The sequence below is a fragment of the Malus domestica genome, chromosome 05 (assembly GCF_042453785.1).
Source record: "Malus domestica chromosome 05, GDT2T_hap1".
NCBI lineage: Eukaryota > Viridiplantae > Streptophyta > Magnoliopsida > Rosales > Rosaceae > Malus > Malus domestica.
In genome coordinates, this window is record NC_091665.1 from 11153350 (window position 1) to 11214972 (window position 61623).

The following is a 61623-nucleotide window of genomic DNA, read 5'->3' on the forward strand; positions in this document are numbered from 1 at the left end:
CACCTATATGCGAATCAACTATAAAAACGTTATTTTTAAAGCATATAGGAAATACTAGCTAATAACTTCTCATAGATTGCCCAAAATGGGTATATGAATATACCACAGTGATCTACACAACCCCAGGATCATCCCTATATTTTTTGGATTATTTTTGGACCTCCCACGAGCCGGCAAGGGCACGGCAAAACGCGCCCCCACGCGCGGCCCAAACCTGACGGATTCCCAAACCACCGTTAGGGAATATTCTGTTAAACCTAACAGATTCCGTTACATTTGACTGACGGCGTGAGAATATTTGGTCAGACTTGACGAACTATTCTTCCATCTCCTACCTCTAGCTCCGGCAATCGTCGCCGGCGCCCGAAACTGGGCAAATTTTCCAACTTCTTATCTAGCTCATTTCTACACCATTTTTCATGCAATTACCATCAAAATGAAGTTTAAGAGGTAGAGAATTGCGTTATACCTCTTTCACACCTCGATTCACGTGAAATTACGTCGGAGAAACCCTCGAACTTCGACGACCTCTGCAAAGCTCTGTTTTCGAGCCTCCCGTGGTCCAAATCCTACCAACGATGCACTCCGAGCATCGTGAGGACCTCCTTAAGCTCACTGTGGTCCTAAAATTCACAAAAACTCAAGGGTTTAAAAGTTGATGAATAGTGCCCAAGTCAAAGGTCCACTTTCCGGGGTTTTCTGACGTCCAAAATCATTCCTATTTATGCCAAATCAAGCAAGAGGACTAAGAGATTACCTTTTAAGCCTTAGAACGGCTTGAAACCTCCATGAACTGGTTTGGTGTACTGTACACCCATGGCTCTCTTTCAAACTAGGGTTTCTCGAAGGTTTCCTCGCTAAAAACGGGTACCATTCGACTCGTAAGGATCCTAGGAACACATTGGAGACCTTAGAACCTTCGATCCGTGCAGATTTTGGGTTGTTTGTGTGTGTCCGTACGAGTAAGAGAGAGGGAGAGTGTGAACCGAGAAGGAGAGAGAGAGAGAGAGATGTCCACGGGATAGAGAGAGAGAACGTATGTGTGTGGTCCAAACATGCACACTAATCACAATTCTTTAAGCTTTTAATTCTAATTAGGTCCAATTAGTTAGGAATAGAACCAATTGACCCAATTTCTTCATTCGAAACACAACACACATCCAACGCTCAAGGATAAATCTGTCTTTTCACAATCACGATAATTAATCTTCGGGACAGGCTGTGACACTAAAAGTGTTTTGGGACAACCAATTACTTCTGACTACATTAAGCCAAAAAAAAAAAAATTAAAGTGTTTATAAATTATTGAAGCATTTCATGGAGAAACACTTCCTAGTACTTTTTAGAAATCACTTGAATATTTTCATATTTATAATATAAGCATGTAAAAGCACTTATCCATTGTGTGACTTAGCTGAATTCCCTCTCCCTTTAAAAAAAAAAGCACTTTATGAACAGAAGTGTTGTATAGAGAAACACGTAGTAGTCCCATGGTGCCAAATTTGACGGGCTCACCAGATAGAAAAGTAACTGGCCCAAGATGTTCTATTTTCAAAACTTAGAAAGAAAAAGAAAAAGACGCCGGTTGAGCTCAATCTCGAACTGTAAATTCACATATAATCTAAACATGTCTTGTTTGCAGTTATTTTGCACTTAACCGCTTACACAGCGACATCAGTTCACACAATGTACCCATCCCGTCCCTCTCTCCTTGCGTGAACAGTCTTGCACCTCTACTCTCCAAATTTCTGGGCTCGTCCAGCCATAGACTTGTCTCATCCTCGTCGGACAGCCTTCAAAATGCAGGCCACCCGCTACCCAGGTGAGCGGATCAAAGTCAGAAAGTCTCACACCACCGCTGGTTTCGAGCCTTTTTTCGGCCTTTCCAGCTATTTTTCGACGACGACTCGATGAATAAATTTATTGCTTTTTATGGAATTTTTATTCCCTATGGTTTTAGTCGTTGAGGTCTGAATTTTAAATACTGCTCTGTTTAGTTGCTCGGAAAGTAGAGGAAAATTCAAAGAAGAAAACGAAATTATGTTGTTTCCTGTAAAATCACTTAACCATATAATCAATTTTCGAAATTCAGATTAATGGGATTTAGCATGCTAAATATTACATGATTACTAATTGGATAGCTGAAAATCATGAACAAAGTCAAATTTCATAAACTTGAAAACTGTTATAATTTAGGCACATGTTAAACTCCTAATTGATAAAATCACCATTATTTTTTGCGATAAAATCAAAGTAATTTGTGTTTCCTTCTCTCTTTTAATATTTGATATAACTTTGTACTGAAACAGAGCTAGCTTAAATAATTATATTTGATCCATTGAACTGATTTTGTGCTCTTTTTTTTGGGGATAAAGCTTAAAAATTTAAGCCAGAAAATTTTAAGTCATATCCTAGAAACTGTTTTTCTCCTCCAATCCTTAGACCATCTCCAACCCTTGGCCTAAAACCGAAAATTTTTAGCCCAGAAATTGTAGGTTTTAACCAAAAAACAGTTTTTCGGCTCCAACCCTTCTAGCCTAAAATTTTAGCCTCAGATTACTAAAGAATGAATTTAGGCTATTTTTTTTAAATTAACTTAAAAAAAATTCTGTAGACCGTCTTAAATTATTTTTATGAACATTTTAACCTAAAAATATTTAAATTCCGATAAATATTGAAAAATTACTAAATCGATACATGGAACTCATGAAACACTATAGAAGAATATAAAAATCCTGATAGAGATGTATAAACACAAAATACATGAAACACACAAGATACACATAACACATATGAAGCACATACAAAACACATGATAGAGATGTATAACATACAAAACACATGAAACGCATGAAACATAAACCTACACACATGAAACGCAAACCTTTAATCATCCTCTATATAAGCATATGTTGAATATCTAACCATCACACAACATAGTCACCAATTTTCCAACTTTCAAAGTGTTTTTGTTTCCTCAAAAACATCAATATCTCATCAAAGGGTGATAGAAGTGTTGGTATATGGTCCAGCCTATGATCAATGTTCTAGATTATTTTAGTAAGTAAGTGATGTGGCTGGAGCATGCTAGACAATTCTAGCATGTTATTAAGTTGATAGAAGAAGCTAGAGAGTACTAGCTTCCTTGGTTGCAAATGGAAAGATCTAGAAGCTACAATTTTGTGGCTAGTCTAGAATTTTCTATGCTAGAGGTTTGAAGAATACACTAGAAACTAGTAGAATGCCAAACCCTCACCTATAAATATGGGTGTGATGTTGTAGTGATGTAACCAATTAAGAACCAAGTGTGAGTAGGAAATGATCAAGTCCAAAGCTAGAGTTCCACTCCAAGAGTGAGAGTGAGAGTGTTCCACTACACATAGTGTGAGTGAAGTTTAGTGTGAGAGAAAGTGTTGTTATACTTTCTTGTATCCATCAAGTCTTGTCTTTGGCTTGGTAAAACTACTCTTGTTGTACTCATCTTTTTCATATAGTGAAGATTGATCCTTGTTTCGTGGATGTAGGCATAAATTGCCGAACCACATAAATTCTTGGTGTCCATTTTCTACTTTACCTTGTGCATTCTCTATCTTGTAGTATCGACATTCCTAATAAGTGGTATCAGAGCCAGGTTGGCTCGTACTACGAGATGGAAGGAAGTGGCACTATGATCAAACTCACCAACTCTAATTGGGTAACATGGAAGCCAATGATGGAGGACATTCTCTATTGCAAGGATCTACATGAGCCAATTGAAGGAGGTGCCGCTAAGCCCGAGAGCATGTCTGATGCCAAATGGAAGAAGATGAATCGCAAGGCAATTGACACAATTAGACAATGGGTGGATGATATTGTTTTTCACCATGTGTCTAATGAAACCAATGCCCGCGAGTTTTGGACAAAGCTTGAGTCCTTGTTCGAGAAGAAGACCCCAGCCAAGAAAGCCTTCTTGATCAAAGAGCTCATCAATGTGAAGTACAAGGATGGTTTAAGTGTAGCAGAATACTTAAACAATTTCCAGAATATCATCAACCAGTTGGCTACTATGAAAATGACGATCGAGGACGAGCTACAAGCGCTCTTGTTACTTGGATCCTTGCCAGACAGTTGGGAGACCTTTGTGGTGAGTATAAGTACCTTTGCTTCTAATGGTGTTTTTACTCTTGATAATGTTAAAAATAGCATGCTCAATGAAGAAACAAGGATAAAGACTTCAGGCACAGATAGCAGCCAAGTATTTGTCACAGAGAACTGCAGAATAAGCAAAAGTAGAGGGCCTAGAGGTCATGGCAGAAGTCTTAGCCGATCCAAGTCAAGGTTCAGGGGTGCATGCCACCATTGTGGCAAAGAAGGCCATATGAAGAAAAATTGTCGAGTTTGGAAGAGAGATCAAATGGAAGGAAACAATCAAAAGAAAGATGATACTGGCAATACCACCGCTGTCATATGTGGTGATGTACCAGAACTATTGTCTGTTAGTGAATGTCTGCATATGGGCAACTCTAACAGAGACATTGAATGAATCTTTGACAATGGAGCTTCCTTCCATGCTATGTCCAAACGGGAGTTCTTTAGTACATACAAAGAAAGTGACTTTGGCATAGTGAAGATGGGGAATGAAAGCTATTCCAAAATTCTTGGAATTGGTGATATCTGCCTAAGAACTAATCTCGGCTGCCAGTTGATATTGAAAGATGTGAGACATATTCCTGATATACGTCTCAATCTGATATCCATCTGTACATTTGATCAACAAGGATATTATCACCATATTGGCAAAGGGAAATTGAAGCTTACCAAAGGCTTAATGGTGGTAGCAAGAGCACGACTTTGTTGTACGTTGTATCAGTCAAATGCCAAGGTTTTGAAAGGTGAGTTGAATGTTGTGGAGGACTCATCTCTAGACTTGTGGCATAAGAAGCTAGGCCACATGAGCGAGAAAGGCCTACAAGTTTTGGCAAAGAAGTATCACATTCCCTTTGCCAAAGGTACGTCGTTAAACTCTTGTGAGCATTGTTTATTCGGAAAACAAAGAAGAGTTAGTTTTTCTGTTCCATCTACAAAGAAAGGAAATTTGTTAGATCTTGTTTATTCAGATGTGTGTGGTCCCATGGAAGTCGAGTCACTCGGAAGAAATAAATATTTTGTTACTTATATTGATGATGCTTCACGAGAGGTTTGGGTGTATTTGTTAAAATCCAAAGACCAGGTGTTTCAGACATTCCAGGAGTTCCATGCCATAATGGATAGGGAAATTGGGAAACCTCTCAAGTGCCTTCATAGCGACAACGGCGGCGAGTACACATCTCACTAGTTTAGAGAGTATTGTGTGAAACATGGCATACGTCATGAGAAGACAGTTCCTGGAACTCCATAACATAATGGTGTTGCTGAAAGAATGAATCGAACCATCATGGAGAAAGTCAGGTGTATGCTGAGGACTGCAAAGTTATCTAAGCAGTTCTAGGGTGAAGCTGTAAAGACAGCCTGCTATTTGATTAACCGATCTCCATCAGTACCATTAAGTCTTGATGTTTCGAAGAGAGTATGGACTGGTAATGATGTGTCTTACTCTCATCTGAAGGTGTTTGGCTGCAAAGCTTTTGTGCATGTGCCCAAATAGCAGAGATCGAAGTTAGACTACAAAGCTACACCGTGCATCTTTCTTGGTTATGGCGATGAAGATTTTGGTTACAGATTATTGGACCCATACCAGAAGAAGTTTATCCGAAGTGGAGACGTGGTCTTTTATGAAGATCAAACAATTGGGGATTCGGAAAGAGGCACAACCAGATGGCGCAGTCAAAAGAGTTGATCCATTAGCTTCAGATGAAGAAAGTCACGATGACATCCCTGAAGCAGTTGCCAATGAAGTGCCTGCAGAACCAGATAATGTTGATCAGGGGGAGCCTGTTCAAGATGTGCCAGACCATGAGATTGCTGATCAGGGAGAGCCTAGTCAAGAAGAGCAGATTCAAGAAGAACCCAATCAGGGGGAGCTTCCAGCCCCGCAAGAGAATGAAGATTAGGTCAGAAGATCCAACAGAAGTTGAATACCGTCTACCAAGTATTCTTCATCAGAGTATATCATGTTGACTAATTATGGAGAGCCCGAAACTTATGAAGAGGCCAGAGCTCATAACGACAGTGATAAGTGGATAAAGGCAATGGAGCCCAAAACTTATAAGGCTGCTAGGATGGACTTCAGGTAACTTGGAGTCATGATCGGAATTCCTCCCTCATGGACTGGAGGGGGAGATTGTTGGTAAATGGTCCAGCCCATGATCAATGTTATAGATTATTCTAGTAAGCAAGTGAGGTGGCTGGAGCATGCTAGACAATTCTAGCATGTTATTAAGTTGATAGAAGAAGCTAGAGAGTACTAGCTTCCTTGGTTGCAAATGGAAAGATCTAGAAGCTACAATTTTGTGGCTAGTCTAGAATTTTCTATGCTAGAGGTTTGAAGAATACACTAGAAACTAGTAGAATGCCAAACCCTCACCTATAAATATGGGTGTGATGTTGTAGTGATGTAACCAATTAAGAACCAAGTGTGAGTAGCAAAGGATCAAGTCCAAAGCTAGAGTTCCACTCCAAGAGTGAGAGTGAGAGTGTTCCACTATACATAGTGTGAGCGAAGTTTAATGTGAGAGAAAGTGTTGTTATACTTTCTTGTATCCATCAAGCCTTGTCTTTGGCTTGGTAAGACTACTCTTGTTGTACTCATCTTTTTCATATAGTGAAGATTGATCCTTGTTTCGTGGACGTAGGCATAAATTGCCAAACCACATAAATTCTTGGTGTCCATTTTCTACTTTACCTTATGCATTCTCTATCTTGTAGTACCGACATTCCTAACAAGAAGAATGCGTAGCTTGGCAATGCATATGGCACAATACCAAGCAAGAAATGGTAGAAAGAAAAATTGGAAGAATTGTAGGAGAAAAGTAAGTTTTGTGTGGATATTTGAACAAATACATAGCTTTTGGGTGAATTTTGAGTTCAATGATTTTTTTTTAAAATTATTTTAGCCATTAGATTTAAATTTGGGCCGTTATAATTTTTTTTTTTTACCGTTAGATTTGATTATATTTGATATCAGCTATTGGATTCAATAAATATATAAATATAAAAAAAATTGAATTTAGGCCGTTGGATCAACCGACGGCCTGTTTATTCAACCGTTGGATTAAAATGAGCCGTTGGCTCTCTGGCACAAGTGCCCGACAAGTCAACGTGGGTGGGGCCTATTGAGAATATCGTGTTTAAGAATGGGAAAAAATAGAACAAACTTTGGAAATCAAAAACAAATAACCAAGATAAATAACACTAAGAATTTACATGGTTCGGGAATATGTGCCAACGTGCACAGGACAACAACAACAATCTTTCACTATATCAATAATGAGTACAACCAATAATCTTGCCAAATCTCTAGAACTAGGACTTGACAAAAAACCTGAAAGAACAAGAAATACACACTCTCTTTTCTTTTCTCTCGCACACACTTTACAATATTTTCTCACTCTAATCCCTTTAGTGGTATACAATTTATTGTTTTGCTCCTTTCTTAAATTCAAAACTAGTACAATAACCCTTTTATATAGACATAATAAAGGTCTTCTTCAATAAGGATTATTAATCTTAATTGGAATCTAGTTATGAATCCTACTCCAATTGAGAAACTAACTACAATTGGGTAAACAACTCCAATTGGGAAAACAATTTAATCCTCTAAGACTATAATTCCTTATATACTTAGGACAACTTATCATGGGCTAGAAAAACCTAACAATCTCCCCCTCCAAACCATGAGGAAGGTATACCAAAAAAAAAAAAAAAAATAGGATTGCTCATCTTAACCAAACTCCTATTGATCAAACTTTTCCTGACCAGACTCCCCTTTATCGAATTACTCATTAACCAATACCCTCTTGATTAGACTTCTCTTGACCAAGCTCCCCCTGATCAGAACTACCATTGTCATTGGCAAAGGCAATCATAGACTTCTTTGCCAGAAAACATCGCTTATCTTCATCTTGGTCCAATCAGCATCAGAAATACTTGCTGGCTTGCTTTTAATACCTTCAGTAAAATAGTTCTCCTCTTGATTTCCACGTAACCCAATTAAAACGGGTTGCACCCTCCATTCTAAACGTATATCAGCTAAACCTGGCTCTGATACTACTTGTTGAGAATATCGCGTTTAAGAATGGGAAAAATAGACCAAACTCCAGAAATCGAAAACAAATAACCAAGATAAATAACACTAAGAATTTACGTTGTTCGGCAGTATGTGCCTACGTCCACGGGACAACAACAACAATCTTTCACTATATCAATAATGAGTACAACCAATATCTTGTCAATTCTCTAGAACTAGGACTTGATGAAAAACCTGAAATAGCAAGAACAAGAAATACACTACCTCTTTTCTTTTCTCTCACACACACTTTACAATATTCTCTCACTTTAATCCCTTGAGTGGTATACAATTTATTGTTTTGCTCCCTTCTTAAATTCAAAACTAGTACAATAGCCCTTTTATATAGACATAATAAATGTTTTCTTCAATAAGGATTATTAATCCTAATTGGAATCTAGTTATGAATCCTACTCCAATTGAGAAACTAACTCCAATTGGGTAAACAACTCCAATTGGGAAAACAATTCTAAGACTATAATTCCTTATAGACTTAGGACAATTTATCATGGGCTGGAAAAACCTAACAGGGCCATGCCAGTCTCAGCCTTGGCACATCGTCCGCGTGTGTGCGTCTCCTGGGGGCGTCTGGCACTCAAGCGTCGAGTTTCACTCGCGTTGGTGGGGCCCAAACCATTTTATGGGCTGGTTTCTGGCTTTTTTTACATTTTAGGTTTTAGGTCCAAATTAGAACTTGGGTTGGAATGGATTTGGGGGAATAGAAGGGAAATTATAGGTTTTAGGCTATGGGTTGGAGGTGGCCTTATGGTTTAAAATTTTAGCCCGAGATTATTAAACAATGATTTTAGCCTAACTTTATATTTTTTCGGTAACTTTTTTGAAAATAAAATTTATTTAGATTATCCTAATTTATTTTTATGAACATTATAGTCTAAAAATATTTAAATTATGAGTAAGTAATTAAAAATCATACAAATAAATAGGTATTTATAAAGTTTAATTTAAATTTGATTTAAATAATTTTCTTAAATTATTTTAGACGTTAGATTTAATTTTGGGCCGTAAAATCTTTTTTTTTTTACCATTAGATTTGATCTCATTTGATCATAGCCGTTAGACTATAAGTGAAAAATAAAAAAGGGTTTGAAATATGACAATTTGGTGGGTCAAGAATAATTTAAGCCATGCTTAAATCCTGGGGGAAATCTAGCTCAGAGATATATTTTCTCCCCATAGCTTATTTTAGGTCATGGTTGGAGATGGTTTGGGGTGAGTTTTAAAGCTTATATTTTAAGTTTTATCCCATGGGTTGGAGACGGTCTTACCTTGTTTGAATACTGGGCATCTGCTACACTCAAAATGTCATATTTGGATGATATTTTTCATGAGTCCGCTAGTGTCCCTGGTAAAGCCGTGCATCTAGGACTCAAAGAACTTGCCATATTTCCATTTGTAATTGCCTCGAGATGGCCAACTGATTTTCAAGTTCCTTTTTTTGCAGCTCGTGCTGGTGGCCAATTTCGACCCAAGGCAAAGCCATAGCCTAGTAGGGTAGCATCTACAGCAATCGCTCCTACTCTTCCGAGTGTCTTAACAGAAGACCCGTCACATTATCTACCACTGTCTCAAGCACAACATTTGTTGACACTGAAGACGATAAACTAAAAGATCGGGAGCATAGAGCCATAAAAAAACAATGAAATTCCATTGTATGGTGGCAAAGACTCTGAACCTTATGAATCAGCTCCAACAGGTGCTCTTTAATAAGACGTTGCAGGTTCTGATAGAAAAGCAAAGGGGGAGATAAGAATAAATACCTATTTCCTGGTTTTTCATTTCTAGTTGATAACTTATGATGTTTTCTAGAATGCAGACATATTCTTTGGATTGGAATGTCTTGATGATTCTATAAGCCAAACTGCCAGGAGTACAGTTGACTTTTGCAAAATGAAAACTTTTTTTAAATATAGTAGAAATATTGCATTAGTACTGTTTGTTGACTGTGGTAAGTACTTTTTCTTTCAATGGAGATTGCTATTAATAAGTCTGATGAGAAGGCTGCTACAAGTACCCAACCAGGTGACAAGGTCTACCCTTCATATTCTGTTAATCATGATTTAGAAATCGCAACTTTGTCAATGGTAAAACTTTGGTGATCCTACACATTGCTCCGCCAAGTCCTCTTCGTTTGTGGTGTGTGATGTTGCAGAAGCTTAAACATGTTGTGATTATTGTACAACCCAAGATTCAATGTCCTGCATAGAAGTTTTTGTTTCTAACAAACACGGTGAAATTCAATTAGAAATTGAGGTAAAGGCCGTACTATCATTGAAACATTAATACTTGTTAGGTTATTGATTTTTAATTGGGCATTTTAGTGTCAGGTAGATGGGGCTTTCTCTGACTTTAAAGTTCTGGATATTGTGTCTGATGTCGCCATTTCATCTGGTATGTGCACAATCACTTGACTTTTTTATTTTTGCTACTATATTGTATGTTAGGAATTGAGTCTGGGTTTATTTAGAATGACATGTTGGCAAACTTCAACCCAAGCTCAAAGTGAAAAAAGGAAAGGAGAATCTGCATGTTCTTTACTCTGAAGTTGAGCCTACTATGGGTCCACAAACTGCACATTTGGTACATTTCGAAACTGGTGACATGAAGAGAGCTCACTTACTGCCTTCCCTTCTGAACATGTTGATCACCCGTCTCCCAGGCTTGGTGATTCTAGTACCCTGAATCCAACCTCTGATTCCTAAGTGAATACAGAAAACCTTGCTGAAGCTAACCACTTGGGTGGTGTCATTTTAGGGGAGGTGGTGCATTTAGAAGCTGTTATTGGGACACCTGGAAAATTGGTAATTACTTTAAGCTATAATATTTGTCCATGCATTTCATATGGGATTGGAAATAAAGATTGATTGTGTTAAACTACCTGCTTCTCTTTGTTTATTAGAATGTGCAGGGTCATAAAAGTAGAAATAGAAACGCTTCTACTACATCAAATCTTCCTCATAAGTGCCAATCTTTTGCAACCGAGAAAGCTAAAGGTGCGACATCATCCAGGCAGCCAAGGAAGAGGGTACCTCATAAACAAGTTGATGAGCTAGCAGATGAGGCTAACGACGACAGCTTCACTGCTAAATCTTATATTGATTCTAAGGTCAATGAAGATGTGAAAAATGATGATGAATATAGGGAGCATAATACATCGCAGAGGAAAATAGTCCCCAGAAAGGCCAAAAAACTGTATCTGAAAAAGAACCAGTTCAAAAACATAAGAGGATCAAGAAAGCATCTTATTAGTCAACCAAAGACGCTCCCAAAAAGTTCACTCATTCAACTTTTAGAAATAGAAGACAAGGTAAATGAACATCTGGATACCTAAGATTGTGAGACACAAAATTTAGATGTCTATCATTTTAATTTTCTTACCTTTTGTAGTGGATAAGTCTTTGCTTGAAATCCCAGAGGAGGAATTTGACACCTATAAATTGTCTCTCATAAATCTCATTCGTCTAGTAGTGCAAAGGGAGCTGTTAAAGGTACACTCTAGTTTTTCTTGTCAAAAAATTTCACATGAAAAAGTATTATCTGGTTTCACAGCCCAATGAAGGGTACTTGAATTCTTATACAAAAGCTACAAGTGCCAATATATTTATGTTGATCATACTTGCTTAAGTTGTGTAATTGCAAAACGAATAGCATAATGTCCCGGGGAATCTTGGTGATGGTTGATTTGAATTTCTAATCTTTGTACACAAAGTAGTGCAAATTTTGTATGACAAGATATTTTTGTTGATCACGCTTAATGCACTTGTGTGTGGGATCTCTAATGCATTACTCTTAAAAATTTACATTGTGTGACAAGGGTTCTAAACACTGATCTCATTTGTCTAGAGATGGTAGTAAGTGAATAGGGTGAAGTAGTTGAAAGATGTTTATGAAATTATTGTATGTTTCTCTTGTATAAAATCCATACAAGATGTAGTGTTTCAAAGTATTATGAAGTTATTAATATGATGGGATGACGTGAATTGGGCCTTCTGAGTGAGTATGTTTTCACCGATTGGTAGCTTCTATTTGGGTCCACTTGAGGCTACAACAATGTGACATCACGAATGTTGTTGAATATAATTAAGTTTTCTTTCCAGGACATGAGGGTGGGAGCCTGATAAGCATAAGCAAGCTTTATTTCATGATGAAGAAGGAAGTAAGCTTCCGTTGAATGAAAATTTCCCAAATGAGCAATTATTTGCAATAGATGTCCAGCTTCCATGGTATTTAGATATTGTGAATTATTTGACTACTAACATTTTCCCTCCATTTATGCCAAGCCAAGAAAGGAAGCGATTAGTGTCTATGTCTAGGCACTATTATTGGGATGAGCCGTACTTGTTCAAATTTTGTCCCGATCAGATCATTCGAAGGTGTGTACCAGAGGAGGAACACATGAGTATCTTAAAACATTGCCATCATTTTGCTTGTGGAGGTCATTTTGGAGCTAAGAAGACGACTCTTAAAGTATTACAATCTGGTTTTTATTGGCCTAATGTGTTTAAAGATGATTTTCAATTTTGTAGTTCTTGCGATAAATATCAGAGGACAGGTAACATCTCTTCCAGACACCAGATGCCATTACAAAATATTCAAGTGGTATAAATCTTTGATGTGTGGGGTATCAATTTTATGGGTCCATTTCCTAACTCATTTGGTTATTTATATATTCTTGTGGGCGTAGATTATGTGTCAAAATGGGTAGAGGTTGTCCCCTCGAAAACTAATGATCACAAAGTTGTTGTCAAGTTCTTATAGGATAACATTTTTACTAGGTTTGGCACACCAAGAGCAATCATTAGTGACGGAGGTAGTCATTTTAATAACCATGTTTTTGCATCGTTGATGAAAATGTATGGAATTACACATAAGGTTGGCACTCCATATCATCCTCAAACCAGTGGTCTAAGTAGAAATAAGCAATCAAGAGATCAAAGGTATACTGGAGAAGATAGTGAACACAAGCAGAAAGGATTGGTCTCAGCGATTGAATGATGCCTTGTGGGCATACACAACTGTGTACAAGACTCTTACTGGAATGTCACCATACCATTTGATCTTCGAGAAAGCGTGTCACTTACCGGTCGAGTTGGAAAATAGAGCATACCAGGCCATCAAGAAGTTCAACTTTAATATGAAAGAAGCAGGTGAGAAGAGAAAGCTACAATTGAATGAGCTTGAAGAGTTGATGTATGATGCTTATGAAAATGCAAAGTTGTACAAGGAACGAACCAAGGTGTATCATGATAAACACCTAGTTAGGAAGGAGTTTCATTTGGGGCATAAAGTTTTGATCCACAATTCGAAATTGAGGCTTTTCCCTGGAAAGCTCAAGTCTAGATGGTATGGTCCTTATGTTGTTACCAAAGTTCTTCCTCATGGGCAGTGGCGGATCCAGGAATCTTACCCCAAGGGGTCGCAGTGTAAAAGTTCAAATAAAAATTTAGGATGGAAAAACATATTGAAAATGAAATCATAGTACTTTCATTCATAATTCATAATGGAAACAATATTACAAACTATAATTGTCCACGACGAGGTTTCATATTTTGAAAACGAAGCATTATAGCTTCATTTTCAATACAAGCAAAAATATCTCTCTCAATATAAACAAGCAAGCTATCACTCAACCATTGATCTCCCATTTTGTTCCTAAGTGGACCCTTAACAATATTCATGACAGAAAATGCTCTCTCCACTGAAGCAGTTGCAACTGGTAAAACTAAAGACAATGTAATGAGCAAATATACATAATTGAATACTTGATGCATCCTTGTCTCCACCATTTTTTTTGCAAGATCACCAATCCCTTCCAATTGAGAGAAATCACTACTGGAACACACATAATGAATATAAATCTCAAGTTGATATTCAAGTGCCAAACGATCTTCATCCGAAAAGTCTTGAGGATAAAATTGAGCAAGACGAAGTAACTTTGGTTTATCAAAAGCTACAAATGAATCTTTCGGACTCAAACATGCCATACAAATAAGCAACTCGGTATTTACCTCATTAAAGTGATCCTCTAACTCCGTAATTTGCTCATCAATGACATAAATAAAGAGCTCCACACGATAATGATGACGATTTGTCTTTATTGGAGTATAACGCCTTGACCTCCCTGGAAGTATAAATGCCTCTTCCATGTTAGGAACATCAATATGATGTTTTTCACAAAAAGAAGATATTTCATCAACCAATGCATCGAACCCATTATTCCTCATCCAATATAGCTTTTCCTTGCATGATTTCACTAAAGCCATTGCATTCACAATTTCTTAATCTTTCCTTTGCAATGCTTGTGACAAATCATTTGTGAGTCCCAATATGACTTTCATCAAGAAAAGGTGAAATACAAACTCAAAAGTAAGTATCACTCTCATTAACTTATTTGCTTCACCCGCATTTTCATTCGGATTATCATCAATAACCATTTGAAGCACATGAACCACGGATGAAAACATAGAAATGATGCTAATCAAGGTACCATAGTGTAAGTTCCATCGTGTGTCACTGGCACGTTTGAGACTTGTTTCTTGATTTAAGCCTCGTCCCGTTATAAGACAATCATTTTCAAAAGCTATCACAAGCTCTTCTTGAAGTTGCCCTCTAAGTGAATCACGCCGCTTACAAGATGCTCCAACATGATTAACCACACTATTAGCCATTGCAAAAAAAGAGGCAATGTCTATATTCTTCTTTGCTACGGCAACAAGAGCTAGTTGAAGTTGATGAGCAAAGCAATGAACATAATATGCACAAGGTTGTTCTCTCAATATCTTTGTTTTAAGGCCATTCAACTCACCTCTCATATTGCTAGCACCATCATAACCTTGTCCTCGTAGCTTGGAAATGCTCAAACCGTTGCGAGAAAACAATGTGTCAATAGCATCCTTTAGTGAACTTGAAGTAGTGTCGGTAACATGTTGGATACCCACAAATCTTTCAATTACATGCCCGTTGTCATCCACATAACGCAACACCATAGCCATTTGCTCTTTCACAGACACATCACGTGCTTCATCCACCAATATTGAAAAGAATCTATCTTTTAGACCATCCATGATAGCATCAAGTGTTTCAAGGGCACATGAATTCACAATTTCTTTTTTAATGGAATGAGCTAGTAATTTGAGATTCCCCGGAGCATTTTCCATCACAACTTCTCTAACTTTATCATTATTATCTGCAAGGAATTGCAATAACTCCAAGTAATTTCCCCTATTGCTTAAAGTGGCACTTTCATCATGGCCACGAAAAGGAAGACCTTGTCGCAATAAAAACTTAGTGCACTTGATTGAAGCAATCAAGCATGTGCGATAAGCCTTACGAGCTTGGTCAGAGTGTTTGCTCACTGCCGTTTCAATATGTGTAGCTTGATTCATCAAATTTGTAGCAGCTTCTCTAGCCTTATTATGAACACTCCCAACCGGTCCAACATGCATCTTAAATCTTTCTCTCCCTTTCTTCCAATTCTTAAATCCATCTCCAGTGAAAGCTTCACTACCCACTTGTTCAAAATTGGTTTTAAAGAGATAGCAATAGAGACAAAATGCCGCATCTTTAGATACACTATACTCCAACCAATCAAACTCATCAAACCATTGGGGAATGAAGCGTCGATTAATTCCCGACATATTAGTTATTGGGAAATTATGACCTCTAGGTTGACAAGGTCCTTTTTGTAGATATAATCTTCGGACCTCATCTTTCATATTAGCGTCATAATCTATTATTCGAGTTCTTAATCCAGGATCCGCTTGAAGATTACCCAAAACATCATCTAACTGACTTTGTCTTGAACTTGGAGTTCTTGAACTACCAACAGTATTTGAACTATCAACATTATTCGAACTACCCGAACCCGATGATGACTTTCTCTTAAAAAACCGTTCCGTAATAATGCTACATATACAAAATATTCAAAATAAATACTCACAATATAAACAAACCATAAACATAATCAAAATAAATATGAATTGGATTTCAATTAAATTAAATATCTCATCTTGCATTCTACATATACAAAATAATGAAAATAAAAACTCACAATATAAACAAACCATCAATATAATCAAAATAAATATGAATTGAATTTCAATTAAATTAAATATATTCTACATATACAAAATATTCAAAATAAATACTCACAATATAAACAAACCATAAACATAATCAAAATAAATATGAATTGGATTTCAATTAAATTAAATATCTCATCTTGCATTCTACATATACAAAATAATGAAAATAAAAAATCAAAATATAAACAAACCATCAATATAAACAAACCATCAATAAAAACAAACCAATAAAAACTCACAATATAAACAAACCATCAATAAAAACTCACAATAAAAACTCACAAAATAAATATGAATTGAATTTCAATTAATTAAATATATTCTACATATACAAAATATTCAAAATAAATACTCACAATATAAACAAAGGGAGGAGATGGAGTTGGAGCCACCAGCATGGGAGCAGCAAGGGAGGAGATGGAGTTGAGGGTTTGGGGGCAGCAGCAGCAAGGGAGGAGAGGAGTTGAGGGTTTGGGGGGATTGAGTTAGGGTTGGAGGATGAGAAAACAAAAGAAATTGGGGCTTTTGATTGTATAGGAGTCGGGTAGGAAGGCTGGGACTGGGGGGGGACACGGTGGGAATTTCTTTTCTTTTTTTTTGTTCGGCCTAGCCCAAAACGACGCCGTTTTGGCCAGGTCATTTAAAAAAATTTCCTGGGCCAAAACGACGCCATTTTGCCCATCTGTTTTGAAAAAAAAGAAGCGCGCGCGAGCGCTGCTTCTTCTTCCTCTTCCTGCCGAGTCTTCGTTCAGGCTTTTTGTCGAACAGTTGGCGTGCGAGTCCGACCCCGACGACCCCAGCTCCAAGAGGTCGCATATGGGAGCTTCAAGGTTGTTTCCATGGTTTTCAAGGGGTCGTGCGACCCCGACGACCCCACTGTGGATCTGCCACTGCTCATGGGGCGTTGGAGGTTCATGGTAAAGAGAAGAATTAGACATTCAAGGTGAATGGACATAGAGTAAAGCCCTATATTGAGATGAGTATTGAGCCTTGAGAGGAGGATGTGACCTTCTAACCTGTTCAGTACATTGCATGACATCGTCTCATAGTCTGGCTGAAGACTATAAAATAAGCACTTGTTGGGAGACAATCCAATGTTTCGTTCGTTCTACATTTACTTTTTTATTGTTCAAATTTATGCATCTTGTCTTTAGCTAATCCCTGTTTTTATTTTATTTTTATTTTTATTTTGTAGTCCATTAGAGCCTTTCACCTGTTTCACCGGTTGAGGACTTCAAGCTTAGAGGAAACAGCGTTATTGTCTACTTTCAACTCAACTAGGGAAGTACCGCTATCTTTGAGCTTTATTCTTATTTCTTGTTTATTTTGAGTCTTTCTTATTTTTGCCATTGAGGACAATGTCAACTTCAAGTTTTGGGGGGGGGGGGGAGGGGTGAAGTTGTCCTTGTGTTGCTTTTCAATCTTAAAAAAATAATAATAATAAAACCGTACAAAACAAATGTTTTATTTTGCTTTGTTAGTTTTGTGTCACTTTCCGAATATCTATGATGAAACTTAGTTAATCTTTGGTTTGATTTACGAAAAGTTTATAATAGTTGTGGATTTCTTTGCGTCCTTCACTTGATAGCATGACCTAAACATTTTTTGTTTTTTTTGGAAACTTTGAATGCACGTAGCCATGGTTGATATGATGTGTTGTGGTCGAGATAAATATATGTAAACACTTGTGGAGACGTGCATAATCCTTGTGAGCTTTTGAGCTTATTATATGATTGAACCATTATGCTCAATCAAATTTGTTCTTGTGTGTATGATCTCATTTTTTTACATGCATCTCTAGAATTTGCGTTATACCATTCGAAATGTACATCAAATCATGTAACAAACTGATATGGGCAATTGTTTCTTTCGTTTGAGCCAACACTTAATATTATTTTTCTTAGTTAGCCACTTTGAGCCATTATGAGAGCCATTTCGTTCTTTAACCCAAATCTCCCCTACCTAGCCTTGTACTCAAGTTTCCTACCTTTTATCTAAAGAGCTTGTAGAGTAATCTTTTGAGAGGAGAGATTTCAAAGTTGTAGGGCCAAATTTCGTAATTTCAATTTTGCATTCTTCAAAATTCAAAATTAAAAAAAAAAGAATGAAAAAGAAAAAAAAAATTGTTGCAAAAGTGTTTCTTTGGATCAAGCCAAATGAAAGGAAGTCTAAAGTCGGGGTTTAAGCTTAGAAAAGTTTTGAGGGTTTTGAATTATTTCTCTCTCAAATACAATTGAAAAGTTCTACAAGTTATTTAGATTTTGAGTTCTCCATTCCTTTCTTTGTTTAGCTACTTAACCCTCGGCCCCATTACAACCTAGATTAAGACCTTTGATTCAAGAAGTTACGTGATTTTGATCGCGGAGTCTAGGTGGACAAGCAAGCATATAGAGGCATGTTTTATGAGATCACTAGAGTGAAATATTTTATGCTAGAAATTATGAGTGAGACACATGAGTGTTTACCTTGTAAGGGGTTGAAACAAATTTTGCATATGCCTTATTTAGATTGTAGTGCATTGTATTGACATTTGGCTATCACACACTACACTTTAAACATACTATGTCTAGAGTGTTGCTATCTTGCGAAGGAAGGTTAAGAATATGCATATTATTGTAAATTTTGATCCAAGTCATGCCCAAGAGTTAACCTTCTAAGAGTTTTGTTCGGAAAGATTAGTGTTAGCATTCGTCATTGTTTTGCTTGAGGACAAGCAAATGTTAAGTTTGGGGGAATTTGTTATGCTCGTAAATTCGCTATTATATATTTAATAATTCTCCTTGTTTACAACTTTGTTTTACTCTTCTATATAGATTTTACAATATATTTGTGTTTTGTAGGTTGTAACAAGCGAAGAGTGCAAAAGGAGCTAAAAAAGGCTTTTACAATCCTATGTCATCAACACAACTTGTGCAAAGCAGTCTAGTTCGTGGATTAAACTGTATTGACTCGGGAAGAACCAGAAGATGTGGCAGATTAAATGAAGGTCAGGCTATGCGCGAATACGAAATTTTCTACAAACATGTATCAATGTGGCAGATTAAATGAAGATTAAAATTCCTATTTATTAGGAGTTTTAACCAATTGGAAGAAGCTAAAATGTCTGTAAGGAAATAAATAAGAAGACTAATAAGATGAGACTTTAAAGCCCATTGAATTAGAATTAAGAAAAGAAGGCTATTCAAGCCTTGGGTTGTTACAAATGAAAAGGGGGGTTTTTTATCCCTCTTCAGCGCAGCAGATGGTCGTGTGCAAAAACAATTAGAAGAAAATAAAAAAAGAGCAGCCACCAAAGATGAGGCAGCCACGACAAAAGAGAGAAAGAGGAAGGACCAAGGGCACCATTCCACAATTCATCATTGAAGAGTTTTTTTCTTCTCCTTTTACTTTCTGTTTTGTTTGTCTTTGCTGCCCATTTACATTATGAGTAACTAAATATCATAGTTGGGACTTGGTTGAAGTCCTAATCATGTTTCCTTGAGTATTTTCGATACACTTTTGTTACAAGACAATTTGTTGATGCATTAGTGATTAATTCTAGTTTTAATTCCAATCTTATTGAGTTATTTTATGATTGATCACCATAGAATAGCCTTGTAATTGAGTTTGTTACATGGGTAAATTTGGATGATCAAGTCTTGTACCTATGCTTAGTAACAAGAGAACTAGTTACGGTTCTTGGAATTCATTATCTCGGATTACCGGAATAGATACCATGTTCTAGGATTCGTGTGTTTGTCGATTTCCATTGTATTATGCTTCCTCGGAATGCAACTTAGTAGATACCATGCTAAATACTTCGAGAATGAAAAGAGTTAGTATAGACACCCATGGCTAATTCGTTGTTTAGGGAAATGAATAGCTTAAGGAGTAGATACCATGCCTTTAGGTTGACAAACGTAAAGCATCAAAAATCTGTTTTGTATCATCGTGTGTATCAGTTGCTTAGGCGAAAAAAGATTAGAGATGGATACCAAAGTCCTAACTGTTCAAACATTATTTTCAAAACCCTTATTGCCAATTACTTTTATTTGCCTACGTTTTTTATATTGTGTTTTACTACTTAAACTGAAGACATCTCAAACTATTTGTTAAACCTTTATGTGCATATTTGCTAGTTTTTGTGAATTAATTAATTTAAATTGTTAGAAATCATGCTCTAGATACATATTAGTGCAATCCTCATGGGAATGATCTCGTACTTGCTTTCTATACTATGTGTTTGATCTTGTGCACTTGCGAGTTTAAAATGTGCGATTAGTAGCTTAATATTTAGGTTGTTAAACGCATAACACTACATGAGCGTGTTCCATTTGCTTCTGGAGTCTCTCTATTTCTCTCTCTCACAAATCAGAAACCTAAACATCTCTTCTCTCAAAATCAACGAACCATAACACGATCTCGCTCAAAACCTGCAACCGCAACACGAATCCAAAACATTTCGGTAATCTCTAAAACATTTTTATGAGTGTTAATTTCCGAATGCATGTCTAAACTTCATTTGGAATTTGGTTGTTTCCTCAATTTCATCATCAACCCCTTCTCACAAATTCATCTAAAATGTTCTGCATGTATAATTTCATGTTCGTGTTGGTCATTTCAAACAGATTTCAAGTTGGCCTGCGGAGATTTGATTCAAATTTATGGATTTGGGTAAGAAATTAAGAACCCCTAATCTTTTATTACGATTTTAAATGCCACATAATCGCAATGATCCATCCAAAATCGCATTTTATATGATTCATTTTGTTGATTTTATTTTCTAGAATTTGAGTTTTTATCTCTTGATTATTTTTTGTAGAGGTATAAATTTTCCTTTTTGACTGGAAATGGGTTTTAAGTATAATGCTATCAAATTCTATTTTTTTTTCTAATTTTCTGATTTTGGTGCAAAGCACGGAGTGCTAATATATTGATCCTGGGATTTTTTGTCTTTGCAGGATTTTGGTCTTTGAAATGGGTATGTGTTGTTTTTAACATTTCGGTTCTCACATATTTTGATCTTTGATTTCTGTTGTCTGCCTCTTTGTAAAAATAGTTGTAGTTTTCTGAGAAGGTTGGGACTTAGTTATATTTTCTGTGTAATCTCGATTAAGTTTAAGACTCTCAAAACAAGGGAAAACAGATAAGAGTGATTAAAATTTTGTATCCGAATCAAGGAATTGGTTGCCGCACTAAATCATCATATTGTTCTTCATATTTTGGAAACATATTTTTATTTTTTGGTTTTTATTTATTTATTTTTTGCTGTTATTAGTATGAATTTTGTTTGATGGGAGGCTGGTTGAGTGTGGAAAAGATTGTATGGGTCCTTTGTATTTGAAGGAAGATTTTCATAAAATTCCAATATTTTTTTGCAAGTAGTTACTTTTGTGTGTTCGAGCACTGTACTATTGTTTCTTGCTATTTCCATTCTTATTTTTGTGTTATTTAAGGCTAAACTATACATATTTCTTAATAACGTACCCGCAATTATGTTACATTATCTTAATGACTTGCAAAGATGTGTTGCAATTACTCTATGAACTTTAGTATTGTATAATATTTCAATCAATTGAATATATTTTTGAACAAATTTTAGTATCAGATTCTTTTGGGGATGTGAGCAATCTCTATAAATCCTTTGTTTCCCTTTTAGATTGTGAAAGAAAAGGGGATACTAAACTTTTGTGATCTTTGATAATCAATACGTCTTGAAAAGCAGTTTTTTCCATTTCATATTACTTGACGTGGAAGCGGTACTCATATCAAGATTTTTTACCATAATGTTTAGCTTCATAGTTGTGCATATTTCAGCTGATCCTCTCTTTTGCTCATCTCCTGCAGAAATGGGTGAGTTTGGGAAATGGGTTGTCTGAATCCAAAGCTAAAGACTTGAAATGAAGGAGATTTGAGTAGTTGGAGCATTTCCCCAAAGTTTGATTCACGAAGTTTAGTATCATACTAGCTTATTCATGTAAATGTTTTTATGAAATATTATTACTGCTTATGAATAATCCTTTGTTTGGAGCAGGTTGGAAAGGCTCAAGATGTTGATGTCAATAGGATTGTGCTTTTTCCCAAAGTTTCAGATGCTTTGAAAGGTTTTACTCTTACTCTCCTGCTTTTGTTCAACTATTTTGCAATGTGATTTGATTTTTTGGATGGCTTTTTTGGATTGTACTTAGGGCTGGTTTGGTATTGCTGTGCTTTGAAAAAAAAACTGCTGTGAGAATAAGCGGCTGTGAAATAAATCAGCAGAGTGTTTAGTAAACTTTTTTGTAAAAGTGCTTTTGAAAAAGAAAGCAGTCTGATGGTGGGTCTTTTCATTAAAGGAGCACTGTAGCTCCGTGTGCTTTGAAAAAAAGCCAGTTTTCCAAAGCTGCAAATAGTAGCTTCAGCTTTTTCCTTTGATTTCAGCTTATTCTCACAGCAGCTTCCAAAATAAGCCCTTTTTTTTTTTCAGTTTACCAAACACCTAAAACTCTCACAGCTTTTTTTCGTGGGTGCTTTTTTTTTAAGCACCTCACTCTCAAACCACCCCTTAATTTTATGTGTTCTGTTTGCATTTGATTTGGTTCAATGGAGCTTATATGTAAATTATTAAGGTTTATTAGAAAATGGTATGAAGCAGGCGCATAATGCAACAATCGCCACCAATTGGAAGGGTTCTTTGTTTCTAGACTCTAGCTTTACCTTTGCTTTAACTTTCAAATCATCAAATAAGCTTATGTAGAGACATGAGTTCAGCCTAAATAGAAATCCTAATATTGATTTTGATTTGATTTTTGTTTCCTTATTCTTTTTATTTTTTATTATTTTTCTAAACAATTTTATTTATTAGTTTTAAGTCCTAATTCACACAATCAACCAACATGCTTGCAATTTTGTCTAATAGTCTAAAATTCATATAATCATTTTATAAACTGGGATGTGTAAGGAAGTATATCTCAATCTAAAATTATACATTTGTGTTGAAATTAAGCATGTGTTTGATATTTGTGAATTTACAACTACTTAATGTTAAGGTAAATACTAATTACAAAAATTTTGTACGGTTTTCAATCCTGCAGCATCGCGCGGTCTATTCTTTGCTAGTTATAGTTCTATTTTCACGTCTATTGCAATTTTTTTTGTCCAATACAGTTTTTTGTTCAGTTATGGTTTTTACCAGTTTGTCCTCGTTTTTTTTATTTTTCTATGTTTGATTGTGAAGGAATCAAAGGGCAATTTAGAAAGCTTCACCATTTTGGAGTGGTCCTTTATATATGTTGATGATACTTCAAATTGCGTTGGTGGTTAAAGAAGGGCTTTTTATTTTTTTATTTTTTTAATACAGCAGTTAAAGAAATTATCAATCATAGATTTACCGTGGACTTCGTTAGTAAATCTTAATCATAAATCAAAATTTTCATTTGTTTTCTATTAAAAAGTTGAATATTCTGATTATGTGCAATGATGTAATTATCAATTATAAACAACATGACGATTTCTTATATGCACTGGAAAACTACTATCCAATAAAATGAACATAATCGGAAGATTTTCGTTAAAGTCCACTAAAAATTATAGAGAAATCGATCCAGAACTAACTAAATAAAAGACAAAAGACAGTGTCAAAATTGTAGGGTTGTTTTGTTCATTCCAAGTTTCCGAGAGATTTTTCAATGTGACCGATACACAGGTTGGTATTCACGTGTCATTATACACATAGTGAGATATGTGTGTTAAAAAGTTAATAACTTAAAAAATAAAATTTCCTACAATTTATATTAAAACACGTGATATACTATTTGTATTCCGGTCATAATTAAAAATTTCTTTAAGTATCCAACACAACCACGTGCCAAAATGCAGAAGAAAACACCATAAATACGAACCCCACCCGACCAAATCATTACTTCATCATCTCCCCCCGCCATTTCACTCCTCAACTACCGCCGGCAATTCCGTCTTTAACGCTCCTCCACCCCGCCACGTGTCATCCCTTCCACTGGGTCCCACCTCTCCGTAGCTCACCAAAGTCCAACTATAAGTACAAAGCAAACCCCTCTCTCTCCTCTCTCTCTTTCTCTCTCTTCGCCGTCGCTCACCGGCAATTTTAATTATTTATTAATTTAAATTTAGAGAAAAAAAAATATAATCTTTCGAGAATTTCGGAGAATCCGTTACGGACAAGACGTTCCAGCTGCAGATCGGCTTACAGGAGCTTTTCTCTGACTGAACGAGCATTGCTGACCGTCTGATTATCCTCCTGATTTCCGGCGATTCGAACCCAAAAAGGTAAAGCATTACTTACGTTTCGCACCTCAATTTTCTCGTTAAGTGCTCCGAAATTCGCGGTTTCTGGAATTTGTGACGGAAATGCGAGGTTTTTCGCAGTGTGCATTGCGTGGTTGCGCGTGAGTGATCGGAGACGAGAATGTCAGGCCCGCTGGATCGGTTCGCCAGGCCTTGTGAGTCCATCTCTCTCTCTCTAGTTCTTTCTCTCTCTAGATTTTTGTCGGTGCGGCTGTGTGCTTGTTGCTGTTGAATCTGGGAGGGCCTTGTGTTTGGTCTTGAGGGGACTGAGGTTTTGGATGGGTTTAATTACTTGGCTGAATTTAGGGTTTCTGTTTGGTTGCTGAGAAAATTCAGCAGAAATGAAACAGAAATCTGAGGAAAGTTTAAATTTTGACTCTTTTTTCCCTCTCATGGTTTTGTTTTTAGTAAATGGGTCGTCTTTTCTCAGGTCAAGACATCAAATTTTACCAATTTGTTGTATTATATTTGTTAATGTTTTAGAAAGTTTGAATTTTGACCTTCTTTTTCCTCTCATGGTTATGTTTTTAGTAAATGGATCGTCTTTTCTCAGGTCAAGACATCAATTTTTACAAATTTGTTGTATTATATTTGTTAATGTTTTCACAAACCGTATTCTTATTCTTGTTCTCAAATGCGGGTTTGTGAATTCGGTTAACTCCGGTGAGTTTTTAATGTCAATCCCGTTGTTGTTGTTGTTGTGATGCTGCAGGTTTTGAAGGGTTTTATGGTAGTGATGAGAGGAGGGAGAGGAAGTCTGATTTTGAGAATTCCGAGGATGAGCGGAGGACTAGAATTGGGACTCTGAAGAAGAAGGCTCTCAATGCATCTACCAAATTCAAACATTCTCTCAAGAAAAAGGGCGGTAGGAGAAAGAGTGATGGCCGAGTCAGCTCTGTTTCTATTGAAGACGTTCGTGATATTGAAGAGCTGCAGGCTGTTGATGCATTTCGACAAGCACTGATTTTGGATGAATTGCTCCCAGAAAAGCATGACGATTATCATATGATGTTGAGGTGCTCACTTGTTCAACTTGCACAACTGCATATAATCATGCATACAAATACCTCTGGAAGTTCATAATTTGATAGTATATTAAATTTTTTTTCGTAGAAAACTGTGCCTTCGAGTGATATACTCATTTTTTGTTAAAATTATATGGTAAGATAATAAAATAAACTAGTAATTTCTTGAAATATGGTTGAATATTTCATGTGAGATGGGTAATATTGATTAATACGGTTTCTCATATTTAGACATTAACCTTTAGACATTACTTTCAGGTTTTTGAAAGCAAGGAAGTTTGATGTTGAAAAAGCCAAGCATATGTGGGCTGATATGCTTCAATGGAGGAAGGACTTTAGTGCTGACACTATCATGGAGGTAACTACGGCTTATAAAATTTGTTTGATCATGCATACCTTTCATTTCTCATTTTATCTACCATGTTAATGTTTCTATCAGGATTTTGAGTTCAAAGAGTTGAATGAAGTTCTAAAGCACTACCCTCATGGGCATCATGGTGTGGATAAGGAGGGAAGGCCCGTTTACATTGAAAGATTGGGTAAAGTAGATCCCAATAAAGTAATGCAGGTTACAACTATGGATCGGTATGTGAAATACCATGTTCAGGAGTTCGAGAAAAACTTTGCAATAAAGTTTCCAGCTTGCACCATTGCTGCAAAGAGGCACATAGATTCAAGCACTACAATTTTAGATGTCCAAGGCGTGGTATGTTACCTCTTACCTGTAATCAACCATTTCTGTATATACTTTTCATATTAAGTACAACCATAATATCTAATTATTGTGGATTCGTTTGTTTAAATTGTTTCAAAGGGCTTCAAGAATTTTACGAAGTCTGCACGTGATTTAATTACGCGGTTGCAGAACATTGATAATAACAATTACCCTGAGGTATGCAATCACATTTGTGTAGAACTTTGTCTTAGCTACTTTTTATATGGATTGGAAATTCAATATTAACACCTCATTTGGACCTTTGATTTGTTCATAACTGGTGCAGACCCTGTGTCAAATGTTCATCATTAATGCTGGTCCCGGATTTAGGCTGCTGTGGAACACTGTAAAGACTTTTCTCGATCCTAGAACAACATCAAAGATTCATGTATGTAGAAATTACTTTTTTCATGTATCAGAACTATTAACGTTGGGGGGTTCATTGGAAATCTGTCATGAATTGAGTCATTTACCATCCTTCTTTGATTGTATACAACATTTCAGGTTCTTGGAAACAAATATCAGAACAAATTGCTTGAGGTAATCGATGCCAGGTGAGCAGGCGGCAGCATATCTGTCATCCGTAATGCTATATTTGTTCTATCTTAACACACATAGAAGCTCATTGTGATGTACTTGTTCCATCTATGATGTGAATCAAGATTGTTGATCATGCTGAATCATAGCTGAATGTGTGGTTGTCAATGATAGTCTGGCAATACACCATGGCAACCTCTCTTTGTAAATATAGACACTCAAAGACAGATATATATTATATATAATATATGTATGTATATGTATTTTTCTTAGTATTATTTTCTATAATGATTTTTATCTTTCCTATGTTAAATTTATAATTGCACTTAGCTTAATACTTACAAAGATTTCTTCCAAGAATGCAGTGAGTTGCCAGATTTTCTGGGTGGTAACTGTACCTGTGCAGATCAGGGAGGTTGCCTTCGATCTGATAAGGGGCCATGGAAAAACCCTGAGATATTGAAGGTTATATCTTGCTCTCTAGATTTCCTTTCTGCTGCATATTCTTTTTAGTTTTACAAGATTTTGGTGCAGTTTATATTTGTTTGTTACTGAATCGAGCTTGCGTATGCTCTTTGTTACAGATGGTTCTAAATGGTGAAGCACGACGTGCACGGCAAGTCGTTAAAGTTCTAAACAGTGAAGGGAAGGTTCTTGCTTATGCTAAGCCACAATATCCAATGGTAAAACTTATATAGTTTTCCCTACTGCAGAATAAAAAGTGAGATTATTTTATGCATTAGTTTTTACATTTTATGGGGGGTTATGTATTGAAGCAGGTAAAGGGAAGTGATACATCCACTGCTGAGTCAGGATCTGAAGCAGAAGATATTGCGTCCCCAAAAGCTTTGAAGAATTATTCACATCTTCGATTGACTCCTGTTCACGAAGAGGTAGGTTTAACCTTTTTATATGTAACTTTTGTGATGAATTGATTCATTATTGGAGCCTTAGAAGTTATATTGACCAATAGAGAAAAAGGAACTTATATTGCACGGGTAATTGATATATCTCTTTTAAGAGTTGTTGGAAGTTAGGGGAGCATTCTTGTTTGCTTTGTTTGATAGAACAATATTCTAGACAGGATAGAAGTAGAAATTGAGCATTGACCTTTTTATGTTTAATTTGATATGGCAGTCTTACTACAGTAGATTGGTTGATAAGTCATTTCTTCCCTCTTCTTAGCTCTTCTGCCATATCTTAAAAGTAAAAATAACTTCCTAGAGTAAATTATTGCATGGGTTTTTCTCATGATAGCGTAATACTTGAAATACAATTTAAAGGTGAAACTCTAATGTTTAGTGTGAAATTCGTCTGTGGGTAGGTTGGTTGATAAGTCATTTATTCCCTCTTCTTAGCTCTTCTGCCATATCTTAAAAGTGAAAATAACTTCCTAGAGTAAATCATTGTGTGGGATTTTCTCATGATAGCGTAATAATTGTAATACAATTTAAAGGTGAAACTCTAACGTTTAGTGTGAAATTCGTGTGTGCGTATTTTTTTGGTAATGGCCAGTGCAGTGAACATTGACTTTGATTGTGTTGGCTTGAATTGGTTAGGAAGTTAAGGGCTATTGGATCCCCAAGAGTACTTAAGATGCGTAATATTATGTAATAAACAAGAATAGCCTGGAAAAGTTTTACTCTCTATTGATGGTTGTATTCATTTGTGGTCAATCATGTATTCTTTAATGTGCTATAATAAAATATGCAGGTTAAGGCCGTTGGCAAGGCAAACAGTGCAGGTAATTTCTCTGGTTATGATGAATATGTTCCTATGGTTGACAAAGCTGTTGATGCTAATTGGAAAAAGCAAGTGGTTCTCCAGAGAACTCTTTCTTCCAAAGGTCAGCAAGTCTAACGTCGACTTTCCTGCCAAGATATAACATTTTTTAATTATCATATTGTTATAGGAACGACTTAAACTAGTCCAATATAATAAGACTTCACAGCCTCATAATAGTTGAAATTTCATTACTTTGAGTGTGAATACTTTTATACTGACGTTGGTATATCTTGTGCCAAATTTTGGAAACAGAGGTATCATGACATTGACATGGACAAATGTTTAATCTTTTCAAAATGAAAACGGACATGGATATTTGTGGAATGCAGCAAAAATATACATAAATCTCTATCTATATTTACAGGCATTACCTTCTTCAGGAAACAGGGCAGTTCTTAAAAAAATTTCATTATGTAACAGTTAATGTCACAACAAATCAGACGTCAAGGCTATGTTTGGGTAAGGGCTTTGAAGTCCCAAGGGGTTGAGGCAAAGTTTGTAAGCAATGAATTATAAAATGTTAGATAGGAGGGATTACAAATGCACCACTTGAGCATTCCAAATCCATGTGAGAGGGATTTGCAAATGACTACTTGGAAGGTGTCATTTACAAATCCCTTTTTACGTTCCCTTGTAATGATTATGTGGTGCATTTCTAAACCCCTCCTATCTAATGCTTTGTAGTATATTTCTTCCTCCCTTGGTCCAAATCATTTGAGACAAGACCCTTACCCAAACATAGCCCAAAAGTATTAGAAATCACTCTTCAAAATGCTGTGTCTTGACTCTTGACTACCAAAAATTCGTTTTTCTGTTACCAGTAATGGAGATATTCATTTTTGTCAAAATTACCTATTAATCAGTGTGCAAGCTGAGCTACCTACCAGGAAACAATTATCTTGGTCCCTCAACAATATATTATTTATTCTTAGTTCATTGAAAGATTATAGATTTTTCAAGCTACGAAGGATAATGTTTACTCAGCATATTATTGTTTTGAACTTGGGGCATACGACTCCTATTTTTCGTTTACCTGCTGTCAAGTCCAGATGGTATAGTATATGGTGCTGAACTTAAATAGTAGTAAACAGGCGCCTTGTAATGCTAGATAACCATATTTGATTGAGCTGTTATTAACTTATTTTTCTTTTAATTGTTTTGGTACTTTACACTAGATAAATTAACAGAGTCAAATTCTTTTTCATTCAGGGACACTTTCAGTACCTGAGTCCCCTAAGAATCCAGAAGGAATCCAAGGTCGGATTTTGGTTGCGCTTATGGCCTTCTTCCTGACTTTTCTCACTCTCTTCCGCTCAGTGGCTTCCCAAGTAACTAGGAAGCTTCCTGATGCATTGGTTAATCACAATCAAACTATTCAGGAAAGCACTTTTGATGAAGCAAACAAGGAAGAGGGTCGTCCTCCTTCACCAACAACACCAATTACTGGAACTGATCTTCTACCCTCTGTACTGAAAAAGCTGGTGGAGCTTGAGGAGAAGGTTGATATGCTCCAAGCTAAGCCATCTGAGATGCCTTATGATAAAGCGGAATTGCTGAATGCTGCTGTTTGCCGGGTAGATGCCTTGGAAGCAGAGTTAATTGCCACTAAAAAGGTATAGAAGCTTTATTTGATTCTTGGGTAAAATGGGTGCCTTCTACCTGAAATCATATTACTGCCTTCAAAAATGTTCAACTTCTGGCTTACTTTGCATTTTATTCTTTCCAGGGAAGACTGCAACTTTGTTATTCTTTGTGTTAGCTAGACCGTAATTATCAAGTAAAAAAGTAAATAATTATAAAGGTAGCTTCATTATGGTCTATAGCCTAGCTATTTACGATGGAATGGCACACTTGTGCATGATCCCGGTGGCAACAAATCTTTAAAAGAGTTGGTCTAAGCAATGTGAATTATAAAAGGAAAGACATCAGACCTAAAGGATGGCTGCAATCCCAATTCAATTGGCATTGTACTCAACTTGTATTTTATAGTTTTTTAAGTTTGCATCTCTCTCCACGACATAGTTTTAGGGACTGCTTGCATGTGTTTTGCATCTCATTGTGCATGTAGGGGTATATATGTTAAAGGTGCCCATGACGGCATGAGTGCTTCTTGGTTGTCACTGGGCTTAGTTTAGGTATTTCAGAATGATGCATGCATTGACTGTTTCTTATGGATCAGGCTCTGCACGAGGCTTTGATGAGGCAAGAAGAGCTTCTGGCTTATATTGACAGGCAAGAAGACGCCAAGCTCCGGGTACGTTAATCATTCAGTCCATCTAGGGAGATGTGTATTCTTCTTTTTCATTTCCTTGGTTCTATGGTTCATGATTTTTAAGACATTTTCTTGCTCCCTGTCATCAGAAAAAGAAGTTTTTTTGCTGGTAGAGGTGGTGGTTGCTGCTGAGACTACCGAAGAAAGGGATTGCTACGCAGTTTCTCAAACACGTAAGATCCCTACATGAGTGTTTGACTAGACAATACCGACCTTTGATCTCATAGACAACCACATCATCTGAAATGATGCCCATTCTGTCTACTGAGAACGATACGGAACTGACCGTCGAGTTTTATTTTCTTGAACGAAGGTTGTGCAGTTTGAATTGCTTAATCCTATACCCTTTTTTAAATGTTGAAAGAGCAACTAACCAGAGATTTGATTATAATTATGGCTTATGTGGTGCATTTTATCAACTATAAATTAGATATATAAGGCGTATGACCGAACAATTCTTACTTATCAACGGTTTTATCTAAATTTTCTCTCATTACATACTAGGTCACGCGATCAGAAAGAGAGATTACCGATTAGGCCTCGACAATCCGTAAAAATCTGTACATTTTATGTCCACTCGATGGGGAGAGAGACCAAAGGACCCTGGAGGTATTTGCAAAGCAAAAGCGGTGTCCATATTTACTCGAAGTATACACAAACTTTAAAAGAACGGCACACTGCGCAATAATGTACAAAAGCTTTTTAAGTTACAGTACCAAACTAGCAAACATAGAACCGAATGCATTCCACAGCGCATCCGTGGGGAAACGCCAACATCTACACCGGAAAACATGAATGTGGAGACAAGTTACCTTCTTGGTTGATGACAGCTCTTGTTCCAAGGTGTTGACGCGGTTGAGAGCAGCATTCAACATTTCCTCTTTGTCAGGTGGCATGACTGCTGGTTTTGAGCTGAGAGCATTCAGCTTCTCCTCCAGTTCAGCCATGCGCTTCATCATGTTCATATGGTCGGTGCTGGAGATGGCAGGCACAGGCAACGGTTGGCCTTTAACCACCACTCCGTTGTAGTAAACGGGGCTTCCATTCAGGGCAGCATCAGTGAGTTTTCTTGGCATGGTTCGCGTAAATCAAACCATGGCGACAATTCCCATGATGAACACCATGAGTCCAGACAGTAACTGATTGGTTAGTCCACCAGGAGCCTTGCAAGTATCATGCACAGGGAAGCCTTCTGTAGGAAATTTATCATAATGAACTGACTTAGGCCAATTTGCATCAACAGTCTTGTCAACCATTGGCGCAAAGTTGTCATACTCATAGGCTTGATTGCCCTTGTCGGCGATTGAAACCTGCAAAACACAAAGCAAATGAGAACATCAACAGATCAACGCGGCATGGAACAGCACAATCTGCACTGCTTTTGAAAGGGGCAGCAAAAGATGAAAAGAGATCAGTATGATAACGAAGCTCTGCTAAGCTTACCTTTTTAAGCGGATGAGATAGTCTTTGATGCTCCACTGGAAAATGCACGTCAACCTCTGCAACGGTTTTTGATTTGAAAGAATCGTATCTCTTCATGTGGTAGTAGCATAAGAAAAGTAAACAGAAATTTGGCAATTGATCATTAAAAACAAAAGAAGACAGTTTGAAGAGAGGCCATAATTACACCAAAACTGAAAGACTTGAGTACCTTTGAGGATGCATTCTCATCTTCAGAGATAATCTTCTCTTCAATGCCGGATAACGACTTCCTCGGGCATTTGGCCTCGCCATTATGAACCATCTGGATCATCAAAACCCAGTGCACAAGGCTCCCGCTTTACGCAGGGTCTGGGAGAGGTGAATGTCGGCTAGCCTTACCCCTATTTATGGAGAGGCTGCTCCCAAGTCTCGAACCCGAGACCTACCGCTCATGGGCGAAGACACTTGCCATCGCACCAAGTGCGACCTCTCATCTGGATCATCAAAACAACTGATTTTAATCCTTTGTTCATATTAGGATAGAAGATGCTACAATCAAACCGAAACAAATAGTAGTAAATCACCTTCATTATGTCTGAATCGTTCCAAGGGCCCTTATCCGAGCGCATACAACCACCCTTATCAGCACAAGTACAAGTGCCACCTAGAAACTCTGGCAGCTCACTGTTACAGATTTTAACGAAAACACTTTATGACAGAATATGAAGCTAATACGTTATTACGTTGCCAAACAAATATGTTACAGCACAATGTGAATCAGGAATGCTTACAATATAGACTAGGAGATGTATGAAAAATTGAACCGACTCGAAGGAAATATATTTTGCCCTGATGGAAACTTACCTGCCATCAATTATTTCAAGCAGCTTGCTCTGGTATTTGTTTCCGAGAACCTGATGGGTAATCATCAACTCGTTTAGCACCATTATCGTATCAAATCGTAATTCGGAGTAGGTTACTGTAAAGGATGAATGCTTACATTGATTTTTGCAGCGGTCTTTGGATCAAGGAAAGATTTCACAGTGTTCCATAAGAGTCTAAATCCGGAACCAGCATTGATGATCAACATGCGGTTGAGGGTCTATGATCAATAAAACTTTCGATCAGCGTCATAAAAGAACAAAAACTAGTTTTCTTGCTAGGCAAGCAAACCAAGAAAGCTTGTTGCACAAAAATTGAAATGAAATTTACAGGATACCTCAGGATATTTGCCACCATCGATGTTCTGACGGGTCTGGATGAGGTCCCTTGCAGATTTGTTGAAATTTTTAAACCCCTTCACATCAATTACACGAACTAATGATTAATTCTTTTGTAACCCAAACGAAGGATAAAGAAAAATCGAAGGATCTAGCTATGTTTACTAACCACTCCTTGGACATCAAGAATAGTGGTGCTCTGATCAATGTGCTTCTTTGCTGCAATAGAACATGCTGGGAATTTACTAACAAAGGTCCTCTCAAACTCCCGAACATGGAACTTCACGTAACACTCCATTGTTGTCACTTGCATCAGTTTGTTAGAATCAACTTGACCAAGTCTCTCAATGTAGACAGGTCGTCCATCCTTATCAACTCCGTGATGTCCTTGGGGATAGTACTTCAAAACTTCATCAAATTCCTTGAAATCGAAGTCCTAACAAAATAACCAAAGGAAAATTTTAGGACACAATAGTACTCGATGAAAGCGTACAGAAAGTTTGAAAAAAAGCCTTATAGAATTACCTCCATGATGGTGTCAGCACCAAATTCCTTTCTCCACTGAAGCATGTCAGTCCACATTTTCTTTGCCTTCTCAACGTCAAATTTCCTGGCCCTTAAAAATCTATACCATCATACAAGAAGATGACATTTTAATCCTAATTGTTTATAGAAACTCGATCATCTATAACCGTTAATTCTGGCCAAAATATGGAATAAGTTACCTTAGCATCATATGATGATCATCGTGTTTTACAGGCAGTAGTTCTTCCAAAATAAGTGCTTGGCGGAATGCGTCCACTGCCTTTAACTCCTCTGCATCAATGTTATCCTCCATTGGGACGGACATCACCTTGCTGTTTCTTCGTCCCTTCTTGGTAAAGGAATGCCTAAACTTGGTGGAGGCATTGATTGCCTTCTTCTTAAGAGTCCCAAGCCTTGTTTTCCTCTCATCCTCGGAAGTTTCTTCTTGAACTGCAGAGAATAATTGTAGACAAAGATCATGACAAGGATTGAGTTGGAATGCAAACGTAGGCAGAAATGTTTAATTGTTAATTATAGCTTACCAGGTTTAAGGTGTCGGTCGACGGATGCAGGCATAGTGTCACACATGGTTGATATCTTGCAAGGTTGCTCTACCGCCTTGAGACAGCCAAAGGATAGGAGAGTCAAGCACTCATATATCACAACTTGCTCAAACTAGAGCCCTCGGAGGATATACCTGATAGGAGCATATTTATGCGACTTAGTTAGCTTGTTCTTGTGCATTTACGTTGTATTTCCTTAGTTATTTTAGTGTTCAAAGTTATTTTTGTGTGTTTTCAGACTCTAAGTACAAAGTATGCAAGAAGATGCATTTTGGAGGCCTTTGGAGCATGTTTCGGGCTTGGAATGGATAGCAAATGCATGGGCCAAGTGGATGGACGAATTTGAGAACTAAAGAGGCCAAGAATATGAAGAATTATGGTCCAAAAGATGAAGAAAACAGCCCAAAAATCTGTCACCCCAACTTGCATTCCTTGCCATGCAAACCACATAGAATTCCCTTTGGATTCCATGCCATGCTTGATCACTCTTGTCCCCTACATAATTTCTAATTTCATGCTTCAATTCATTTAATTATTACACTCAATTGCTTGATACCTCTTGTTCCCTTCACTCATTAGATTTTAGACAACATTTACATCCATTACATGCACCAATTGATGCTCCATCATTCACATTTGGAATCCAATGCCATGTGCAACACATGTTGTTGCACCTTTGACCCATTTGTTGACACATTTCACCTCCCTTTCCATCTCTATGCAATGTACACAATCCTTCATGCTCCCTAGCTACAACACCACTCCATTTTACCCTTCACACTTTGCATCATTACTTCATTTTCACCCTTGGACCATTGCACACCACACACACAAATTGCCATGCATTTCATCCTTAACCTAACCTGATTTTCTAAGGTTTTTGGGGCCTATAAATACATGTTTACACCCCTTGGCCAAAGGACAATCCCCCATATTCATCATTTTATCACAAAAATTCGTCCATACACACCCTAGGAAGCAAAACACCCCAAAAACACCATTCTAGTGCCTAGAAAACATAACAGCCACTCCACCTTCTTCCACCCTCTTTGCCTAGTTCTCCACCACCCTCCAACCATCAAACACTCCTCCACACTCACCCTAAACCCTTCCATACCATTCCCCATCCATTCTACATCATAAAACTACCCAAAATCTGTCCATAACCCAATCTGCCGCAAGCAAGGGAAAGGAGGAATCTTGGATGCACTTGCTACCAAGTTGGAGCATTTTAGGTGTTTTCTTTCCTTTGATTTTAATGTCTAATTTTATGTATCTTTGCTTTGTGAGTATGAGGAACTAAACCCCTCTTAGTTAGGGGGTGATTCGAAACTATGTTCATACTTGCAATATGATTTGATTACATCCAGTTGTGATTCATAAGTTGTGAATTCAATTTACTTATCCGTTCATATAAAAACTAATTTGTGTATGTTGGTTAAGAGTGCACGCTTAATTTTCATGCATGAATTTGACGCTAGAATATAAGGGAGTTTCACCTAATCGTTATAAACTTATATTCACAAGTAGTGAAGGTTGCTAGTCACAATCACGTTAAGTAAACTCTTGGCATAAGTTTCATGCAAATCATAGTAACGAGTGCCTCATCAATGCTTATGTTTTTCATAGAACTTAATGATTCTTGCTTGTATCTCTATTATGCAATTCATGTAGGGAACTTGTAGGGAATGTTTTGGGTTGTCGTATGCAATCATCCAACCTAATAACTTGTGGAAAAACTGAGGGTTGATTAGTGCAATTCACGGTTAATTTGGGGCGTTGAGTATTCATAGCTTATCGAAAAGCAACTGGAAATCGTTTTGTATGCAAGTGTGACATATGTGGAGAAGAACCTCCTAGCTAATCTTCCATCCATAAGTTTCATTCAAATTCACTTACAATCTGTTTTGTTTTACAAAGTTTGTTTTGTTTTCAAATTCATTAAAACCAAAATCCCCCTTTTACTTTATTGTTTCAAAGTGTTTAATTTCTGTTTTGGTTGTGTGTTAGAGTGTTTTGATTCACCCAAATTTGTCTAAGAATTTGTTTACTTTGTTCTTGTCTTAATTTAATTATTTTCGTCAAAAATCAACCCCATCTTATTTCTTTGAGTCATATTAATTAGAACTTGTCTTAGATTATGTTTTTAAGTGTTTTAGTTCATTAGAAAACCAAAATTTGTCCAAGTTTGTGTGAGAGTCCCAAAATTGCCCAGATTGTGTTTTTAAGGTAGTTTTGAGTGTTTAGGGGCTGTTTTGAGTCTTTTGGTTGTTTTAGTGTTTTAAAGTATAGTTTTGCATTCTTTGAGTCTAGTTAGTGTTTTAAACTTTGTTTTCACGTTTTCAAGTCAGTTTCCAAGTGATTTAGCAATCCCTCCTAATCCCCGGCCTAGAACGATCCCTACTTACATACTTTACTACAATTGATAAAAAGAGGGTTTAATTTGTGTGTTTAGTTATTTTACGCATCAAATTTTGGCGCCGTTGCCCGGGATTAGCAACTTTGCTAATCTCTTGGATTGTTTTCTTTCGAATTATTGTATTTTGTTTAAGTTTCTGTTTAAGTTGCTGATTTGTTTTGTTTTCTTTGTTTTTAGGTACTAGTTTATGACCCGTAGCTCACAACCTGTTCGTGAGCATATCTCTGACTTTGACGGTGATTTTGAGAGGACTTTGAGAAGGAAAAAGAAATTGCAAGAGTCTAATCCTCCTAGTCCCGAGCCTGAATTAGAAGAGCAAGAAGTTGAGGTTGAAGAGAAGCCCACGACACAAGTGGGTGGAGAAGAGCAAGGAATAGCCATGGACAACCGTACGCTCAAGGAGCTCGCCGCTTCGGGATTAGATAATGCCGCACCTTTGTGTATCCAATATCCCGCGGCTGCCCAAGGAAAGACTGAGGAATTCGAGTTGAAGTCAAGTTTGCTCCACCACATTCCAAAATATCATGGTCTGTCTATGGAGGATCCGAACAAGCATTTAAAATAATTTGAAGTGGTGTGTTCAAGCATGACTCCGGTTAACGTTGACGGAAGTATTTTGAAGATGAAGGCTTTTCCATTCTCTTTAATGGATAAAGCTAAGGATTGGTTGTACGAGTTAGCTCCCAGAACTGTCACATCTTGGGAGAGTATGAAGAGGGCGTTTTTGGATAAATTTTTCCCAACTTCTCGCATCATTCTTCTTCGTAAAAAAATAAGTGGAATTCAACAAGATGAAGGTGAGTCTTTTCCTACATATTATGAGCGATTTAAATCACTTGTTGCTTCTTGTCCACAGCATCAGATGAAGGAGGAGTTGCTTTTGCAATACTTCTATGAAGGGCTCCTACCACTTGAACGTCAAATGCTCGATGCTTCGGCGGGTGGAGCATTGGTGGACAAAACGCCCATGGCTGCAAAAATCTTGATTGCTAATAGAGCATTGAACGCTCAACAATATGAAGGTGTAGGCCAAAGAGGACCCCCACGGCAACAAGTGCATGAGGTAAGTTCCGCATCCAATATTCAATCTCAGTTAGCTAATCTTACTTCTATTATTTCACAGATGGCCGAGGGAATGAAGATTCAAGGACCCATGGTGTGTGGCGTATGTTCTATCCAAGGACATGCTTCTGAAAAGTGTCCTCAACTCCTCGAGAATGGTGGATGGGAGAGTGCTAATGCCATTGGGTTTCAAAGCCAAAATCAGCCAAGACATGATCCATACTCCAACACGTATAATCCGGGGTGGAGAGACCATCCAAACTTCAAATGGAGAGAGCCACAACAAGCCCAACCACAAGGAGGCTTTAGGTAACAACCCCCGGGCTTCTACAACAACCCATACGTACCCCCTCAAGTCCAACCACAATCTGCCCCAAATAAGTCAGGTAATGCTTTGGATAATGATACACTTGTTAAGTTACTAACCACTTTGACTAATGGGCAGGAAAATCAAAACAAAAGAGTGGACCAATTAGAGAAACAAATGGGGCAGATTGCCGACGTTGTTGGGCAGATTAGAGACCAAGGAAGGCTTCCTAGTTCTACCATTCCAAACCCGAAGGGAGGTTTTGAAAGTGCAAAGGCCATACTCTTGAGAAGTGGAAAAGAGATTGGGGCAGGTTCTTCATAAAAAACAGGTCACAAAGAGGATGAAAAACTTCAATTTGAGGAGGAGGAAGCATGCCCACCCATGGCAAAGGTGGACACACCTATGCCGCAAGCCCCCATGGCTCCAAATCTGTCCAATTCATCCAATAAGGGTAAGAATGTGTTAAATTCAATTCCGACTAATGTTTTTCCTTTGAATGTCCCCTTTCCTAGCAGATTTTTGCAATCAAAGAACGAAGAGGAGGAAAAAGATGTTCTAGAGACATTTAGAAAGGTGCATGTCAACATTCCCCTCCTTGATGCCATAAAGCAAATCCCGAAGTATGCCAAGTGTTTAAAGAAGCTTTGTACAACAAAGAAACGTGTCCGGGAGAAAGAGGTGGTACATGTAAGTGAGAATGTCTCCGCCATCTTGCAACATAAACTACCCCCCAAATGCAAAGATCCGGGAAGTTTTACAATTCCGTGTGTCATTGGTAATACCTGTTTCAAATCTGCCATGCTTGATTTAGGTGCTTCTATAAATGTTATGCCATATTCCATTTATGCATCTATGAACTTAGGAGCATTGAAAAATGATGGTGTAATCATACAATTGGCCGATAGATCTAACGCTTATCCAAAGGGAGTTTTGGAAGACGTTTTAGTGCAGGTTGATCATTTAATCTTCCCGGCGGATTTCTATGTTCTCGAAATGGATGAATCAGACCATGCCCCTTCATTGCCCATCCTCCTTGGAAGGCCATTCATGAAAATGGCTCAAACGAAGATTGATATGGCCAAAGGATTAGTCACTATGGCATTTGGTGGTGACATGATTAGTTTTAAAATTTCTGAATCCATTGAGACTCCTAATGTTGTTCATTCTTGTTGTGCCATTGATAAAATTGAAAAGATAGGACTGGACCGTTCAGCACCAAGCACAAAGGATGCATCAACAACCATGCAAGACGAGGGAATTGGAGTGGAGCATAAGGACCATACGGCCACTGCTCTCAAAATGCTCAAATTGGCCAAACGCACCATGGGGAAGAATGTTCACATTGCTGCCACTTTATCACAACACATAGGTAAGCCACCTAATCCAAATCCAATTTCCATTAAAGTTGATAGGTGGTTCCCTTCTTTGGTGCAGGTACCCAAGCAAATCCCCGATGGTGTGCGTATGAACATGAACCTTAGGCAACACAACGCACCCATCAACAAACATCACTATCCATTTCCGTTCAAGGATGTAATCTATGAGAACTTTGTTGAGCATGTTATGGAGGACATTCCCTTGCATGCCGTGGGCTCCAGTGGGGAGTAATTGTGTTCATCGTCCGGCTGGAAGACGTTAAAGCAAGCGCTTTAAGGGAGGCAACCCATTTATTCTGCTTGATTGTCAATTTTATTACTTGTTTAATTATTTTTGGTTGTGACTTTCTATTTTGAAACATTAACAAATATGCAAAGGATTTTAACATTAAACTTCGTGGAAATGAACAGCAAACTGGGAAATAAAGAAACATAGCATAATACAAGAGAAAGCCTTCACAAAGGCTGCTTGGGAGAGGTCGCAGTAGTCAGCGGAGTTGCAGTAGTCGGCGGAGTCTCAGCAGTCGGTGGGGCCACGGAAGGAGGAGGTATCGGAGGTTGATCAGTTGGAGCTTCACTACGCGGTGCCGCCCCAGAAGACGAAGGCAGATGCGGTTGGAACAAACCCACAAACCTCCGGTGATCAAGTAAAATCTGACCATCAGTTTCCTGCAGCTGGTCAATTTTCCTCTTCATGTTTGTGGCATAATTGTGTGCAAGCTTGTGTAATTGTTTATTTTCATGCTTGAGTCCTCTAATCTCCTCTTTGAGACTCTGTATTTCAGCCACCAACGATTCAACGTGACGGGTTCGAGCAAATAGGCGTTGGGCCATGTTGGACACAGAACCCGTACACTGCACGATAAGAGCCAGAGACTCCTTAACCGCCAATTCATCAGACCGTCTAGCGAGCAGTCTATTATCTATGGGGGTGACAAGGTTCCGGGCCACCACCGCAGCGGTCATGTCATTTTTCATCACCGAATCCCCAATGGTAAGAGGACCAGTAGGGGATATGAAGGACGGACGCCATATGTTGTCTGGAGAAGGAGGGGTTGCTCCTTCACTAAGGTTCAAGTCAAAACGACGGTCGGAAGGGCCAGATATTTTTCAGAGGTGTTAAAGAAAGAGGAGATAGGACAAGTCAAGATCGTAAAAGTGCAAAACGGGAGTTTTTACAGGCAGAAATTCAAGAGTGCTTTGAACGTCCTGCATACCTCTATAAAAATTAGCACGCGATGGGATTTCAGATATCGAAGAGGTGAGCTCAGAAATCGAAGAAGCCATTCGGAGATCGAAGAGGCGCCAGCTTTCTCAAAAGTTGGGCTTGCTCACAAACCACCAATTCCAGATACCGAAGAGCGTCAACTGTCTCAGCCTCGTCAGCACCCATCACACGCAACTTAGCTTTGCGAAAATCACGGGCAGTCTGTCGAAGCACCGATTCCAACAATCTGTCTCTCTCAGCCTCGTCAGCACTTGTCACATGCAATCTCTGCCCTCAACGAAGCTCAGAACTCGAAGCGTAAATTCCGGATATTAAAGAGGCCTCTGCTTTATCGAGACATGTCAGCATCTGTCAATTTGCACATCTGCATTGCGTAAATCACGCGCAATCTGTCGAAATTTTTTTGGAGAAGCGGAATGCACGTGGAAACTACTGTTAAATTATCCCAGGCTTGCCGACACGAGTAATGGAACAATGCCTTCCCAGCCATTAAGAAAATTCTATAAATGTTGAACTTCAAAGTGAAGCAGTCTCACCCAACTTTCAGCCTCACTTAACCCTTCATCCTCTCTGAAATGGCTTTTCAACAAACCCTCTCGAGTCACTCTGTATTTTTCATCCCCTGGGATACCCCTGCAAACAACCCATCCAGAGCATAAGTATTTCATATCATAAAGGTTGAGAGCACGAGTATCTCATATCATGCTTTCTCCCTGTCCTTTCTCCAGCCAGCTCTTGCTCTCGAGTACTCATCATCTTATGCTTTCGCTTTGTCTCTCACTTATAAGGGAAGTGAAGATGATACCTCGAAGCATGTGGAGACAACGTGTTGATTCATCCTCAACTAAGGACAAGGAGAAAGAAAGCAAGAGGTGGGCACTTGGAAAGATTGAAGAAAGAAACAGACCAACACCTCTCCCTCGTGCCTGCCCGTCGTGCAGAAGAAACAAGCAGAGAAGAATGCAGCTTGCACAATCATCCCAGCGGAAGGAGTCTGAGATGAAGAACTAGAGAAGCTGCCACATCTGCTTGGAGAACAAATAAGGAATTGCAACATCGCCAAAGAGAAAAGCTTCGCCGTACAATTCCAATCTAGTTCAAGATCAAAACTGTGGAAAGTCAACAAGATCAACTATCTCCAAAACCAGATTTGCGTTCTTAAACTCTACTCTGTCTGGTTTTTACTTTGCCATATTTGTCATGTTTATTTGTTGTTTATTATTTGCTTGTTTTTGGTGTGAGTATATGCTTGAAACATTGAGGACAATGTTTGATTTAAGTGTGGGGGGGTAACCATTGTTTTGCATGAAATTCGTAGAAATTTATCACCCATTACTTCTAGTGTTGTTCCTTGTTGTTTTAAGTATTTTTTTAAGCTGTTTTGGAGTGTTTCAGTGTGTTTTGACATAAAAAATCCGAAAATTCATAAAAATTTGAAAAATAGTTTTTGAAAATCCAAAAAAGAGTTGTTTTTGTGCGCTTATTTGTGTCTTAGGGTACCTTCCAACACAATGATGAGGATTCGGTTTGTAATTGCATGACTGTTAAAGAGAGTTATAAACATGGATGAAAGTTTGATTTACTCTTTATTTATGCGTGGTTGTGGTTATAACTTATGAAATCACATGTAATCATAAAAGAAAAAAAAATTAGTTTTTGTAACATGCTTGAAGGAAAGAACTCAAACTAACGCTACAACCTTGTGAGACTTGAGCTTAAACGTTTATTTGGAGAGTTAAAATCTGTGCATTCTTGTTTTCTAAAGTCGTTGCATGATCTCATTATTCTTTGCTTGGTTATTACTTAGAAGGCGTTTCATCATTTAGTTCCAAATGCTAGAACTCATGCCTATTTCATTCAAAGCATGCTATTGATTTGCATAAAACATATTCAAGATGAAGTTGTGTAGTTACCACCACCAAAGCCAAACTGCCATGTATCCCATATCGTTATATGTTTAAGTTAACCCCATTGAGCCTTGATAGCCTACATTCTTTGTTAAACCACATTATCCTTACCTAGCCTAGTTTAGGACCATCCATACCCTTGTTCTTGAAGCATAGTAAAACATGATTCAAATTGAATTTCTTTTGATTAATGTATGGCAGAAAACAAGTGTGGGGGAAGTGTGAGTTATTATGCTTGTTGAAAAGAAAAGAAGAGTTGAAAAAAAAAAAAAAAAAAAAGAGTTGAAAAATATGCGAAAAAGAGTTTTAAAGTGCTGCTTGTTGAAGAAAGGGTCCAAAACATAGAATTCGGCCCTAATTATTGCTTGAATTTTCCCTTCGTGTCTAAAAGCTGATTTTTGCAATCTAAGTGAATTCTAAGTTTCAATTTCATTACTTTACTTGCTATTGCTTTAAGAACGATTGTTATCCTTATCCTTCATTTGTTAGCCATCACCCCAAGCCCCGTTACAACCCTTAACTTCATCTTGAGTGTCATGCGTTTCAATATGTGGAGTTTGAATTTGGTATGAGCATATGGTGTCACTGGTTCTCGCATCTAAGTAGTAGCATTCCATTCATGAGATCATATCTAAACTTGCTTATTAACTCCAGAAATTGCTTTCTTTGTGATACATATATGTGAGCGTTCGTTTTCATATCTACATCAATCTTCTCACATATAACTAGTATAGGGTGTGTAGTTAGAAAATCTGAGTGAAAATTGAGTGCATACTTTGAAAGGAATTGAGTAAATTCTCTAAGGCATGTTACTACATCAAAAACATTGTTTTAATCGATTAATTGTGAACAAGTAAGTAGTGACTATGATTAAGTACATGTTTAAGTGTGAAGATGATTCAAATTTGTGGGGATAATGATTTTTAACATGTCATATGCATTGGAATCCCTGAGGCAAATGTTGGAAGGTTTAGGTTGTATTTTATTTGTTTTGTTTCGTTTTATTTCTTTGTTTGCTCGAGGACTAGCAAAAGCTAAGTGTGGGCGAATTTGATAGGAGCATATTTATGCGACTTAGTTAGCTTGTTCTTGTGCATTTACGTTGTATTTCCTTAGTTATTTTAGTGTTCAAAGTTATTTTTGTGTGTTTTCAGACTCTAAGTACAAAGTATGCAAGAAGATGCATTTTGGAGGCCTTTGGAGCATGTTTTGGGCTTGGAATGGATAGCAAATGCATGGGCCAAGTGGATGGACGAATTTGAGAACTAAAGAGGCCAAGAATATGAAGAATTATGGTCCAAAAGATGAAGAAAACAGCCCAAAAATCTGTCACCCCAACTTGCATTCCTTGCCATGCAAACCACATAGAATTCCCTTTGGATTCCATGCCATGCTTGATCACTCTTGTCCCCTACATAATTTCTAATTTAATGCTTCAATTCATTTAATTATTACACTCAATTGCTTGATACCTCTTGTTCCCTTCACTCATTAGATTTTAGACAACATTTACATCCATTACATGCACCAATTGATGCTCCATCATTCACATTTAGAATCCAATGCCATGTGCAACACATGTTGTTGCACCTTTGACCCATTTGTTGACACATTTCACCTCCCTTTCCATCTCTATGCAATGTACACAATCATTCATGCTCCCTAGCTACAACACCACTCCATTTTACCCTTCACACTTTGCATCATTACTTCATTTTCACCCTTGGACCATTGCACACCACACACACAAATTGCCATGCATTTCATCCTTAACCTAACCTGATTTTCTAAGGTTTTTGGGGCCTATAAATACATGTTTACACCCCTTGGCCAAAGGACAATCCCCCATATTCATCATTTTATCACAAAAATTCGTCCATACACACCCTAGGAAGCAAAACACCCCAAAAACACCATTCTAGTGCCTAGAAAACATAACAGCCACTCCACCTTCTTCCACCCTCTTTGCCTAGTTCTCCACCACCCTCCAACCATCAAACACTCCTCCACACTCACCCTAAACCCTTCCATACCATTCCCCATCCATTCTACATCATAAAACTACCCAAAATCTGTCCATAACCCAATCTGCCGCAAGCAAGGGAAAGGAGGAATCTTGGATGCACTTGCTACCAAGTTGGAGCATTTTAGGTGTTTTCTTTCCTTTGATTTTAATGTCTAATTTTATGTATCTTTGCTTTGTGAGTATGAGGAACTAAACCCCTCTTAGTTAGGGGGTGATTCGAAACTATGTTCATACTTGCAATATGATTTGATTACATCCAGTTGTGATTCATAAGTTGTGAATTCAATTTACTTATCCGTTCATATAAAAACTAATTTGTGTATGTTGGTTAAGAGTGCACGCTTAATTTTCATGCATGAATTTGACGCTAGAATATAAGGGAGTTTCACCTAATCGTTATAAACTTATATTCACAAGTAGTGAAGGTTGCTAGTCACAATCACGTTAAGTAAACTCTTGGCATAAGTTTCATGCAAATCATAGTAACGAGTGCCTCGTCAATGCTTATGTTTTTCATAGAACTTAATGATTCTTGCTTGTATCTCTATTATGCAATTCATGTAGGGAACTTGTAGGGAATGTTTTGGGTTGTCGTATGCAATCATCCAACCTAATAACTTGTGGAAAAACTGAGGGTTGATTAGTGCAATTCACGGTTAATTTGGGGCGTTGAGTATTCATAGCTTATCGAAAAGCAACTGGAAATCGTTTTGTATGCAAGTGTGACATATGTGGAGAAGAACCTTCTAGCTAATCTTCCATCCATAAGTTTCATTCAAATTCACTTACAATCTGTTTTGTTTTACAAAGTTTGTTTTGTTTTCAAATTCATTAAAACCAAAATCCCCCTTTTACGTTATTGTTTCAAAGTGTTTAATTTCTGTTTTGGTTGTGTGTTAGAGTGTTTTGATTCACCCAAATTTGTCTAAGAATTTGTTTACTTTGTTCTTGTCTTAATTTAATTATTTTCGTCAAAAATCAACCCCATCTTATTTCTTTGAGTCATATTAATTAGAACTTGTCTTAGATTATGTTTTTAAGTGTTTTAGTTCATTAGAAAACCAAAATTTGTCCAAGTTTGTGTGAGAGTCCCAAAATTGCCCAGATTGTGTTTTTAAGGTAGTTTTGAGTGTTTAGGGGCTGTTTTGAGTCTTTTGGTTGTTTTAGTGTTTTAAAGTATAGTTTTGCATTCTTTGAGTCTAGTTAGTGTTTTAAACTTTGTTTTCACGTTTTCAAGTCAGTTTCCAAGTGATTTAGCAATCCCTCCTAATCTCCGGCCTAGAACGATCCCTACTTACATACTTTACTACAATTGATAAAAAGAGGGTTTAATTTGTGTGTTTAGTTATTTTACGCATCAATACCCTACACCTATAGCCTTACATACCTAAAAAAGAAAAAAATATTAGAAAACCAACCATGAATTAATGTTGTTAGCATGCATTCAAGGGGTAACTTTTCTTGTTAGCCTTATTTTCCATACAAAATGATTACGTTGTTAGCCTGTGAATTTAGACCGCACATTCATGAAATAATCAACATGATCAATGGTTTAGATTCAAAGTTTGTCAGCATAAGCACTGAGAGCATTGAAATTATTCGTCAAGAAATTAGAAAAGTGACAATTACCCAAAAGAAAGGTGGCTATGGGGATTGAAAAAGTTGAGCAATGAAAAGCTAGCTAGCATTACGAATGATCGAAAAGAAGAGAGGAAAACAAGAGATTGGGTGTATAGATAATGAAGAAGAAGAAGAAGCACAAGCAGAAGAAGCAGAAGAATACCCTTTTGGCAACAAATGTGGGAGGTAAGAGAGAAAGTGATGAAGCATATATATGATCCGAGTTAATCTTTGGAACTGGACGGCCAGACAGACAGACAAGACGACATGACTTACTTAGCAAAAGAAAGATTGATACCAAAAAAAGGGAGATTCTGTTTTCATATTTTTGTTCCCCAGTGACATGGTCGTCTCTGTGCATTGCGTTGCATTGCTTGACCAGTTTTTTGCTGTTTATGGTGGTCTGCAGCTGCGAAATGCAAGCCACTCCTTTCAACATCTTTTGTTTTCCCCGCACAAGTTGACTAACTTTTCCCAACGGCCATCCTTCTTTTTCCACGCAAAATCCTACTATTTTTGTTTGAAATTACCCTCTTTTGTTTTTGGTGAATAATGAAATAGTTGCAATGTCAAGATAATTACTTAATTCCATTTGTTTTTTTTAAACGATGTTATCTACACTAAAAAAATTGAGGTGGTGGGCAAAGCCTCACTACTAAACCATAATACTAAGTGAGAATTTCATTTATTGGTTTAAATCGAAAGAAAAAAGTCCACATGTGAGCATAGCTACATTGGCAAAAGTGAGTGGATCTGCTTCTACAAAATTTTGATCAATTTAAAGTAAAACATATAGTTTTATCACAAAAGATTCGGGTGTAATAAAATAATAAAATCAATCACTGTATTTTATTTTGTCAATTCTCTGATGTCGAATTTTTGTATTCTTCAACAGAAATAGCATAACTCCTTAGAAATTACTAGAGTCAAAATTGACACCTTGAAATTATAAGTATCTTTGTGGAACCCTTACGAAACGATATGACAACTGAAATATTGTATTTGTACTCCGGTATATATAAAACAGTACTTGTTTTGTCTTTGACACTGTCATATTTGAATTGAAGCTACTGTTAGCAATCCATTGACAATTAACCAAAGGCGATGATGAAATATTTTTATTTATCAATATTAATTTAATTTAATATATAATCACATTATTTTAAACTACATCATATTAATTTAAGCTACATATATTAATAAAACATGAAAACCGAAAATGTTTGCTCTTTTGGAGGTAGTTTAATTTTGTGTAATTTGCTTCTAGGGTTTATTCTATTTGTAGTCATTAGTTGGTTGTTGAACTTTGGAAGAGAAAGTCAACCACTTTTCTTCTTTCTTGTAAGATTTTGAAGTTGTAGCCGAAAAAAAAAAGAGTCAAGTACATATCTCTAGTTGTCAAGTGTGGTTCTCCACTAAGTTTCCATTTTTCGTGGTGGTTTGCAATTGTTTGCCAACTGCTCAGTTCATGTTGACTTGTCGCAATATTTTGGTTACATAGATATAAGGTTAGATGCACATGGGAGTTAGCCTGTTGGTTAGGATAGTGCACTCGTTTTTTTGCACTTGAGTTTTTATCTCTCCTTAAATATTATAGTAGTTTAAAATACGTTTTTGTTTGGCAAAAAAAAAAAAAAACTATTGACAACATAAATATTAGATTTCAACTGCTATTGAAAAACTGATCATTTAAGCAATTAGAGTTTGAAAAATGATCAGTTTTTTCAAAATGAAACGTACTTATGGATTCACAAGCATCAATGGTAGAAACTTATTAATAAATTTCTAATATGCAAATTATTTAACCTGCATTTCTCTAGATATTGTAAAAATCATATGATTTTTTGATACGAAGGGGGTTATATATCAAATGGAAAATTCATTTTAATCTTTAAAAAAGATGAGTTTTAAACCATAGCCTTGTATAAGATTAAAATTCAATTTTAGTCCTAGTACATTTAATCATCTCATTTATTATTTATATTTTGATGTTTTATTTATATTTTTCTTTTTTTAATGTATTAATTACATTTAAATTTAATTTTCATTTCATTCATCATAATATATTTTAGGAAAAATTACACTTAGAATTTTATGTGTTCCGATCTAGATTTTTCGAAGTGTTGTGTGTTTTTTAATTTATTTCGGTTTAGATTTTGAAAGAGTCTCTAATTTTCCAATTTTTTATTGGTCGCATTGAGTTTTTTTGGATTGTTTTTGTTTTTTGCAGTCACAGTTTTTTAGTTTTGAAGATTTTGATTCAATTTTTATTTGATTGAGCATTTGGCAAAGATGATTTTTCGTTGTGGTGCTTTTGTTTTTCATTGAAGTTCCTTTTGGTTTTTGCAGTATAGTTATCATATATATTTGTTACAATTGGAATGGATTATGAGTTAGTTTAGTACTTGTGCAGCATTAGCTTATAGAATCTTGCAAAATTAGTTGGCATAAGTTTTGAGGTGGGAGGGGGGTTGGGGGTAAACCCCCTATAAACATTTAATAATTTTCAACATAATACTTGTGCAACATCATTGCTTGGGATTGGTTTATTTAAAGGACAATGGATTAGAAACCAATTAATGGATTATTTAATCATTTTTGGCATTTTGTGTTGCATCTGTGTTACAGATATTTGTGTAGCATCAATGGTTATACATTTTTTTTTATTGTCATTTGTGCATCATCAATTTTACATAATATTGTAAGAGTTTCATCATTTTTTGAAAGATTTTTGTGCATCATCAGTTTTTATTGATTATTAGATTTACATTTTAAAATGCATATATATCTAATTATTTATGTGCAACATCAGTTTAACTTTATGTTTTTACTTTTTTTGGGTGTAGATCATGTCTGTTGTTATAGTGTTGAAGTGTGTATATGAAAATTGTGCAGTAGTTGTGACGTTTTATCTGCATACTAGTTATGAGGATTTGTGTAGGTAATTAACTTTTAGGTTTCCAAGTTTGTCATCATGAGGCTTTCTGTTGAAATACTGATTAGATAGAGGTGAACCAAACTGTTTATTAGAGTGCAATGAAGATATTTAGACTCTTCTATTGGTGAATAACTTGATTTTAAATCTAGTTGTTCATGTTTATGTTCAAGCTAAGAAGGAGATGTCTATTGTTTCTATTAGTAGTATGTTGTCTTGCCTAAGTGAAGTTACTAGTATTGGAGATGAGAACCAATTTTTGGGTAAGTATGACTCTTATGGACCTCACCATTATGCAACAAATGAGTGGCATAGTTATATTTCTTATAAAGGTCAAAGTTATGAAAATGATGCAGTTGAGTTTTGTAGAAAACTTACTCAATACTTTATTGAGGTTGGTTTTGTTTTCGAGTTCACTAGGAATGATTGGAAACGTGCAGTATCAGTTTAATAACGTGCATCATCAATTAATGTGCAACATAAAGTTATGGGAGGGGTGGTTGCCCCCCCCCCCCCCCAATATACATCAAAGGATTTGAACTTTTGATTAGCATTTGTGCAACATTAGTTTTTACAAAACTGATTAATGACTCAGTTTATTCTTTTCTATGCAGCATTTTTTGCAGCATCAGTTTTTACAAAACTGTTCAGCATCAATTATTAATGTGCAACATCAGTAATGTTATGTGCAGAACCTGTTTTTTGATATAATTATTAATTTTTTTTTTCTATACAGAGATTTTCCCTGTATATTATGGTATTGTTGACATAGAAAATGAAGACAATTAGAGTGTTGTGTTGAACATTTTGCTCGAATATTAAATTACCAAAGAAGGAAGATCACGTTTATTACTGACCAACATCATGAGCTTTTGAATGCTATTCGAAACTACTTCCCTACTGCTTTTTATGGTTTCTGCATTATACATTTGACGGAAAATTTAGAGAGGTGATGTGCAGGTAATAAGTTTTTGAATGATCAGTTGTGTGAGTATTTCCAAAATTGTGCATATGGATGTAGTGTTGAAGATCTTGATAGGAATATTGAGAAAATGAAAAGTGTTAACGGAGATATTTCCAATTCATTTTTAGATGATCTTCCAAAAGAGCATTATTCTATTATACATTTTTTAGGAAATCGGTGGGACGAAATGAATAATGAAACTGCATAATCATTTAACGCAATGATTTCTGAATAGCGTTGGATATTTATTCTTTATTTGATTGAATCAATTAGGGAGAGGATGATGGTCATTATGTCCGACATGAGACGTGTTTCAAAAAAGTGGTTTTCTTTGTTTTATATATATATATATATATATATATAAAGATGATCTTAGTGGTTTTGTTCAAGAAGGTAATCATTGGATTATTAGTACATCTGATAATGTGTTTGATGTTCCCGGGGGGGGGGGTTAGGAACTCTTTTGTTGTTATGTTGGATCAACACTAGCATTCATGTGTTCAAGATGGTTTGTGTTTGTCCTTTACTTCAGCTGCTTTTTTTTGCTCCTCAAACTTCATGCTCTAGCTCAATCTATAATGTATTATTTGAGATGTAATATCATAGCGCGCACAGTTGATTTCCCGCTTGGTTAAGGACATTTTCACCTTTCTGCCTTTTGCTATATTTCAGATTTAGTACAGCACAAATACACCACAATCATCTTTGTAAAATAAGTTTGCATAATTAGCATGCATCATCAGTTAAAGTAGATTGATGCAGCATCAGTTATGGAATAATAGAATTAGCAGCATCATTTATGGAAAAATAGAATTAGCATGCAACATCAATTAAAGCAGACTAAATATACAACTTGAGTTATTGAAGGATATAGTTTCAGTACGCAAAATCAGTTATAGTAGACTCATTCAGTATGCAGAATTAGTATTTTATATGGAATCTAATGGTTGGTGTACAATCATTTTATCATTGAACATTTATTCATAATCAACAAATTTTAAGGATTCCAACATTAATATTTAGTTATAATCATTTTACTATCTTATTCATTGCAAAAATTACTTTAACCTTAAATATGTAACTAAGAATAGTAATTCAATTAAAACAATCAAAATAGACAATTATACTTACGATCCAAGCTGAATTGGACATTTTTTATCTTCATCCATCTCAAAAGTTGAATTTGTAAGGCTCATTCGAATGTAGTCATTTGTTGAACTTTCCCTTTCATTTAATGACAAATTGAATAATCTGTCTCTACTGTTGTACCATTCTTCAACCATTTTGACCTGTATACAGAACAGATTAAGTGTATATTTGAAAATTGTACTCAGAAATCACTGAAAATATAAGCGATAATAAATTTAGACTTACCACTTTATATGCATTGTCATTGTGAATGTTTGTTTCACATTCTTGGAGGTTTTTTCTTTTAGAGTTGTCAAAATTGAAATGCCTCTCCTCTATGTCGAACGCAAGCAATGTGTAGTGTTCATGATTTAGAAGAGGTATAAAGATTTCACGTAACTCCATTTGTTCGTTTAATTGTTTCCCCAAACTGTGCTTTAATTATTTCATCTTGGCTTCGTCATTTTTGTTTTTCCAATTTTTTTTTCTCTTTTTCTAACTTCTTGTTTTGTTTTTGCAAGTCATTGTTATCGTTTTGCAAAGCATCATTCTCTTCAAAAAATTTCTCAATAACAGAATTCTTGAAGTGACATGTGTTAATAGCATTATTCAACATCTGAAGCTGAAGTTTTTCTCTCATTTCCAGTACTCTGCAGGATCTATTTGTCTTTGAGAGAGCTCTTCTTGTGTTAATTCCTCTTCTGAATTTTCACATTCCCATCTTTCTTCACCCATAAATGGAGCAAGAAGCCATTCATAGAATGTTTGTTGCTTGTCTTGATTGTCGACACTTCAGGGTGAACTGGTAGTTGAGGAATAGATGCTGCATTTCCTTCTTGTTCCTTAGCTTGAACTGATAATGGATGGATTGATTCTGCATTTACTTCTTGTCCATGTGGGTGAACTACGATTTGAGGAACTAAGGTGCTTGGAGCCATTATTTTCATTGCATCTTCTTGTATTACAAGAACTGATTCTTGGATTGAAGTACTTGGAGGTTCTTTTTGCATTGCCACTTCTAACACGAGGAATTTATGTACTTGGAGCCTCTTTTGTACTGCCTCTTTTGTTTGGAAATTAATCACATTACTATCGTGTCCATGTATGTGATGTCCGCATTTCTTTCTTCATTTTCAATAGTTGGATAGGCAGAATCATGTGCAACATTTTGGTCATCTTGGACTTGCTCATTTGGAATTTGGATGCCAAAGATACTCTAACTATTAGCCAGTGTGTCAAAGTGATCTTCATTTTCATTTTGTTCTCCACCCTCTTCCTCATGATAGTATTCAAAATCAAGAATTAAATGATAAAGATTTAGTATGCAGCATTATTTATGGATTATAATGACAAAGCTTCAATTATGGATTATTATTACTTATACAAAGATTTAGTATGCAGCATCAATTATGGATTATAATGACAAAGCTTCAGTTTTATAGCATAATAATTATGTAGCATCAGTTATGGATTATAATCACAAAGTTTCAGGTTATAGTAGAATAATCATGCAGCATCAGTTATAGGAGAATCAAGAATATGAATTAAATTTTATTATTTATTATTTTAGATATACAAGAATTAGTATGCATCATTGCTTTTACACTTTTTTTAGTGTGCATTATTACTTATATAAGTTTTTAGCATGCATTATTACTTATACAAGAATTAATATCCAAATCAGTGATAAAAAATTAGTATGCAGCATTAGTTATACCAGACTTAGTATGCATCACCAGTTATACAAACTTAGTACGCATCATCAATTATACAGACTTATATAAGCTTTTAGCATGCATTATTACTTATACAAGAATTAGTATCTAAGATCAGTGATAAAAAAATTAGTATGCATCATCAGTTATACCAGACTTTGTATGTAGCATCAATTATACCAGAATCATTTAGTTGATAGCATTTTAATATTTTTTTACGGCAAACTCATGATTTTATTTAAAATATAAACACAAATTTTAAGCAGAATTAGCTTGTTTTTGGATTTACTATTTTGTGTGCTGGGTCATCGTCTTGACTCTTTAGCTTGTCTTAGCTTTGTGTTTTTATCTTCCACGCAGCTAGTGTCATTTGAATATTTTCATCATCTGTTTGAACATTTCCTTTTTCCAGCACATTTGAAATAGTTCTTTCACAATCATCATCCTCTTCTTGTTGTTGAACGTCAATCATCTCATCATCAGCATCACCTTTTAGACGTTTAGGTGCCACTACAGTTTCATCATTCTTGGCTACTTGCTTAGGTCCCACTACTGTTTCATCTTCTTCAGGATCTTCATGTTGAAGCACTAATTTTTTTTTTTACGCTTTAGCTTCCTTGGCTTTTTGTCCCTTCTTAGCTACTTGCTTTTCCATGTTCCTATTTTTTGATGTAGGTGGAGGATTGACAAAGTTGTCATCATTATCTTCTTATCGTTGTTCAACTGACTCCTCAATTTGTTTTCGTTGTTCATCTGTTAAAGGTTAAAGAGTTATGTTTTTTTATGCTTTGTTTGAAAACAACACACAATATGCACATGCAGAATATATTTTCACACAAAGTACATGTAAAATCATGTTTTACATAAAAGTATATGCAGTATCAGCTTTACCTCCAAATTTTCATTTGCTTTTTTATATATTTTTTCATGTAGAATTGCCAAATCCCACTTCACTGCTGTTGGCAAGCGTTTATCCTTTCCTTCTATTGGTTTGATGATTGTGGTGTGATAAAAAATTCAATATTGTAGACAAAATAGAAGTTAGAGATTTATATATTTTTTGTAAAATAAGACATAAATTGATTTGTTTTATTAGTTTTTGTTTGCTTACCAGTAAAAGTACAACAGCGCCACTAATGGTTGGTTGTTTGTCTCCTTTTCTCTTCTGTATTCTATCGATTGATTTCATCAAGTATCTTGCTGTTTCCTTGGCTCAGTTGTACTGATTTATGTTATGGATGAAGTTGTAATTCTTGGCCAAACTCCAAGGGAGTTTCCCTGCTAAGCTCCCAAGCAGATTTGTGTTAAGCAAATATAGAATTACAAGGCAGGCTGCATCTTTATCCCCTTCTGTTGTTCTAGTATCAAATGCAACTTGAATTGCTTGTGCAATTTCTCTGATACCGATTCTTGTCATTTATGAGAAGTATTTATCAACAAATTTGTTTTCTTTCGGCTTTAGGATTCTTGAATCTCTTGTTGACTGAGGGGCTTCTTTGCCTCGCCTTGGGATCTCAAATATGCATTGGACATCATCAACATTTACTTTTCAATATCCCTTTTTGAATTTGAACATTTCTTTTTCAGTATCATACCAGGTCACTATATGTATGACATCCCAGTCTGATTTTTTTCATTTTTAATTCACCTTTTTATGTAAGCTTCCACTAGTCTACCAAAAGGTGACTTATATATGAATGTCAATACTTCTGGTTTTTCATCAAATTTTGGCTTGAGCTCTTGTAATAGTTCTGCAAATGCAAAGAGATTCAGTCTTATTTGAGCATAGTTATCATTTGTTGCTCGACGCTTTATAGCAGGAGATTTTGGAGCTGATTTCTTTTTGGTTGCAAAATGTTTTACTTTTGGCATCATCTTCATAAAAAAATGAAACAATAATGAGTATAATTTTTAATCAAATAATATGAAGTCATATAAATGACAAACTAGATGCAAAGGGGCAGATGCTAGGCAGACAAGCTAGATGCAGCATCACTTAGCGCACAAGTAGATGCAGCATCAAATTAGCAAACAAGGTAGATACATAATTGTTTTAACACAAGCTTGATGCAGACTCCTTTTTTTTCTTTTTCTACAACATATTTATGTGCATAACCAATTTACAAACAGAAAGTACAACCAGAATTAATTTACAAAGTGCAGCATCAAAGCTAGACGGTTAATGACACCCCCCGATCCTAGAATCAAGGCGTGCTGGCCGTCACATGGGCATGACGTAACCAAAAGTGCGACGCGGAAGCAATAGATAAGAGAAATACGAATAAACAAAAACCAAATACTAGCAATAATAACCAAGTAACGTGCTAGAGTAAGTTAAAGTGTGAAACATACATATTCAGAGCCTAAGTACAAGGTGCAGTCAAGTAGGTACATTACTGAATTACAACACCCGAAGGTGAGTCCTACATGAGTAGTCTGTTAGAATGTCGTGGGAATCCTCGTGGGCCACCAAAGCTGCTAACTAGAACCTGGAGGGGCACAAAACAAAATTGAGTGGGTCAGTAAAACAAAGCTTTTCGAAAATCATTTCATTTAAAACATTTCTAACCCCTCGCTGTAAAACCTGTATACTTTCCCAGAAAATAACATAATATGCATATAATCTTCATATATCTCAAATCACAATTCTTTATCAAAACCCAGAAAATATGCCATGCCATAAATGTCAATAACAGATTAAGAATGCATCAATATAACAGGTGACATAATGAATCAACCGGAGACCCTGCAGTTGGTCTTGTACGGTTAATTCCATAGCTCAATATCCAAACCAACGGGAGTCACCACGGTGACTTGTACGGCACTACTCTGCACATAAGTCGAAACTACCTGAAGTAGTCTGTACGACAAGAATGGTTTAATAATACACTCTAGTGCTTCACTCATCAATCATCTGTGCACATAATCTAAGGTCACCTACCAGTCGGAACCACCTCTGGTGATCTGTACGACTAGCATGTCGGAACCCTCTCATGGTCTGTACGACATGCACCTACTTGGATCCAAGGTGATCTTGCGGTGTGGTGAATATTATAAGCACTAACACCAGGGGTACAGGTTATGAGCTCTCAACACAATTCACATTACAATAAATCATATGATTAACATAAAACTCACCTGATACTCACATGTGCGTCCACAACACCATTTCATATATATATATATATATATATATATATATGCATCAATTACTAATTCATATAATTCATAATATGCATGCATGGCATTTTAAAAACATACTTTTATTTAAATTCAATTTCTGGGAAATTCAGTAGTATATAGGTAATAACAGAAAATAACTGCCCACTCACTGATAAGTCGAAGAGTCGTAACCCCCGTGACGTCCTTGGATGTGCTCGTCCTCGGGATAGGTATCATCTATATGCGAAACAACTATAAAAACGTTAATTAAAGCACATACCGATAATTCGTAATAACTTCTCATACAATGCTCAATTTGGGTATATGAATATACCACAATGACCTACTCGACGTCACGGATGTCGAGGTATTTTTAGAAAAAAATTTCTAGGCTGCACGCTCCCCCACGTGTCGGGAGGGGCACGGACCCACGCGCCCCCACGCACGTCACCTTTTTCCTCCAGTCGCCGGACTGGTTTCGCCGGCCACAGAAAAGTCGCCGGTTTCTGGGGAATTTTTAAATCGCCATAACTTCCTCATTTCTTCATTATTTTCAACGCTCTTTATATCAAAATGAAGATCATGATGAGATGAACACATCCATACCTGCCTCGACCCCTAACTCGCCAGGGATTCACCGGAAAAAGCTTCGAAAGTTCCGGCCAAAATTGAAAAGTTCCGTTCTCAGTCCTCCGACGTCCAAATCCTACCAACGACGTACCCCGAAGCTTGTGAGGACTTCCTTAAGCTCACTGTGAGCTTGAAATTCCTTGAAACACAATATTTTATGATGTGAAAATTATGTTGACACACAAATTAAACCCTATTGATGACAATTGTAGTAATGATGCAAGTAGGGATCGTTCTAGACCGGGGATTAACTAGGGGTGCTAATCGACACAAATAAGACTCAAAAACATTAAACTAGACTCAATAGACTCAAAACTAACTTAAAACACTAAAAACAGCAAGAAACAATCAAAAAGACACAATTCTAGACCTAGCAAGTGATTTGGACGAAAATAGAACTTCAAAGACTCAAAAGACTTAAAGAAAACATGTTTTGACTCTAAAAACAAGATTTAAAAGTAAAGGGATTGGTTTTGACGAAATTGGACTTTAAAACATAAACTTTAAAAACAAACTTTAATGAAAACGATTTTGATGAAATAGAATGGGGAAATGCTAGTTAGAGGGTTCCTTCTCCACACATGAAACATATGCATACGACTCGATTTCCAATTACTCTTTCAACAAACCATGAATGACATTGCCCCAAATTAACTAGATTGACCAATTAATTCTCAGATTTCCCTAGATTCATTGAATTGAATGGGATACGCATTACAACCAAATTATTCTTATCAAGGACCCTAACTATGGAATACGCATGATAGAGACACATATCAAAGATCATTAAGTTCAATGGAAATCATAAGCATTGACGAGGCATTCATAACTATGGGATACACATGTTACTCTTGCCTAGGATTTACTTAACACAATCGTTACTAGCGACTTTTACTACTTATGAATATAAGTTAATAACGATTAGGTGAAATTCCCTTATACTCTAGCATCAAATTCATGCATGCAAACTAAGTGTCGACCCTCAATCAACATACATAAACATGTTATCAATCAAATAGATAAGTAAACCACATTCACGATTCATGAAATCATAATTGGAAGAAATCAAGTCATATAAAACATATGATCATGGCTTTGAATTCCCCTCTAACTATAAAGAAATTAGTTCCTCATGTTCGCAAACAAACAAAGATAAATAAATTTAAACATTGAAACAAAGATAGAAAACACCTAGAAACGCTCCGACAATCCAACGTCTTGAATGGCATGCACGGCTCCAAGTTGTCTTCCTTCTTCTCCTTGCAAACTCACGGCACAATGAGGGATGATTGGTGAATGGTATAGTGAAAATCTGGTAGAGGGTGGTGAGTGAAAGGGTGCGGCAATGGGTTGTATATATAGGCTGAAAATCCCATCTCCTAGGTAGCAAAGGACAAGGTTTTAAAGGCCTAAATTGCATAGGATAATAACATCCAATCCTATAAGGAAAACAAGTCAAAACCCCAAAGGGATTGGGAGATAAGGTGCAGCACAAAGAGTGTGAAATGATAAGGCTTCTAGAAACCAAAATCCTAAAGGAAATAGGGTAGAAAATTCGGCACAAAGTGTGGTTTCTAGAAGGATAATGCAAGGTAGATTTTTAGGCTTCTAGAAAGGTTCTTAGGTGTCATCTTGGTAGGATAAGATAAGGTCTTCTAGAAATCCCATTTTAAGCATCCTAATCTAATTAGAAACCCTCCTAAGTGGCTGGAATGTGGATAGTTTAGGATAAGGATAAGATAGGATAGGATAAGGTTTGATTGGATAAGATAAGCTAAGATAAGGTTATGGATGAGGTTTTGGATAATACTCCTTATCTTGAGCTGATTCTTTGGCTTTAATTCTTCTTCTTCATGTAGGAAACCTTGCTTGAATAGGAAACTTCATATATCTAGGAATCCATCTTCAATTAGGACTCCATTAGTGATTAGGAATCCCAATTCATTTAGGAATCCTTCATTCAAGTCATTTCCTTCTTCAACTAGGAAACTTTGTATCTTCAATTCTTCAACTTTGAAACGCCTTCCTAGCTTCACCAATTCCTCAAATTCGTCCATCCCTTGTGCTTCATGTGCATGAACTCCATTTTAGCCCAATTTTGCTCCAAAATGCTCCAAATTGCATCCTTTTGCTCACTTTGTCTCTAAAACCTGAAAACACATGAAAATAGCTTAAAAGACTAACTTAACTAAGAAAACACAACATAAATGCATAAGAACTAACTAACTAAGGCGCATAAATATGCTCCTATCATTTTACGTGTGCATGAACAGTGCCCATTTTCGGAGTTATGATTTCACGATGATATCGAAGGTTTTAAGTCCTAAAATTAGTATATTTGAACTCAGGGACTCAAGAGGAGTTCGATTCTTACCTTAGAACCTTCGATCTGTGAAGATTTGAGGGTCCTTGGTTTTGTCCGTACGGTTACGAAAAAGAGAGAGAGAGAGAGTGAATTGAGAGGGAAGAGAGAGAGAGGGCACGGGGAAGAGAGGGAGGAGTGTCCCGTGTGTGGTCCAACCAAAACATCACAATCCCATTTTTTTTTCTTTAGTCCCTAACCACACAAAATACATACAACCTTTAATCCAACATAATTTTTTTCCCCAAAACTTAGGAAAATATGCATTATTCCATCACATGTCACACACATACCTTAACAACAATCAAGGGTACTTTCATCATTTCACGATCGATAAATAAAATCTCGGGACGGGCTGTGACAGTTAATGTTTTTACTCACAAAATTTAGACACATATTCATTTTCTTTTTCAGATGTTGTTGAAGAATCAGTATACATATAAACTAAAATAATGAAACTGAAATTGTTTTTTCTCGAACTGGAACATTGAATTTTTTGTAAAATCAAGTGCAAAAACACTTGATAATGCATGCAAAACTTTGATAATCCATTCGTTTTTTACAGAGTTCGAAATATAATCATGCAAAATGATGATTTTGAGTAGTAGGAAAACCTTTGAAACACTGATCTTTCTAGAAATCCGGTTGAACTTTGTGAATCACTTACTGAAAATCCGGCTTAAAAGTGTCGGAAACTATAGAGATTTTAAGGTTTTTTTTTTTTTTTTTTTTTTTTTTTTTCTGGGGAAGTATCTTTTGAGTGATAGGAATTTGAAATGATAGGCTTGGGGAAGATGAAACCGCGGGTATTGAATAAGGGAAAAGGGAAACCGGTTAGTTTTTATGTTTTTTTGTCGTGTAGTGGTTAACATGTCTGTTTATTAACGGTTATAGTCAAACGGCATGGACCGTAATTTAGTCGGTCAGTTTCTTTTTGGGTTAGGCTTGGTTTTCTATTATTGGGTTTTTTGTCCCTCCTTGTTATATTTTAAAATGTGTGAAGTTGTGTGAAATATGGTATATATTTGTGTCTCTATAAGTAAGGCTCCCTATATTTTAATGTCTACATTTAAGCAAATTAATTAATTTTTTATAATATATATTTCGATAACAATTTTGTATGTTCTTCATTTAGGTACATTAATACATTTGATTATTTCAGTATATCCATCGATACAAATATGTAAGTACATTAATTCAATATAATGCATTTTGGTATGTACAATTTGGTACATACATTTCGGTATTGACATATAGGTACATTAATTCAATATAATATATTTTGGTACATACATTTAGGTTCATTATGATATATTTCGGAACAAACATTTAGGTATAAATATATAGGTACAAACATTTTAGTACAAAGAAGTCAATTTTATATATTTCGGTACAGTCATTTCTGTACACTTATGTATTACATATTTTTGTATCACCAGTTTCTTTTAATATTTGCGCATTTATGTTCATTTATAATTAAAGAACTAAATATGCGCATATTAATAAAATTAAAATTTAATGTGGAGAGATTAAATAAAAATACACATTAAATAATGAAAATTGAATATAAATTTTAATAAAAGTACACATCAAGGGATTAAATTGAATATGCAATCTAGCACCAGGTTTTTTCAAAATTTTAATCTTTTGCAAGGACTAATGTTTAAAAACCAAAACTAAGGTAAAAGAACTCTATTGGAGAAAACCAGTGTCAAACAAGCAAAGGAAAGAGAAGCGCACGAGATTTGAAACTGCGAAGTTGAGCATAAGTACGTACTATTTTTCTTTATCTCAAGGCTGGAATTCATTTATATGAAGATATTACAATTGTAGAAGCATTACTTGCAATGTACGGAAAGACCGACGGAGAACCCTCCTCTCCATCCATAATCGCGTACAGGTGAAAACTAAACTAAACTAAAATCTTGTTCCGCAGCCATAGATTCATCTTCTATATTTCGCATGACTTGGCTAAATCCTGCAATATCCTCCGCAGATGTATTGCAGTCCTTCCAAATACCCCTGCAACGGTTTTCCGATAGATGTCGCGCGCCCCGTGAAGCTCCAATACCAACCCGTAGATGTGCATGTTTTTCCTTTATATTTTTCACATTTATATTTGACTATTTG

General features: G+C 36.4%; 2 protein-coding genes and 1 pseudogene across 6 annotated transcripts; 1 reads left to right on the plus strand and 2 right to left on the minus strand.

Annotated features, from left to right (window-relative positions):
- Nucleotides 1–14499: 14499 nt before the first annotated feature.
- LOC108171273 (uncharacterized) lies at nucleotides 14500–24673 on the minus strand. Its single transcript, XM_070821718.1, has 2 exons — nucleotides 24489–24673; nucleotides 14500–16126 (listed from the first exon to the last, which is right to left on the minus strand). The coding sequence occupies exons 1-2, from the start codon at nucleotides 24671–24673 to the stop codon at nucleotides 14500–14502; spliced, it is 1812 nt and encodes a 603-aa protein (XP_070677819.1).
- On the plus strand, nucleotides 20609–31310 carry LOC103413202 (phosphatidylinositol/phosphatidylcholine transfer protein SFH8-like). 5 transcript variants are annotated; one of them, XM_070822253.1, is made up of 20 exons: nucleotides 20609–20749; nucleotides 20913–20958; nucleotides 21246–21265; nucleotides 22132–22235; nucleotides 22319–22388; nucleotides 23501–24567; nucleotides 24667–24740; nucleotides 25298–25601; nucleotides 25869–25968; nucleotides 26050–26316; nucleotides 26425–26502; nucleotides 26612–26713; nucleotides 26830–26879; nucleotides 27228–27327; nucleotides 27447–27545; nucleotides 27639–27755; nucleotides 28576–28708; nucleotides 29857–30260; nucleotides 30827–30901; nucleotides 31009–31310. In XM_070822253.1, exons 7-20 carry the CDS (start codon nucleotides 24707–24709, stop codon nucleotides 31030–31032), a joined length of 1887 nt encoding a protein of 628 aa, XP_070678354.1. In that variant the 5' UTR covers nucleotides 20609–20749; nucleotides 20913–20958; nucleotides 21246–21265; nucleotides 22132–22235; nucleotides 22319–22388; nucleotides 23501–24567; nucleotides 24667–24706; the 3' UTR covers nucleotides 31033–31310. The 5 variants fall into 5 exon arrangements, with proteins under 5 accessions (XP_070678354.1, XP_070678356.1, XP_070678357.1 ...); XM_070822255.1 differs by having other exon boundaries at nucleotides 27642–27755; XM_070822254.1 differs by lacking the exon at nucleotides 21246–21265 and having other exon boundaries at nucleotides 20611–20749.
- A 294-nt stretch (nucleotides 31311–31604) lies between these two features.
- Nucleotides 31605–46756, minus strand: LOC103413201 (phosphatidylinositol/phosphatidylcholine transfer protein SFH3-like; annotated as a pseudogene).
- Between the last annotated feature and the right edge of the window lie 14867 nt (nucleotides 46757–61623).

Excerpts from the sequence above, each read along its gene's own strand:
- LOC108171273 (XM_070821718.1), bottom strand. The coding sequence starts at position 24,673 with ATGCACACTGCGAAAAACCTCGCATTTCCGTCACAAATTCCAGAAACC. Across the intron at positions 16,127-24,488 it reads TCAGTCAGAGAAAAGCTCCT|CATTATTACGGAACGGTTTT; the intron begins GTAAGCCGATCT and ends TTGTATATGTAG.
- LOC103413202 (XM_070822253.1), top strand. The coding sequence starts at position 24,707 with ATGTCAGGCCCGCTGGATCGGTTCGCCAGGCCTT. Across the intron at positions 26,714-26,829 it reads GAACAACATCAAAGATTCAT|GTTCTTGGAAACAAATATCA; the intron begins GTATGTAGAAAT and ends ACAACATTTCAG. Across the intron at positions 26,880-27,227 it reads CTTGAGGTAATCGATGCCAG|TGAGTTGCCAGATTTTCTGG; the intron begins GTGAGCAGGCGG and ends CCAAGAATGCAG.